Genomic DNA, 72089 nt, shown 5'->3' on the forward strand with positions numbered 1-72089 from the left:
CTTGAAATGACATCCACCTCGGCCTAGTCCCCGATGTCTCAGTTCCCTTTGCGATGTTAGTCTCTATTCCGCGGATCTTCCCATTCTTAGTGGGTGCGCTATTCGATCGGGTCTTTCCCGACGGGGCCGATGCATCATCGAAGCGAACAGTCATTAACTTGAAAATGTTCAATCGCTATTAATTTGTTGCGACAGGGAGTACGATACGATTTAACTTCCCTAAAGTACTGGAGGTGGACTGGGAGATAGAGACTTGAGTCCACGGTATACTGGATCTCAGGGTTCCGAGCAACAAGTCAATCTCACTCTATCAGGTTCGAATCGAGTCAAGTCCGCGAGCAGAGGTTCGAGTCCTAGTGGAGACCCGCGTTTTTCAACTGTGCTCGGTGATATCGAATGCTTCGCATTCAAAACATACAAATTTTACCTCACTTAAACAGTTTCTGGTCGCACTTCAAGTTCAAATAGCTGAAATACCAATATTGTGGTAACTTTACCCTTCTCCGAAATTACAATGAAATATGTGTCTTGGACGTCCAAGTCTCGAGTCACATGACTTGCTCCAAGTCATACGCAATGACTCGAGTACAAGTCGAATCAATACACAGATTGATTCAAGTAGAGGCTAGTCAGCCCTCACTTGTACCAGGCCACGATCTGACATATCGATCTCGCCTTCCGTCACATGCCTCCTCCTTTTGGCGCTTGTCTATTTTTTCATCTTCTTCTACTCTTCATTCTGTGTGCACTGTGCAATTGCTATGGTGCAATTGTGCATGCCTCCTCGTCTTTACATCGCCTAGGTCAGGGTATGTGTGTGATTCTCCAAATCGTTTCGACACCTTCCTGTCTTTTCATTTTATCGCAGTCTCATTGTGAGTTGACTTGATGAGAATTCTGAATAAATTGAACCCGATTCATTAAATTGATTGCATTCATTACGGTGATTACATCCCTGTTAGATCCAAACGAGATAAATAGATGGTATTTTTATTTATATTCTAATCTACAATCCGGTAGAAGGCAGAAGCGGGCGATTTTGCTCAGGATAGCAAATTCGGGTACAATGGTCTTGTAAAGAATCTCCTTGCGAGTGTATTGACTCCTAGGTGTAAGGTATACTCAGTCGTTTACAGAGAAGATAGACTTAGAAAAGACGAATGTAAGGGTATGGTTACATTGCAGTGAAGCAGTGCTCTTCTTGTGAGTTCCCTTCCCAGCTGCCGTCGGCAGCTAATTCTTGAAGGCTTCATGGAAACCGCGCACGGGCAGATATGTGGAGACGTTTATTGGAAAGAAAAGTACACACAAATGGAGGCCAAAATGTCGCAATTCCACATTCAAGCTTCTGACATCAGGAATAAGCTTGCGGTCAAGGTAAATTACATTTTCAATATTTTATTGAATACGTCCGTATCAATTGGCTATTGTCAACATCAATCATGTGGCTGCTTTGCAACAAATACTTGAAAGTAATTGTACATTTGCAGCCTTAATTGAAAATCGGTACACATCAAACGGTGTGTGTCGTGCCTTTTTAAGAAAAATTACGTCCCTGAAAAATTGAATGAATATGCAGGTGATTTCGTGATATGCTGTGCAATGTTTTCTTTGGTAGTTGCTAGTGCGATTTGCATATTTTTGCAGCCTCTCCTTTTGACATGGTGTTTGTCAACATTAAAGAGTGATCTCTAGACTGATCTAGATGGACTGTCATTTTTCTGTACATATGATAATTAATTTCATCAAATAGATGATGAAATTTATCATGTTGTAAAACTCTATAGAACTATGTGAGCCATATATGCCTCATTGTCATCGTTTGGTATTTGATATTGAAATTTTGACTCAAGTCGAGTCATTCCAAGTCGAGCCTTGGACTCAACACAACAAGTCGAGGTAGGCTAATAAATATAAAGCTGTGCGGATTTGAGTCACCACTAACATTTTACCATAATTTGAGTTCTATTGCGAGACCATAATTATGCATACTGCACAATGCATAATTATAAAACCTGGTCAGGCTCCTGTCAACATTTTTGAACGATAAAACTATACTGTCGCCTAGTCTATAACTAACAGCGGTGCCCAACCTTTTTCGACTCATCGCCCCCTTGTCAAGCTCGACACAAATTTTCGCCCCCCCCCATATTTCCAGCTCCGAAAAAGAGGACATATATAAACTGGAAATATACTCACCTAACTGTGATCGCTGGTGAATTGAATAAAAAAAAGGTCATTTTTCCGAGTAAGTGCTCGAAAAGCCGGTTTCCGCATCTACTCTCCGTCGAGTTGACCTTTTTTAGTCAACTTTCGTGTCATATACAGAATAGGTTGTATTCTCGTTCATTTATTAGTTGTGTTAATGAAATATATCTCACTGGACGTTCTAATATTTTCACCTCCCAATCGCCCCCTTTGGTGTTTTGGCCCCATGTTTCTCAAAGTCGACCACTGGGGGCCGATATCGCCAACGTTGGGATGCACTGGTCTATAATAAAGAATTTACTGCACCTACGTCTTGGAACAATTTAGTTGATGAAATCATGCGCATCCGTAAGATATTGAAACAACGCTAACTGTTAACTGGTTGCAGTCTTCACTTTACTCACATAATGGGTTACTGCATTTGGTGCAATATGCCTTGCATCAATTGCGCTATAGGCCTTCATCTCTTCAAGCATAGAGTGAGAAGACAGAGGGAGTGCAAAGCCGTTTCCCATTTCTAGATATGCTCAATATCATATGATATTTCGCATCATTGACATTGGTTTATGCCTGTACAAGTGTACATTTACAATTAGGCTATGTATCGATTTTGGATACAATATTTTGATTCAATTGTGTGCACTCATGTGATGTCGTCAATTTTCTGAAATTGTTACTTGCCCTCACCTTGAGACATTATCATTTACCTTACGGAAATCACGTACAACTACAAATCACTTTATTAGTTCTGCTAAAGTGATCGTTACCATCGTGGCTGGGAGATTTGGAATGCTTTACGGAGTTATGATAAATGACTTGGAGTCTGGCCCTAATATTTGTCCTCTGAGCCATGAGTCATTTTATATTCTACATCTAAGTGTGAGTCAAGTATGTAAGTCATGTTCAGTTTTCACTGGAACCAGGTGCGCTGTTACACAGCCCACTTGTGGTTGAATTGTGATGTTACTTTTAGTGTGTTCACCGATATGATGGTCTCTGCTATGGACTTATATGATGATTTATTTCCATTTAGATTAACTCATTGACTGAAGAATGTGACGCCGCTAACACGAGAGCTGATAAGGCGGAAGAGGAGGTCCGCATAAGATCTGTAACTGTTCTGAAATCCGCGTTAATTCCCTACTTCTCTTGCAGTTGAGACTGCTTCGTGAAAAGGTCAAGCTGCAGGGAGATGAGAAAGATCGAGAAATCGCGCAACTGCGGAAGGATCTCGACTCGGAAAAAGAGAATTCCCTGAAGCACGAGGAATGCTTGAAACAAGAGGTAAGACTCCTTTATCACCGCCTCTCACTGTAGTTTCAGAACACGTTCATTTCATGTTCAAACAGTTTTTGATAGACCTACTGTACTATCATTTGAAAGATACTACAATCAATGCCCAATTGGTATATATACTGTGCGGTGTATATTGTACAAGTGCAGTTAAAGTGTTGAAAATTTGTTCTATTAATTCTAATACGGCGAATCTTTTGAAGAGACCCTTGGAGGCACGTAACTTCAGTGTGCAATTGAATCGTATATAAATATTGATATTCAAATAAACACAAATCTTTTAGGCTGCCACTCGTCAGGGGTAATTGCTAAACAACTACCAAAAAAATCTTGTAAATAAAATATTCATTGATTTGACTCGAAGCCTGTGTATACAACTTTAATTGAATCGTATCTTAGGCTTGCGAGTTTGGAATGAGAAATTACTTGTTTCTGTGTTGGTGGTCAATGTATTTTTTCCATTTCCTTGAATATGTATTGATTGTGGGAGTCCTATTGTATTTCGATTACCGTGAAAGTGAAATAGCCCTGTCTGACGTGTCTTGTAATTTCCAGCTGAGTAATATCGCTGGTCTACTTCCTCTGTTGAATAGGGGGGGATAAAATCTTTTCACCACTGGTTTTGAATTGTATCTCTGGTTGATCTGGATTTGAATCACGACTCTGCCTGTGACTGAAATAATGGGTGTCGTAGGATGTCACTCGATGTGTGACATGTTTGCCTACGCTGTTTGAAGTTCGGCGACATAGCCGGATGTTAGATCCATCCTGAGTCTATTTCAAAGGGTACGCTAGGTGTGGCCGTGAATTTATGTTCATTATTTCATGTTCACCCGTGATATTGGCTACTGTTCCACTATGTTCCAGTATTGGCGATTTTCTATACACTGGCAAAAAGTCATACCAAACACTACACACCCATATTAGATATATATCTTTTACATCACCAGGGATGGTTCCAATTAAACATGTTTGCATATTAAGCACCTTGTAGGCTTTATAATCTTGCATCACATTTTCTCTGTTTAGAGATAATATCATATCAACACTTCCTTGAACGTACCAGGTTTTTCAATGTCTTTAGCCTTTACTCACCTGAAATGTGCTTTCTCATTAGTGAATTCTGTCCAGTCGGTATATCGACTTTGATGTGGTGGCCAAATCATTTCCCCTAGTGTTGTGGTTCCTGTCTGGGAGTAGTAATCCTGCTTCACTGCCTTTTCTATTATTGTGTTGTGATAATTGGATTATTATTAGGTTAATTCGATTGAACATGCTGTGAACAGCATCTTTATGAGGCTAATCCTCATCTTGACTGTTACGATGTGCAGCTTGGCAAGAGTACAAGTTTTCCCTCACCACTCTAGGAATACATGTATCATTTTATGATGGTCCTCTTTGGACTCCCAGTGTAAATCTCATAGACTTAATGTGTTTTTAGATGATTGCAATCTACCATGCTTACTGCTTGCTGTTCAGTTGCATTCTCAACTGTCTTGACTAGAACTTTATTATTTTTGTGGGTATATCCTTATTTATGTTGCTATTAGCTGGTCGTTGTGAAGTGCCGGTGTGTTTATATAGTAAATTTTGTTTGCATATCATCGTGCTTGCAACTACTCACCCGGTAGCATGTATGACTCGTTAGGATTATCAAATTGACATGTCTGAAGTGGCAATAGTTCACTGGTAATTTGTGCGGTTTGTGAAGCATGGATGGTGTTCTTATTTCTTTTTGCGAAAGTTTATATATATTATGGATACCATGTTTAGATTGAAGAGAGGAATGAAGAGAGAGCCCTCGTACACGAGAGGATTGTTCGGCTGAAGGGCTGGATCTCGGCAAGACTCGATGAGGCAAGTGTTATTACAGTTATGCTAGTTTATACTACCTGACGGCAAGAGTTGTGTTTCTACGCATTGTTTCAAACATAACCACGGCCACGGTATGGCTGAAAAAGCATGAAAATTGAATGAAAATGTTAAAAAATGGACGTAATTCATCAATTTTATGCTTTTTCAGCGATATCTTGGGCTTGGTTTGAAGTCACAAATAACTTTTGGAGCTACTGAACACATTTCAAGATTGCTGCAGCACAGTGTGACTGACAGTACTATAAACGGGCTCTTGGGTAGCAAAATATTATTGTGATGGTAACCTGGGAGGAATTACATTCAACTATAGATGGCATTCAAGCACAGCAATTTTTTGATATTCAACTTATTTACAAATGTTACACCACAGCCCATAGGAATAGTGAATTCCATTATATTCCATATCAGCTTATTCCACGTATATAAGAAGCCTCGTTCAATTTTGTTTATCAAAAACATCGTACATCTTGTGGATTTATCTGTTATGTGTAGGAGTAGTTGCAGTAATCTGTGAATTTGTAGTTGACTGTGGTCAAAAGCAGTCCATCAATGATCCCACAAATATGCAGTTTTCTATCTATGGAAAATAATTTTCGGAATCCTAATTAATTATTCTTTGTTTTACTTCATAAACATAGAAGATTATTCATTGTCCAATCTCTATAAAGGCGAAAGCCACTGATAATTTTACAAAGTCCTGTTGGAAAGTGGTGTACCCTAAGTAAAACTTCATCGATTAGTTCTCTCCCTAGGGAGCTTTGCAAAGACTCCAACGAAATTAGTCAATATCATAAGATTACTTGTGGCCGCTACAAAATCAAGTCTTCAACAGGAAGCATTAAGTAGATTTCAATGATAAAACGGTCCACGTTTGGTTGTGTTTTGGGAGATCATTTTATGAATTATCGAGTTGACATTGTCAGCGATACTACAGCTGTGAGATAATCGGAAGAAGATGCCTCCAGGGGGACTTTTTGTGACCAAAACTTATGAATGAAGGCCGTTGAACGCTGGTGTTAACGGTGTTTATGATGCATCTTCAAACACCAGCAGACTTGATGTAGGATTGTTTGTATACGGTATGTTTAAATCCTTGCCTGTAGATACCAGACAATCTCATTCAGATAACTTCTCATTTGATTTTCATAACCCATGGAAATATATCTCTAGTGCTGGGGTTCTCAACTTCCCTCGTATAACGGGCCACATTTTAACAGCGAAAGAGGCTGCGGGCCGCAGAACATGATCACCATGTATTTGCGGGCTACTATTCAATTTAGGCTACTATAGCCCCTTTACCAGTCTTATACGGGCATTTAGTACATTTTTATGCATTATGAAACATTGCAGTTACTGTTTTTTGTGAGAATATCTAACTTCCAGTGGCGCAAGTAAATCCCTTCATGGAGCGTACATTGCATACGTTGCCAAGTCGGTGTCTGCACCTTCAACCCAGGGATATCTAGAACTCCTAGTTCTAGATATTCCTGCTTCAAACCCTTCCACAAGAGAACCGAACTCTCTGTTTCAATGCGTGAGCGAGCAAGTATAAAATTACGGTAACTGTTTCGTAACAGAAGTCAATAGCCCTTTGGGCTCGCAGTGATAGCAGAAGAAGTCAGGCGTTCGGGGACATTTCTGAGCAAACCAATCAACTCTTCTCCTTTCCTTCTATGGCTGGAGCCCTACATCAATAGTTACAGAAGTCAGCTTTGTAAAGTTGATGTTTTTTTACTGGTCCCCTCCCCACGTTTGCCCGTCTGCATTTCCTCTGGAAATATGTCCAGTCTGATAAAACGCACTTGGATAATTTGCTATGCCACGTGTGTGCAGTCGGTGGATTCGTCCAATGCTAGGCTAAAGTAGTTTACGTGGAAACGTGTTTCAGAACATGCGATAAAAGATCGACTGACTTTGCTATTACTCTTCTGGTGACTGTTGAATCAGACAATTTAGCTTCGAAATTTGTCAGGTGATGTTGGACTTGCTGCAAAGTTCCGGAAACAGCGAATATTCGCACAGTACGTTCAAGTTTTATTGAAGTCACACCTTCTCTAACAGATTCTTTGGTTTAGCGATATTCCAAGCAATTATGAGCAATGCGTCTGTACCGTATTCGGCAATTTTAACAATGCCTCGAAACATGGATTGGTGGGCTTGAAACCTAGCTAGCAACGTTTTCTCCCAGATCAGGCAGTACAACTCCAGAAGAAACTATCGTGGTACCATTTTAAGGTTCTACGCTTCGTTATAACAACTGTTCTTCGACACATGTGAAACATCGGTCATCCATAACAACACCGTGCCAGTTGTAATTGCGTTCCTACTGAAAGATGTCGCGGGCCGCAAAATAATCGTCTGCGGGTTGAGAACCCCTGCTCTAGTGTCTATTGCACTAGATACTCTAACTTTTTTTACTTCAAGAGCTTCTTGAAGGTACAGAACTTCAATATACAATTGAAAAGTATATTCATATCGAAATGAACCCAAATATTTTCGGGTGACACTCGTCAGAGGTAATCGTTACATTTGTTAGTGACTAGTAGAGAATGGGAAAAAAACGTTGTATAACAACAATCGTATCGTAATATTATTTCAATTTTAATATAATATGTTAATTCTCATAAATGGTACAGTTCTTTCCAAGGAGCTTACTCTCAAATTGTACTACCACATAGTCGGAATTTTCACTTTCCTTAAATTTACATTTCTAGTACAGCAGTATGTAACTATGTAAAGGATTATTCATGGCTTAGATAGAGCTAAAAAAGTTAGAGAGTTCGGTATTGTGTATAGCGGTACCTTAATTTCTGAATCCACCGACTGTAAAGGCCCACTATTGCTGTCCGGTGTCACAGTTAAACATGTCCAAGTTTCCTATCATTAATTTGTAAGTGGATGCTAAATTAGGTGTGAAGGCTACCAAGGTATTACTATTAAATGATGATACTCGGCCAACTATTTGGCAAGGGATGCTGCATCTAGCGTGCCGTGTCGATTGGTGAGGTTTCGATTTGAGGCTTTCAATATACAATTGAATGGTATAGCAACTAGTAGAGAATTGGAAAGAACGATTGTTGATATTGTATATTGAAGTTCTGTACCTCCAAGAAGCTCTTTATGGCTTTCTTACATAAAATAGCGAACAAATTTCCGCAATATATATAAAGCATGATTTCATTTTGCAGGCAGAAGACCAGAAAAAACTTCTATTCGAGGCTAACGAAAGAGCCACGGCATCCCTTGTGGACATGAAAAGACGTGTTCAAGGTATTTGGAGGGATAATTACTTTAGTAAAATCAATATTTTGCCACTGATATGCTGATAATGAGTTACTGTTTCAACCTTGCATACGACTTATCTATTATCCTTCTGTGGACGAGTATATAGTCTGCAGTGGCAGACAAATCTGAATCTTACTAAGTGAAATCCTTTGATATGCCTGACTCCAAGCTGAATCCTATTCCAGTATTTGTTCTATCGGTGATTGTTTGCAGCTGATGTGTAGGGGTGTGACCGAGTGGTATTCCATCAGAGTAGACCATTCGTAAATGTGGAAAATGTGCATAAATCGATGAAATGGTTAGCTTACCTGTTTACTTGAGATTACCTAACTTACACATATTCCTTTGTTCTTTGAGTCCAGTCACAGCTTTGAGTCTGTCATAACGCAGGATGGATTTTGTTTCAGATCCACACCCTATAGGAGTGGTTCCAAATACCTTTAAAAGGCAACCTATTTAATAAACTAATTCAGTTCAGTAAAATCTTGCGTCCCAAACAGAGAGAATATACTTACTTATCAGATTATTTCTTCAATACAGGTCACGGCACGGTGTAGATATTCTCAAGTTTTTTGATCTCTTACTTGCTTTGAGTTATATTTATTATTATTTGATACAGATACAATATGCCTGAAAACAAGCCAACCAAAGTAATCAGGCGTTGGGATCCACTGCCCTATAGCATCTTAATCTCTTTATCAAGGCCTATCATTTATCAATCTATTTAGATATATTTAGAAAAATTTTATTTGGTTATTCGTGATTCATTTCCTAAAAAATTTGTGCAGTTGACGTGAAAAAAATGTCTGATTTGTAAAGGATAGGAACGGGTCATAGTGGGTCATAGTCGTGGGTCACTGGCCAGGTTGGTTGTCTCACCACAGCCGGATTTCCAGTGATCTGTGACATGTCGAAAACAAAAGCGATGGGAAATTTTGTGAGATTTCGTGGGAAATTCATTATTTTGTCGGGACACTTATTGCTGATCAATACACAAACTGGCGACTTTGCTCGCGTAAACTCACTTACCCCGCGTCTCAAGTGGATTTTAATCTTTTCCGTGTCTTGTAGTGATGTTAAATTGCAACTTAAATTTAAACTTCATTGACCTCTGACATCTTGTCATGTCTTCGATCTCATTTCCGTCAGGTCTCAGCATGTTCAGCTTTTACAAGGCTGTCAAAATGAAGGTGTCTCAAACACTTGATCCGCCTTTTGATTGCTCCGATCGTTATCTCAGTATTGCAACACGCATACTACGTCATACCAGCTGCCTTTTGTTCAACAATAGAGGGTTAATTTTGAGGTTCGCTTTCAAAACTATGGCCTTGTTTGCTTGGTGGAGATTACTGTGATGTGGGCTGGTAAGATTATACCTTGTGGGCATCGCTTGACGCGTTATAAACTTTGCCGATTGATTTCGGCGTTCGAAACTTTCAAGTGAGAATTTGCTGTGTTAGTTTGATTGTTTCAGTCTGCGCAATAATTAATTTCATCGACTGTGATTGACATTATTGTAAATTACTCCAAGACAAGCTGAATCATTTTGGAACTCTGAGATTTCAAATGTTGGAGCCCGTTTTATCGATCAATATTTCATGAAGATTTATCTGAATGTTGTATGGTCTCTTGTATAATAGTTCCTGTTGCCTATAATTTTGTTTCTAAAATATTGATAACTCTCTCCTGTGTGTACGCTACGCTATTGATATCACAAAACAACAAAAAGCAAAACAAGTTTTTTGTTGTATGGACTTTAGTGTTGAGATCAAGTCACTGTCTTTGCGTGGCAAGACACTTCAGTCAGTGCACACTCCGAACCTTGAACAGTAAACACTGAAGTCGAGTCATTTAAAAAATGTTCTAGTAAAGTCCTAGCGTCCCGGCTGTCCGCGGGATTCGAGTCGGGTCGAGTCGAGTCTTCCAAAGCATTCTGATTGCGAGTCAAGTCTCAAGTCGGCACATATTTTTAGGTTTTTTAGTTGTTTGAGTTGGTGTGCCTGTGGCAGACTAGGACAGCTAGATAATTTCAGCCTTTCCAAATCTCTAACTTAAAGTTAGAATCACATCTACAAAGTTTTAAAAAAGTTACATTAGAATTGAAATTATAGCTACAATTTTTTTTCCGAATTCGAGTAAAATTACAATTGTATGCAAGTATAGCCTATACTCATGCTAAATACTATAGGAATATAATCCAATGTTATTTCTTGGCTGAAATGTTGTTTCAAAGTTGCAGAGAGTTACAATCTCGTGTGTGTAGAGGAGAAATAATGTTTGAGTTCATAGGAGGAATTGGTTGTCAATTTTTTTGGAAAGGGTCCCCGGAAGTATTAACCTTGATTGATAGTGAAATATGACTTCAACCATTTAGCTGAATGTTAAGTATATTTGTGTCCTATAGATTGCACCTCTATCTCCACACAGGCCTTAGGGTGGATTTCAATACAATGACGAGCTTGTAAAATATAACAGCATTCCAAAATCATCGGTCATTATTGTATTGGCTGTCGTAAATCCTATTTGCAAATTCACAGAATATAGCCCAAGACGGGTTCAGACGTATGTGACGCACTGTTGTTAAACTTTGAGAAGCCTCAGTTACAGTTTCACACAAGCAATATTTATTGAACAAATTTACACGCGTTCATAATGATGTTATATTGCCTGTAAAGGCCCTTACGACGAAAGTTCAGGGCTTGTCGAAGCCGTTTTGTTTGCGGTGTCGCCGTTGATGGTATTATTAACCTTATGTATCGAAAACGTAAATGGTCATAGAATCCAGTACGTAAATGATTAGTGCCGGTGTTGTTAACGAAATTACTTTTCATTGTGGGAGAGGGGTTCAGAATACTTTGCTAAGCGCTTCTTGGAGGCACAAAACTTCGATGTATGATTGAATAATATATTCATATTGAAACAAATCGGAATATTTTCGGCTGACACTCGTCAGGGGTAATCGTCGGCAGCTAGTAGAGATATATTGTATATATTGTATATCAAAGTGCAATATTCAAAAATTCAAAAAATATTGTGCCGTGCTGGTGTTTCTGAAATTACTTCTTGCAATTATATCAAAAAAATCGGTGGGACAAATTCAAGGTATTTTTTCGATAGTGTTTTATCACGGTTGTAACCAAGTCACGAGGTTGCGAGTCAGTTTCACTTTTACGGTTTTGAATCGAGTCGAGTCGTTTGCACTTCACCACCGAGTCAAGTTCGAGTCCGAGTCACAGTGTTAAGACTCGAGTCCAATTCATAAAGTTCACGATCCGTTATTGAGTTTTACTCATTTCGAAGGCCCCACATTCATAATATACGCCTTTTTTCATTAGTGACATGTTTATTCAAACAGACGAAATAGGGTTTCTGGGTCATTTTTCAAGTGTCGGTCCTGATACGCGAGACTTGATTCAAGTAATATAGAATTATTTCTTGGCCCGAGTCATATTTGAGTAAAGTCGAGTCATGACTAGAGTCGTTGCCACCCTGTGTTTTATTTTAAAAAATCAATGCATACAATATTTTGTAGAACTGACCACTGAACTGAACGAATTGAAGCAAATGAACGAGACAATGCCAACAACAATGCGAACAGGCTCGTCCGCCGATATGTCGCTTTCATCCAACACCCTCTCCACAACTTGCAGCATGGTAAGAGCTTTTTATATAGTATACTGCTGGGAATGTAATGCCAATTCTACATCACGTTGAAGATTATTTATCATTTTTTTCGGCCATACCTATTTAATAGCACTTTGTGACAATGCTGAGGGTCGATCACGATTTCACAAATATGCTGGGTTGTATTCGAGTCACAAGGCTCCGAGTCACAAGTCAATTTCACTTTTATAGTTTTGACTCGAGTCAAGTCGAGTCATTTTCAATTCACCACCGAGTCAAGTCCGAGTACAAGTCAGCGAGGAGATGGTCGAGTCCGAGTCATGCTATTATGACTCCAGTCCGAGTACAAGTCATTGTGTTGACTGCTCAGTTTCCTGTTAAAGTCCTCTTAAACCCACTTTTTATAACTCTGTCTGATGATATCCAGTGATTCTAATTTATAATTTACTAATTTACCTCACTTTTAGCAGTTTCTGGTTGCATTTTCAAGTCTCAGGCTACCTGTACCAATAGACGAAATATCGATAGTGTGGTTACCTTACTATTCTTCGATATTACAATGAAATGTCGGTATTGGCTGTCTGAGTCATATGACTTGGCTCGAGTCATTTCGGTATTTTGAGAAAATGACTCTAGTCAAGTCGAGTCATCAGAAAATTGTGACTCCAGTCATTACAGCCTATGTCATTTTCACCAACCTACGTAGATTTGTGTAGTATGCTGCGTTGCGAACAAGCGAGGTTTTGAGGTTGCTGCAGTGTTGTTCATACTTTATCTAAGTGTTTTACTATGGAGAGTTCCAACAATCGCGTAATTTGCATGTAGACCGTGTAATTTGCATGCAAGCTCTTGTTAATAATTATTGTATATGTAACAGCTGCTCATGTGGCAGTTAGCATCAGTCTCTCGATGATAGTTGCAAGTCTGCTAAAAGTTGAGTGTATATTCCATTGAACATAAATGACAATTTAAGTGTATGATCAACACCAGGCCCATTGCTGTTAGCGAGAAATATATCGTAAATTCTGCTGCTCGGTTTGATGTACGCACACATATATTTTACTTCAGCTTGTTGACATTTAGTGTAGAACCCATTGTGTATGCACAAGCACACACACCTTTTAACGATACGATTACTCGACGTGACATTACAAGTGGGGCACATAGACTAGAAATGCTCGCTGACGATGTGTCGGTATTGTTTAAACTTAAATAGGATCTGGTAGGATTGTGTGGGAGAAGCAGTCTTTAAGTGGATTAATTTCTTCGTCGATTGTGGACCTGTGAACCTTTGAAAAAAATTTCCCCCAAAATGTAACTACTACAAGTGCATGCAACTCCAAAGCAAATATTGGAAACTTCAATTTATTTAGTCATTCACTTCTGCCTTCTTGATATCGCACAGGTCGTGTTGAAGTTTTTGCAGGACAGAGTCCTGTTAAAAACCAATAGCGCCATTTTTGTTGTAGGATTTCTTTCGAAATACCTGTCAATTTGCTGTTAGCCAGTCTCTGTTATATTGCGAAGCGTCGTTAGATTGTACTGTACTTCGATAGAGTTTTAGGGCGCTTTTAAAAATTTTAGTACACTTTCAGCATTGCAAATTGCAAGATAAGCTAATTTCGAAGCAAAGTCAAATGTTGACCGCTAACTATGCATTTCGACAAGATGCATAAAAATACGTTCCAAATTTTCGGAGTAAATTTTAAAATTTGATGACCAATGCACAAGCGTTCAACTGATTGCATTGTGTAATTGAGATATAAAAGTGTATTACCGGTACTTAACTATATTATTGAATAGTATATTCATATTGAAATGAACCCGGCACTCATCAGGGGCAATCGTCAGCAACTAGTAGAGAATTAGAAAGAACATTGTATATCAACAATCGTATCACTAAATACGACGTCACCGGCATCGAATTGCGAATAATCGGGGAGAGCTTAAGCGTGACGTATTGTTTTTAGATGGTACACAAACTCCTGTAGGCACAGACTCGGTTGGCGTATTTTGATAAAAGTAGACTCCAAGGCACTTACTTTCATTTCAATTGACATTCTGTACCTTTCAAGAAGCTCTTTATATAACAATTTACATACTAGGCCTATATATATTACGTAATAAACTGCGCAGATCGGTGATTTTGATTTCTATCATAGGATATTAGTTTGTCTCCGCCTCCGGTACCTCCACACGCCGACAAGTCAACAAAGATTCCACCTCGAGCTACCAGAGCTAACGGCTGCGAAAGCCCAAAAGATAACCGTCAACCATTGTCATTGCCTGACGAATTGTTACATCACGATACGTCCAGCGCTGTGACTTTGGAGAATGCCAGCCCCGTATATCCAATCGAAGACTCAAGAAGTGGAGCACGCGCTCCGCTGGCGCACATCGAAGACGTCGTGACCGAGAATAGCGAGCACCTCGACAAGCGAGATATTTTCTCGACCAGCCCAAAGTCTGGCGGGGACTCGAAGAAGAAAAAGAAGTCCGCCACGTTGCCGAAGACCAGGACGGTGACGAAGAAGGAGCAGCATCACCACAGCTCGTTGATCGAGACGTTTGGGAGTATCACGAGGAAGTTTCGGGGGTTTGCGGAGTCCAGCCGGCAAGGGAGTCCCACGTCTGGCTTGAGGTACGGGCGTTACATGTTTTCTCGCGTTCTGTGTGTTTAGTGACAATTTTTTTTTGAAACAACCCTGTGATGATGCCTTTTGGGTGGTAGTAAGAAAGTTTGAATGGTATAAACCGGGGTTGTAACCAGGTCACAAGTCAATCTCACTTTTATAGTTTGGATTCGAGTCAAGTCGAGTCATTTTCAATTCACCACCAAGTCGAGTCCAAGTCATTGTGTTGACTGCTCGGTTTCCAGTTAAAATCTTGTTAAACCCACGTTTTATAACTCTGTTTGGTGATATCGAATAGTTCGCATTTATAATATACTGATTTTCCTCACTTTTAGCAGTTTCATGTCACATTTTCAAGTACCAGTACCAATAGACGAAATCCCAATAGCGTGGTTACTTGACTATTCTTCGAAATTGCAATGAAATGTCGGTCTTAGCCGTCTGAGTCTCGAGTCGTGTGCAATGACTCGAGTCCAAGTCGAGTCGATACACAGATTGACCAGAGTCGAGTCATTTCTGTATATTGAGAAAATCGCGACTCGAGTCATTTCAACCCAGGTGTATACCGTTGAATGAATGATATATATGCGCATTGAAATATGCCCGAATATTTTTGAGTGACACTCGTTAGGGGTAATTGTCAGCAACTAGTCGAGAATCGGAAAGAACTTTGTGAATCATCACTCATATCACCAAATTTAAGTTTTGAATAATCCAGGTGAACATTCCAGGCATGGTTATTCGAATTTTTATGTATGTATGTATGCACCCTTGACGAGTCGGGTTTATTTTAATGTGAGTATATTATTATTATTCAATGGTATAATTAAGTTATGATGAAATATGTAGGCCTGTCTTCCTTATTTCTGTGGTTTGTCCTTATTTTTGACGCTTTTGTAGTCATCGACTTGCCAAAAAGGCTGTGAACATGCGTCGCTTGAACTGGGCAATAGTGTTTGGACCCTTTTTTAGTCCTCGGTTTAATAATTTCGCAGTTTGTTTGGCTGTCCTTATTTTTTCATCCATGTCGATAGCCGCCTGATTGTATATATGATATTATTATATTGTATATAACGGATATATTCTTCAAGCAGTGCCCTTGTTCTGATTAATTTTGCTACACTCCCGTGAATTTTTCGCGATTCGAAATTTGGAGCCTGCTCAGTGCTCATCCATGAGGCAAGACTTTCACTGTTCTGGAATTATGCTCCAGCGTAGAAATGCAATTGATTTATCTTAGCCATAGAATCTATCTGTAAGCTCGCACCAGACATTGAATATTATTGGCAGCGTCACTGTAGGCTTCATACAAATTCTACCTACACGCACTTGAGTAGGCTGTTTCTTCTATTTTATTTTTTTCTTAATCCATCTGTTAGCTAGTACATGACCTTGAATACTATCGGTGGCATTACTGTAGCCTGTACGTATCGTACAAGTTCTACATGGAATTGAGCAGTATGCTCGTGGCTAATATTTTGCTATGGAGGCCACGGGCTGCCTAGCCCACCTCCTGATGCCATTTTAAGGCTTACCAAAATAGTATCATAATTGCTGCAGCGTTACGAATCTGTTCGAGGTCTGTGTTTAGTATGGGACATTAAGGTACCATCAGCATCTACCTACTGTTTGAGGTGAAATTATAGCACAGCGCAAATCACCCCGTGATATCTCTTAAGTCAATAAAACAAGCCCCTCATATTATGGCGGATAATCCACGTTACCATTACAATGGCGCTACCAGTTGTCGAGGTCACAACGGTTTCCTGATACGTCTGTTTTGTGAGTGGTTTCGAACTTTCTGTCTGAGGTGTTTCAATTAGGGAGTTTGTCAATGTGTGCAATGCATCGTTCTGACGTGTCAGGAGTAATTTCATATGCTTTTGTAGTAGCGTACTTGGGCACTGTCACTAGTAGATGGAAAAGCGTGTGTTATGATTGGATCACCTGTTATAAGTGTGCGACTCCTCAACAGCATGCACGCTCACTCGAGCACTTTTGAAGTCGCTTATTTACTTTCCCTCGTTGATTGAGTAGAAATTCAAGGCGTTACTTCTACTTTACCGGAGTACAGACTAGACTATGACTACTTCGATTACCTCTTCATTTCACATTTCTACCTGCGGGTAACGTTATTTCTTTGATTTCGAGATGATTTACCACAGTATATAACTTCAGGCGAACTCAGAGCGCCGGGAAAAAGGAGGGGAAACTGGTTCGTTCCGACAGCGGTTCGAAGAAACACGGCTCTACTCCGCACCTGGCGAGCGAATTGTTGAAAACTCCAAAACTGAAGTCTCGCGCATCTGGTAAGGAGGTGTTTCGCGCTATCTCGTACAAGGTCAAAGTCCAGTTTCAAGCCTTAACCTTATCGCAGTCTTGCGGCGTGTTGAGCTGATAACAATATCATTTTATCAACGTGAGATTACGCACAGGCACCTGTGCCAGTTTTGAATTATTCTCTTTGGAACAAACGAATTTGATTTTTTGATGTGAAAAGGCTCTAGGCGTTTCGGTTGACATGATGTACCTTCTTATTCCAAAGACGTTGTTAAATCGATCCAATCGATCGATCCAATATGTGATATATAAAATTATGGTACAGGTAATCTTAATAATTGGGAGCAGCGAGAGCTTACGCTTAATGTAGGCCACTATTTTTAGAGACGTCATATTTTGCGATACGATTGTCGATATACAAGTAATTTCCAATTCTCTGCTAGTTGCTAACGAATACCCATGACGAGTGTCAGCCGAAAATATTCGGATTGATTTCAATATAAATATACTATTCAATTGAAAATTCCCTCATTAAAGCAATGCTCTCTCTCTCAAAACTGCTTTCAACTTTTCAAAATCCAAATTGTTTAAATGTACAGTTTTTCCCAAAATAATGTCCAAACAGAGACTTGTGGAATTAGTCTACCGACAACTACATGTGTAGAGAAAAGAGCCAAAACGTATCTGAGTACTCTACTGGATACAGAATTCATTTCGCTGCCTATGTCGTTAGGATCGTGAGGCATTACTACATCTACACAGCTCAATAACCGATGGTATCAACGCATCGCTTACTCCCCTTTGCCAGGCAAGAATAAGCAACGGCTCTCGGACACTCTGGAAGAGGAGGAAGACACGTTGGCGGGGTCGCAAAAGATGGAGGTGTCCGAGAACAGCAGCGCGCCATCCTCGACGTATTTATCGGCGTCGATGCCTTCGAGCATGCTGTCTTCCTTGTTGCCGAAAACCAAACGCTCCCAGTCGATGAGGACGCCCAGGCAAAGTCCCCCGGCGCCCCCTCTCCATCGGGTACCTGTCTGGGTGAGTGTTTTTTGTGCAATGTGAATTTTATTCCATGCGTGATATACTCTGCGCTTCACTGTGGGTCTGCTCAGATCTTTGACATCGCTAGCTTAGCGTTTTTCAATATTATAAAATTACGACAAAACTTGCTCGACGCTTGTGTTGGTTCTGATTATTTTGGTTTTACGTGTAATTTTCCATGTATCATGATAGGACAAGGTACAATGATTCGATCACAATGAAAATTTGGTGTTAATTGTAGCAATTTAAGTCAGCAGTATGCTATGTTATTTTAGAGTAGGCCTACTAGATATTTTATCCACGACAATTATAGTTTTTGTACTTTCTTATTGCCATGGAAGCCACGAAACCATACCAGTTTCTTAAAACAGTAGTGCGTTGACAAATGCGACATTTGTGTGAAATAGAAATTGACCAGAGGCATTGTCACAAGAGCAAGAGAAAAAGATATGGTAAACAAGTGCCAAACCAGGCCTACCTTCTATGTGGTTTAACTGGGGTCAGATATTTGATCTTTCGGAGTCACCCATACCGTTACAACGTCATAATGAGGTCTGATTTGGGCGGTCATTGGAACTCCGTTTGAAAGGCGGGATAATGAATTGACCAAAATCCACGCTTTTTGGGTTGAATTTTAAACACCAAAAATACATTTTGCTAATGCCACGATATTCACGATCTGTTTGCAGGAGACCAAAATTTATAATCTTGCCAAAATCGGTTTCGAACTACGCGGCGGCGACGTCATACGCTCTTCCAACCATGGTGAGTATCAAAAGTGCATAACCAAGTGCTTGTCTCCAAATACTCTTCTATTGTTTTCATCTCAAGACAACTACATACCGATTCGGTATCATTCCGCGAACGAAAAGACGAATTCTATATACAAGGTCGGTAGAGTGTGTGCCGTAGATAATAATGATAGACGGTATATTTGTAATTTAGAACAATTACAGCGAAATGTAATTCTAATTTAGTTTGCGAAATCTTCTCACGTTCGATTCAAATCAAATTTGGAAAAGGTGATAATTTTCCAACTGTGGTAGATTCTATCGTCAGCTAGGCTTGTTTAAAAGTCTAGTTCAAGTGTCTCCCGGTGATGTTGTTAACGGCGTATGACGTATGGCACTTCACGGATGATTAGAACGGCGATGGTTGTCTTAAGGACTTCATTGTTGGATTTTGAGGACTCGGCGGTTATATTATAGAGACTGTAGGATGGAGCGACGACCCATTGTTCTAAGTTTAGATCCGTCACGCTTGACTTTGCGGAGTAAAATTCCATTCGCGAGAGTCCGATTGTCCTATTTTACATGTAAAAGTATAGGCGATTTCGGAAATACATGGACGAGTTTGACCGCCGAAAAAGGGTGGAAATATTATAGCTAGACGTTTCAAATTTTGCATGTTACGAGGAAGCATCAATATGTTTTCACTAGAAAAATTTCACAACTGGCCTCCACCCAGAACACGTTTAAAATCAATTTCCCGCAATGCCTTATTCAGCGATAAACTCTCCGCGGCCGAATCCCGTAAACTCGTAGACAATGCTATAATTGATAAGGCTTTATGCGGTAACTGAGTGGCCGCTGATACCGATACAAAACTGCCCAAACTATTTTCTGTGCATAAGCAACCGATGAAAAAAACGAATAGACTACACGGAAAGCGGATGAAAAAGAGCGACGAAAAGATTATCACTACATCCAAAAGATCAATATCGTACACTGTTTCATCGGGCATTAGGCCCATGTTACATTGGAAGACTGTACTTGTTCGTTTTGACATCTTCTTTTCTGTTCACTAGGCTACATCGCATTGTCTTATATCCCGTTGTACATTTCGCGTCTTTAGCAGTTAAAAATAATAGATCCTCCGCGGCAATTATGGCCAAAAACTGCGCTATCCCTGGATGTACCTATGTGAACATTCCGCGTAGTGATCAATCTCGTAAGAGGTCCTTATTCACGGTACGAAGACCAGAGCTGTTAAGGAATGAAGCGGCCCAGAAGCAGCACACAGCAATGGCCAGCCTCCTTCTTTCCATCAGGGACCCCTCAAAAGGAGATCGTATCAAGACGTTGCTCCATTAAGGAGACGTAAGTAAAGCAGCTGCCTCAACTTCAACAGAATTAACAGTGTAATCTATAATAGAGCCGCAATCTGCGAAAATCATTTTGAGGAGAGCGACATCATTCAGCTCAAAACCACAAAGCAACTCAAAGTGGGAGCTCTGCCTAAGCTAAATTTGCCTGAAAGATGTAGCACAATCATAAAGGTATGCAGGGTATCTCTCACTCAGATCAAGAAACCAATGCACCAAACGATTCCAATTGATATATTTATTCATATAAAAAGAAAGGAAGATACCTTTTCCAAGAAAAGAGTTGCCAGAGACAGTGAGGCACAAAAATATTCCAGATTTGGTACAATATACCATACCCGATTCCCTGCTATTGATACCAGACATTCTTGCAGTGGAAACTTTTTCCTCAGCTTGGTGAACAAGTGCATCAACAATCTTCACGAGCAAAGATGCAGCAAGAAGCTGATGCTGCAGTCCAAGAAGTTTGCTTGCCTGCTGGCAAATGTTGGAGTAGTATTGATAAATACCATCAGTACCAACGTCACAAAACACAGCATTCAAGCGTTTGACAAGTGGAACAATAAGATTTAAATCCAATTCCTCAAATCGTGGTCCACGACTGGAAATAGAATGACAATTACGGCAAGCAATCTTCAAAATGTCCATTATTCGGTCGATGTCAATTTGCTCAGTTGGTGACGGGAGCTTATGCACTTTCCCGTGCTTCTTGAGTTCCCTTACGGTGGGAAATATGGCTTCACAGACGTAAAAACTTATTCCACTCCACTCATCCAATCCTTCAAAGCATTGGGAAATTTCCTCCTCGGTGATGGATTCCCAATCCTCCCACAATGATTCTTCGGCCATAACTTTTACGAAAAAGTATCGGTTGTAAAGGAATCAAAATTTCTGTGAAAGCATAATACTCAGAATTTTATTTCCGTTTTGCTAATCAAATAACAATTACCATACCGGAACAGTACATGAAGATAGCTCGCTAATTCTATAGTATCACAGCAATGTCCTCCAATAGTACGGTAAGTGACTTATATTTTCTCGTCGGCAAGTTAAAATACATACAGACTCTGCTGAATGACGCCTTCCAGAAGGACCATGATATGGCATACCCAATTCGCCTGCAACGAAATGCCGTTTCATTTTCATCGCCTGCCCTATTATTGTTATCCTCTATAATCATATAATACGCCACTATAATAGCTATTATATCATAAATCATCGCTGGTATTCATCGACCGTGCGCATTGTGCAGCGATTATATACCGGTATATTCATCGCTTCGTACGGCAACAAACGCAAGACCGTCACGCAAGTATCCAAGATATTCACTAATCAGGCCAAACATATTAAGACGTCCAATTAGTCACAGAGTCCGTTATAAGTATTCAACCTCCAATACTCCGACTTATTCCCATCGATAAGCATGCATTAAACCAACCAAACACTCAACTTTCCACCGTCTGAATTCAATGTGGGATTATTAATGGTACACGTAACAATGGGTAGCTCCCTCCGCAAAGCGGAGCGTGACCTATCTAAAGGGAGTTGAAAATATTATTGCGCGCAGTGTAAATAGAGTAGTTCAACTTATATAGATATTTCGGTATATCAATGCACTAATACCGGTATAATATCTCATATTTATAGTATTATGGGCAAAAATACCATAAATATCCATTTTTACAAGATAATTGCTGAAAAACCACGCAAACAAAATATGTCGCGGATGAATATTAATTAGGCATTTAAATCAGTCGTCACTCCATCCTACAGTCTCTATAGTTATATCAACTTGGGCTCCCGCGTTATCACTACGTTTGTAAATTTTTGGTCCTTTCAATTTCAGAAAGCATCACCGAATGTGCCTGTTTACACAAAACTTTGCGGGGTAAGAATTGTTTTTTTACGAAAACGACTGCTACGCATGGCTTGTATACTTTTTAGTTATTTCAGATTGATTTACTGGCACTTGTGTTATCTTCATGCTTTGCGAATTGAATTATTACAAAAGCGACGCGTCAATATTGTATTAAAAAATTCGAAAATGAATGTTTTACTGAATATGAGCGTGATTTGTGATGTACAGTAGCCTACTTGATGAATTTGTATTAAAAATTAGAATATGAACGTTAGAACTGGTCAAGTTGGGTCACTTTCAATTCACCACCGAGTCAAGTCCGAGTCATTGTGTTGCGACTCGAGTCCAAGTCATTGTGTTCACAGTTTAGATTTGACTTCAGTTTTGGTTCAACCCACTTTTTCAACTCTGCTCGCAGTGATATAGAATGGCTTACGTTCGTCATTTTACTCAGACTAACAGTTCCTGGCCCTATTTTCCAGGTATCTGGACTGATAGACGAAATACCAATCATGTGGTTGGATCATTTTAGGAATCCGATCACTCAGCTACTCAATCCGGCCTAACCCTAATGAGCCTGAATTGTGATATACTATACTTTGTGAATTCGGCACTTGGTGTCTATGTAGTAATGTATTCAGGTTCGATTAGGATTAGGTCAGGGGCTCGGTTAGGACCAGGATTTAGGGTCACAAGGTGACAAATTCGTTAGTAACGGTCTAAAAAATCGAAGCACTTCGACTTCGTTAATGACCTTATCAGGATATGATTTCATTATTTTTCCACTTTTGAGGGTATTTTTTTATAATTTTTTATATTTTTATAATCGCAGAAGTTTGTGGTGCTCCGTCGTACCGCGTTTCCCGATTCGGCCGAACGTTCCGACGATGACGACGATTCCGCCGGGGCCTTGATAGACCATTGTCACCATCGAAGTTTCCCGCTGTACGACTTTGGCGCGGTGCCTATGCGCAGGAAGGGCAGCCCCGGGCAGGCCAAGGCCGTCAAACGAGGTAGGTCGGTCACAGTCAGGTGTTCAGTGTGGGGTCGCATCAAGCTTTTAAGGCCAAACTTGAATACATAAGATGAGCATGGATTTTTATTTTTATTTTTATTTGAAAGTTAACGGATTTAAAGGTTTCGATCTAATATGGAATTACGGTATTTTTGCATCTGCATTTGTACTTGGACATGAAATTTCAAATAACTTTCAATTGTCAATTGTCTTGTCAAATTTGAGCCGTCATTGGGTATGCACTTGAATTTCGAGATGAGACGAAATTAAATACGGATTTGAGCTGGGTTTTCAATCTCAGTCTCAAATTAAGAACTGGGTTTTCATTTGTAAACGCTGCATCTTCTCTTTTCTTTCGAAGACTGACAAATTCTAGCTTTTCAATGACATCGTGAAGATTTTGTGATTTCATGAACTTGTTGCTCGAGTAACCATTGGAGTTACTGGAAGTGGTATTTTACTGTGAATATCATTGTAAACTGGAATGAGTGTTAGCACGTATGTTCGTTCAAAGTTACAATGTCAATTTGAAATCATTTCAATTCCTTTGCAAATCCGTTACTGGAAATATAAGTCGGAGTGGGACCAAATCTTCAAGTCATTTTTTCAAATACAAATCATTGCTTTTTCCTGCACCGACAAATATTGTAAAGAAGAATAGAAATGATGAAAAATGGTACTGCTGCCCATACCGGCACATTTCAAAATCTCACTAACGTCTTGTATATCCGGTATTAATCCAATAAAAATTTGGGCAGCAATATACGTGACCAATTTCCTACTGTGATGTTATGGTGTTGGATTGTGCGTGGGGTCCAATCCATTCGTAGACTTTCCCTTTGTAACTCACGACAATGTTCCACCCCGTTGTTCACGCGTAAACAAGAATTAAACTCTCTCTTCACCAGCTACCAAGCGTTGTCTCACTTCATAAACCATTGGTCCGTGAGAAATAATGCTCCGATAAGTCCTGCCAATAAGATAGCTTATCCTACTCTAATCTACTTACCTTATCCACTTTCTTTTACCAGTTGCGTGAACGTTATTGGGTTTCCACTGCCTCGTTTTGCTGTTATCGGTGTATTAACGCAATCTTCAAAGCGTAGGGATATGTCTCTTTCGATGTACTGGGGAATTTAGATGTCAACTATTGAGATTGCTTGTCTTGGGCCCACTTGAGAGTTTTGTTTTCCTGCATTGTGGTTTTCGAGGGCTGCTTTCAAGTAGCTGGCTCGCGCTACCGTTGGGTGGTTTCTGAAAACGAATCTCGGGGTTGAATTTAATCCTTCGGTAGTTGATATTTTGCGGTGCCACAATTTGATGGTGAAAATTGTATAATAGGCAATTTCAGCCTGCATTTGTGCTGCGTGGTTTGATTGTTGCCGTGGTTTGTTTGTTGCTGATGCATTCCTCTCCCTGTTTATATCCTGGCGGGAAATCCAGCTGCCATCGTTTATATGGCACATTAATATACATATAACGCTCTTGTATTCGAAATTTCATGCTGGTAATCTCATATTTTGTGATACGATTGTTGATATACGATGTTCTTTTGAATTCTCTGCTGGTTGCTGACGATTACCCCTGACGAGTGTCAGCCGAAAATAATTGAGTGTATTTCAATATGATTATACGATTCAATTGTATATTGAAGTACTGTACATCCAATAATCTCGTGAAATAACGCGTCGAACTCGCAATATTTCCAAATCAGATTCGCGAACGTTTGTGCTCGAGTATAATTCTTTGAGATCAAGCGTATTAGTACGGTATGCACAATCTGTTTTCCAGCAAGATTTTTTCTGGCTTGGGATCTAATTGGTGCAACTTCGCAGATTTGTAACACGTTTCGCGCAGGCCTAATCCGGCCAAGACGCTGTGCCACTGGAAATACTGGAGATTATTTAATAGACGATCTAAAAACTATGTTGAACTAAAATAAAATGAATGACTATGATAAGAAATGATATATAATAAATGTATTATATATATGATAAAATAGTTATTGGAAATTTTAACAAGCCCGGTTCACAATTCGATTTCATGTCCATCGGCTAACGATTCCCGGTTATCTGCAGAAAGCTTGTTTTTATAATGAGTTTCACTTGAGCTAATACTGCGATAAACTCTATTCAGCCAACTCATCGCATTCCATGACCAGCTCCGAAGGCGACTACTCCATCCCGCCGGACGCCCTGTCTCTGTGCAGCGACAGTTCTGAGCCCGAGCACAAGCTCTACAAGATGTGCAGACTCGGTGCCCCGGCGGCCGTACGCAGCCGGGTGAACAGCAGCAGCAGCGCCAGCCCCGAAAGCGGCGCGTCTCCCCTGCTGTCGCAGTCGGGGACCGCGCTCAACTCTGGCCCGGTGAGTTTGGCATCACCGACTGGTGTAGTTGATGGCTAAAAAGCTATCTGTTGACTGATAAAGGTCGTCACTATTGTGACCTGTGGTTAGCACCAAAAATAAGGACGTAAGTATCGGGTGCCTTTATTTTGTGCTAGGAAACTTATGACACTTATGGAAACTTCTTATGAAACTTATGAAAACTTATGAAATTTATGGAAACTTATGAAAACTTTAGTCACCTCCTTGCAGCATTTTTGGTAAGCTGATGACTGAAAAAGATTTTTCGCCACTCGCCAGCCCTAGTCACGGCCTCGTTGCCGAATATAAGACAAATTAAGCACACAAGTCGAAAATTAGGACAATATGGACAATACCGCATGGTTTTTGGTACAGCTGACTTCGTCTGGCGTTTTTTCTAAAAATTCAATTGCTACTGGCTACGGCATACTTTGATAAGTTACTTTTCCTTTGAATCTCTGTTTATGTGCTTGTTATTGCGATGTTAACTACTGATAAGTGGCACAAGAAAAGTGCTACCATTAATTATGCTGTGATAAATGTGATACCGGAAGCAATAGTCAGGGTTATTCGCACCAATCGCCTCTCTCTTAACGCAATTTGCTATTTCCTTAGGTTCAGGACAAGAGTGGATTTCTAAATAAGCTGAGCGGATTCTCCTTGACTTGGAAGAAACGTTGGTTCGTGCTGAAACCGAACAGGCTTCAATATTTTCTATCTCCGGTAAGGAAGGTGCTGAGTAGCTAACCACATCAATTAACGATTCTTGGCTTGTGCAGAATGATGTCAACAAAAAGCCCTCCGGTGAAATACTGTTAAACAACGAGACCAAGCTTGGTTTCGATATCGAAAACGAACTGCAGCCCATCTTTCATATTTGTAACGGCAAAAAGACGACATATATCAGCGCTGAGTCGACGTACATATGCGACGATTGGATAAGAGGTTGGATATTTTTGATCGTCAATTCCTAACGTATCTAATTGATGGCCTATTAGGAAAGCTAGCAACTCCGCACAGACCTGCCCGTGGCATATTTGCGCATCTAATTACAACAAAAAAGGTCAGCCATTTCCCAGATGTCGCTAACAGGATGTAAACCACTGCTTTAGTGTGACAAGTTTTTTCATGCACCCTTGTGTATACCGTTTCGTACTGGTGCATCCCCTGGATATTTTGGGGTACCTTAGGGGGAACGGCATTGTTCCGGGGTTGTAACCAACCAAGTTACAGGGATCCGAGACAAGTCTCACTGTTATATTTTTGACTCGAGTCAAGTCGAGTCATTTTCAATTTACCTCCGAGTCAAGTCCGAGTCCAAGTCAGCGAGCAATGGGCCGGGTCCGAGTCATGGTATTATGACTCGAGTCCAATCATTGTGTTGACTGCCCAGTTTTCGCTTCAAGTCTTGTTTTTATACCAATTCTGTTTGGTGATCCAATTCTGTTTGGTGATAACTTTCCTCGCTTTTAGCAGTTTCTGGTCGCATTTTCAGGTACCAGTACCAATAGACGAAACACCCATGGCGTCGTTACTTTACTATTCTTCGAAATCACAATGAAATGTCGTTTTTGGCCATCTGAGTGTTGAATCATATGACTTGGTTTGAGTCATGCGCCGTGACTCGAGTCCAAGTCGAGTCAATACACAAATTGACTCGAGCCGAGTCATTTCCGTATTTTGAGAAAATGGCTCAAGTCAAATCATGACCCGAGTCATTATAACCCGGAACTGTTGTAACGCACTGCTCCTGATGTCCTTCCATTTTTTTGTGGTCGGTAAGTCTGTAGTTCCATCTCGCCTGAAACTAATTTAATTTCAGCGATCAACATGGCCTTGAACAGGCCTCGCGCTCTGGCTATCAGCAAGGCAGGACGATATCGGAGCATAGCCCAGAACAAGGTCCACCTCAAGGGCTGGGTGACGAGATGGTCGAAGGATGGGAAGAGACGTCGGCTGTGGGCGTGTCTCGGGGCGTCCACCTTGTACTTTTTCGTTGATGAAGAGGAACAGGTTGGTACGCCACGTGGGGACTGGTATATTTTTGAACGCGGACCCATAAATTTTTTTGGGTGATTGCGTGGGCCCCATATTGTGACCTAGTGCATTTTTTTTAAAGTACGTAACCGTGGTTGCTGTCCACATCCCTAAGTAGCGTAACGTCGATATTATGGATGCTGATTACTAGGATGATTTTTTTTACCTAAAAAATCAAAATTTTCACAATTTTTTACCTTAGAATACAAATTTTGATCTTGTGTATGTAAATTAGGTGTTTTCGCACATAATGTTGAAATCATTCTACTTCTTTTCAGCTTGGAAGTGTCTGTCCTAACAAAGTGGTTTGACCTGAAAAACTTTTTTGACTTGTAAATGGACAAATTTTTACATGAAAAAACTTTATTTTAACTAAATATGGATCTATGAAGAATTCCGAAAATTTTGACTTATTTTGATATGTGAAAAAAAATCGCCCTAATGATGACCCTTGGAAATGAAAATTGACATCAGTACAATGTAATTTTATAGTTTATAGGTAATATTGCAGTTGTATTTCAACAGTTTCGCCCTGAAACTGTTCCGCGGACCCCTGTTTAACGACCCCTGGGCTACAGGCTGGTGTTAAGATGTGGTTTCGAAACGTCCTCCGTGTTTCGTTTAGGAATTTGTGGGCAGAATGATTTTGAAAGAGTGCAAGGTGGCGTCGGCCGACGAGGAGGACACGATATCGGTCAGGTTTCCGACGCATCACGGCCAGCAAAGGGGGGAGGTGCTGCTGGCGGCCGGGAATCAATTGGAGAAGGTGAATTTTTGGCGGTTTGAAGTTTTCCGAAAGTTCATAGCGCTTCTTGTGACATACCATACCGACTTTGCTGCTGTGAAACAGCTTTTCCACTGCCAAGAGCTGTCTTTTTCTGTTGATTTTTGAAGTTGAATTATGTCTTAACCTGACATTAGGGAACCCAACACAATGAAAAACCACAATTTAGTATGCAGCACTTTAACATGTAACACTCACCTCACCTCTTACCTAAACTCAACCTAACTCTAACCCAGATGCTCAAGTGTCGCGTGCGGATGTGTCGTATGCCCAGTAGGGTTGTTCAAAAATGTCTTTTCAGATTTTTGCGGCTGTTATCTAAAAATGTGATGTCGGCTAAAAAAACGTTACTCACCAAATTTGACTGGATTCCGACCCGTAGAAGTGAAGCTGCCGAAGTTGTAAAATTTTGAGTTTATACTATAAAGCAATAAACATGTGTTCACACACCGCACCGTTACAAACATCAAGTCCTCTCATCTTTGCCAAGGTCGTAACCAAGTCACAAGGTTCCGAGTCGCAAGTCCATCCCAGTTTTACTGTTTTAACTCGAGTCGAGTCATTTACAGTTCACCACCAAGTCATGTCCAAGTCGGCTAGTAGAGGGTCGAGTCCGAGTCATAGTGTTCAGTTTTCAGTTCACTGCGGTTCAACCCACTTATTTTTCCTCAACTTTACCAGTTTCTGGCCCTCTTTTCCAAGTCGCAGGACTGATAGACGAAATGCCAATCATGAGGGGACTTTACTATTCTTCGAAGCTATAATGAAATGACTGTCTTGGCCGTCCTAGTCTCGAGTCATATGACTTGGTTCGAGTCACGCGCAATGACTCGAGTCACCAAATAATCGTGACGTGAGTCATTACAACCCTGATCTAGATACTGTATCGCAATCCTATCCGTAGAAATCATCTCGCGTCTCGTCTATCTTACAGGAAGCCTGGCTGTATTGGCTGACGGTGGCCAGCGGCAGTTTATCGCTGTCTCTCAGCAATGGAATGCAAAACACGGCGGACTCCAGTGTCGGCACCCCGTTTGAGCGTCTCGCCACTCGCATCATGTACGTCGCCATGTCCACGTCGGACGACAAGGCAGACTCGGCGTCTGTCGGCGCCGCCAGTCCGCTATGGAGAGAACAGACGTTGACGTTCAGCCGAGACGGCGCGCCTCAAACTATGACTACGCTGTCTTCTGATGCTTTACGTGGGGAAGCGATCAAATTAATCAAGGTGGGTTTCTGATACTCGAATAGAGGTAGAAGACCGTGTAGATGTGAGCATGCAACACTTGAGCAGGTGGGTTACAGTTGGGATTAGGGTGGGTTGCCCTTACTGTCGCTGTTAGGGTTAGCTTTGGGGTTTCAAATACGGCAGGTTAGAGTATCATACTTCGAGTCTCGTCCAGTTTCTCATAACAGCATATACCTTTTTGGGACCACAAAGAACACAATTTCAGTTCTAGTATATTCATATTGAAATGAACCCGAATATGTAGCAGTGCTCCCTGCAACACGTAAAGACGTGCTTCCCGCACTTCAACAGAGCAATGTAGTTTACGAATTTAAGTGTCCCTGTGATTGTGGCTACGTGGGAAGAACTTCAAAGCGTTTGCAGGAACGCATAAATCAGCATGTCCCTGGATTCATTAGAACGCGCTCGGTGAAAAGCTCACCGTTACCTCATCCGTTCAAGATCGATGCGGAACAATCAAAGGCCATAAATTCTGCATTTGGCAAACACTTGTTGGATTGTCCCGCCCGTGCGAAAAATTATCGAGACGACAGATTTCGCGTACTCGGAAACGGTCGTTCACACTTTCATTCGTGTGCCTTGGAGTCGACTTTTATCAAAACACTCCAGCCAAGGCTGTGTCAACAAAAAGAGTTCGTGTATCATCTAAAAATAGTACATTAAACGCTCTCGTATTCGACATTTCGTGCTGGTGACGTCATATTTTATGCTACGATTTTCATATACGATGTTCTTTCGAATGCTCTACTAGTTGCTGACGATTACCCCTGACGAGTGTCAGCCAAAAATATTCGGGCTCATTTCAATATGAATATACTATGCAATTGTATATTGAAGTTCTGCGCCTCCAAGAAGCTCAAATGTCAGTCAGCCAGAATAAACAACGTGAATTTCTACTCTATTTGAAATAAAAGAGTGTGATTTTCAAAAAATATCGTCACCTACTTGAGTAAGGATAACCTACTCGAGTACGTGGGTGAAGTCCACCTCTGGTTTCCGAAAGGAATTCCCCCCGACTAACATCCTCGAATGTATATTTTTTCAGATTTGTCAACAATTTGTGAATTCCGAGGTCGACTCCGCCTCGGTCGATTTTCACGTCACCCTGGCCCAGGACATCGCGTCCCGGTGCCTCCACCACCGGCAGCTGCAAGGCGAGATCTACGCTCAGCTGGTGCGGCAGTGCAACGGGAAATTCTCCAAGACCGCGGCGACGGCGACGAGTCCAAAGATGTCAACGAAGTTGATGATGCGTAAAACTGACGATGAGACTGCAGTATTGCAGGTGATTCATCTCGACTTTTGTGAAACAATTTTTTACAATTCTACTAGTATTTGTATCAAACCTGTTCGCAGAGGTGCTCAGAGCTGTCGGCGTTGTTACGAAAATTGAAATGAATCACGGTTTTTACCAAGTTGCAAGGTTCCGAGTCACTAAGTCTTGACATGTTTATGCTACTTTTCAAAATCCAATGTGTAATAACAAGATTTTTCAAAAAGAAGAAGTGGAAGTAGCCTAAAATGAAAACCACACTTTAGCACTCCGATTTTGTAATAATTATCAAAGTAATGTGTCGACGGTAAAATATTAAAGATTCATATCAATAAATTTGAGTAAATATTTATTTACATAAATATCAAATGTTTACGTCGTAAAGAAATAATTCCTCTCTCTCAGGTATGGAAATTGCTGGCTCTCGTGATACCGCTCTTCTTGCCTCATCCGAGAATGCTGTGGCTGCTCAAGGCCCATCTGCACCGGCACGCAGACGACAAGTAAGACTTTTAAGCGATCTCTTCAACTCGATTATTCGAACTTTCATGCCGGTAACATCCTAATTTGGTGATACGTTCTTTCAATTCCATACTAGTTGCTGACGATTACCCCTGACGAGTGTCAGCCGAAAATATTCGGCAATATTTCAATGTGAATATACTATTGAATTGTATATTGAAGTTCTGTACCTCCAAGAAGCTCAAACGGTTGGAGCATCTCACTTTTTGTTCAGGTCTGAGATCGGGCGGTACGCGATGTACTGTCAACGCGCTCTGGGCAGGCTGGTCTCATGCGGTGGACGTATGTCGCCACCGTCGAGGACTGAGACCGTGTCCATACTTCTACAGAATCCGTACTATCACTCGCTGCCATTTAGCGTGCCTGTGCATTTTCAGAATGGAGACTATCAGGTTTGTGTTTTTGCCGTTATAATTTCGACAGCATTCTTTTGATAAGAGCAGTGGTTCCCAACCACTGGTGGGGAATTCAATGGTTACTGGCGGGGAATAGACGCATTTGTTAAACATTATATACTGGATAGTCTACATATTTACGGAGACACATGCGCGATTACTCTTACCGGTTCACTGCTTTGGAATGTATGTATCGAAAATTATATTGCGTGTTGCTCACAAAAACTTATTTTTCAACTCTGGATAACCAATGACGGCGTCACAAACTCGTCCAGAACGACCATTATGATGTGAAATAACGCTTTCGCTAAATTTTGAGGGTTAGCGGTATCGGTTCGCGATACCTTTTATGTTGCAGTTACAGGCTTACACCAGTCTTGCGTACTGGTGTGGTTTTCTAATACCAAGTCCCTGCTAAACGTCTGGCCAAATGTTATGGAGGGTCATTTTTAAATGGTATATAGGAGTTTTGGGTAATGAGAAATGAAAACTGAAAATAAATCTGAAGTGGGTAATGAAGACTAAAGGGAACCACTGGATTAGAGTGATTAGCTAGGAGCATATACTCAGTTACCGTGATACCGGGGCGATTTCACACACATCTCGTGGTGATTTCGCTCGAAAGCAATGCCTGCTATCCCAAAATTACTTCGCACCATTCAAATTCCGATCGTGACAAAAGTTTTGCCTACACAACTGTTCAAGTTGAACTGGAAGTAGGCGAAAATGTCACGTTTGATATCAGAGGAAAATATTGACATTATCGGCTAATTCTGATATCGGTCTGCTTCTTATAATAACGCACTCGACCGTGCTTCCAATACAGGTTGTGAGCTTTGACGCCTCGACCACGGTGGACGAATTCACGCGCCGGGCCTGTCAGGAAAGCGGGGTCCGCTTTCCGACCATATCCGGGTTTGCCCTTTTCACAGACGATCCCACCGAGCTGCCTGCCACTGAGCATTACGTGTCGAAGTCTTCCAAGGTAACGCAAAATCTATGTCAAGAAGTGCTCCCCACGACCGTCACATATTAGTGTTGTCCGTGGACATCAAATGATTCACGTGATTGTCAACTGTGTTCTCCATGAAACTTGATATATGCACACTGATCATAGAGAATACTTCTTGTTGTGGATAAGAAATTGCCTTTTTACTTTTTTATGTCGTATTTCTAACGGCTACGCGTCTCGGCAGGTTTGCGACGTGATATCGGAATGGGAAAAGACGTTTCGCGACTTGACCGCACACAGAGTAGTGGACACTTCTCGGACGATCAAGTTCACCCTGAGACAGCATCTGAGCTTCGTGACGAACTGCGAATGCGAGACGGAGAAGGAAAAGAACTTGATAGTGTATCAGGTGAGATCAGGAGTACTTGTATGTTTTCGGTTTTAATACTTGAAAATGAAAATATAAAGTTAGTACCTCATGAAATTGTCAGGTTGTCTCGAAAAAAAGCGGGATATTTATAAAATTTGTCTGATTTCCAACAAGTGGAAGCCAACAGTAGTGAAGTTTTGTTTTGAATGAAATTGTATTTGCGGTGGCTAATTCTGCGGTAAATAATGAAAGAATTTGCCACCGTAAACACTTTTTTTTTTAAATCCAACTTTTCTCATAGCAATGCTCTTAAAGGTTGGAATTGGGTTAATTTTGGTGTGCTGCGTTGCTTTTTTGGGTAACCTAACAATTTAATGGGGTAGCCAGTACAATTTGATTAAAAAGGTTAGTTTTTAACAGCCCCAGTGCTATCTCTGATATCTACCGTTTTCAGACGGCCGAGACAATATCCGCCGATCGCTTTCCTGTCAGCCGCGAGCTCGCCATCGAGCTGACCGCGCTGTGCGCCCAGATCGACGAGGGCGACATGCGTTCGTGCGACCACGCCGTCAAGGAGGTCTTGGAGAAATTCCACCCGAGACGTTACGTCGACAGCGCCAGCAAGCAGCAGCTCAGGCAAGTGTCGATGCCGACGCCAGCGGAGTTTTGGCGGCTTGAAAATTTTCAGCTTTCAAAATTAGATTGAGTTAGAATGGAAAAAAAGATGTGTAGCTATAATTTTAATTCTAATCTAATATGGTGAAGAACCTGTGTCGCTATAATTCTAATCTAATTTGGAACAAACTGTGCAGTTCTGGTTGTAATCTAATATGGAAAAAAGCTGTGTAGGTATAATTATAATTCAAGTCAAATATGGAAAAAACTGTGTAGCTATAATTCTAATTCTGATCTAATTTGGAAAAAATCTGTGTAGCTATGATTCTGATTCTAGCCGAATTTGGAAGAACCTGTGTAGCTATAACTTTGATTTTAATCTAATTTGAAAAGCTGGTTATTTGGTATTTGTTCAACTCTGGATTGTTTGCACGGCTCTTTTGAATTGTCTACTAATTGCTGACGATTGCCCTTGTCGAGTGCCGGCCATTTCAATATGAATATACTATTCAATTGGATGTTGAAGTTCTGTACCCCGTTCGACGCCAATTGGAAAATACCGTTTTATTGCAGGCAACTGCGCGGCAAGCTGTGCGAGCGTTGGGGCATGCTGAAGCAGTCTGGCGATTGTGCGAGGGTGTTCTTGTCGGCGGTACGGAGTTGTACGGTGTACGGCGCCAGACTGTATCAGGTGCGTTGAATGCAGAAGTGGTCAAAGTGGTAATGAAAACCTCTTACGTCCGTTTTATGGACATTTTGAGAGGCCAGGTTAACTTTGAAACAATGTGGCTAAGATACAGCCGAAAGAAAATGCCCGTTTTACTAAAATTTTTCAATGTTATAAAAATGGATCTCAAAATTTAAAAAATGAGCATAAGCTACTTTGATTCTACCGCGAGGGTGTAGGTGTAATTTTCGAAAATATATTCAGACACTTTGATATATTTTGGCTATTCTGCTCGGTTGGAATGATAGTTTCACTCGTAAACGTGATGCTGACATAACATCACGGTTGTAATAACTCGAGTCACGATTTTCCAGTGACTCGAGTTATTTATTCAATTGCGTAAAGTGACTTGACCTATAGGACGGCCAAGACAGATATTTCATTGTAACGTCACAGTATAGTTAAGTTACCACATTATTGGTGTTTCGTCTATCAGTCCTGATACTTGAAAAATAGGGCCAGAAACTGTTAGGGCCGAGGAAAATCAATGTGTTATGAATGCGAGAAAAAAGAGGGTTTAACCGGATTGGACTCAAATCTGAACAGAACCATAATGACTTGGACCTGGACTCGAGTCAAAACGCTATGACTCGGACTCAACCCTCTACTCACTGACTTGGACTTGACTCGGTGGTGAATTGAATATGACTCGTCTTGACTCGAGTCAAAACTATAAAAGTGAGATTGACTTGTGACTCGGTTATAACCCTGCATAACATACCCCGAAAACTACTTTCTGCTTTACAGAATCCGTGTTTTGGTACTACTGATGTATGATAAATGCACTCTTCTCTTAGGAGCACACAGCTTGATATCAAGTTAAGTCTTGCTGCACACTATAGAAATTAAACATGGAACGGCAACGACCGATTTTGCAGCTTCGCCGAGGCTGGAGTGGAGAATTGTTTTGCGTAAGCGACTGTAGGATATCTGGCAATCCAAAAGCTATTTTCCCAAGCGAATAAATTGTTGAATCTGGTCTTGATCGAAAGCTACTGTTGCACCGATTCCGAAAATATAAATTAAAATAATGATCAGGCACTGATCCACCTAGAATCTGTCCTCCAAGTCTGAAATATCGGCATTGTTCAAACAATCGGAGAGTCGCAACGGGTCATTGTTATGGCCATTGTGTTGTGGTTACCCGATTGTTCTGAACAATGCCAATATTTTAGACTTGGAGGACGGATTCTAGGTGGATCAGTGTCTGATCATTATTTTAATTTATATTTTCGGAATCGGTGCAACAGTAGCTTTCGATCAAGACCAGATTCAACAATTTATTCGCTTGGGAAAATAGCTTTTGGATTGCCAGATATCCTACAGTCGCTTACGCAAAACAATTCTCCACTCCAGCCTCGGCGAAGCTGCAAAATCGGTCGTTGCCGTTCCATGTTTAATTTCTATACTGCACACAATCACATTAATTGCAAACAAACCCGTTTTCTCATCTCTCTACATTGGCGATGCTTTTGCGAAACTGAGGAATTACTTGGAAATCAGCTATTTCATGTCTTTCTTTGGTCAGGTCGAAAGCAAGCGGCACAAAAAGTCTGTCACGATATGGCTCGCCGTCGACGAAAAGGGCGTCCACGAGCTCGATCATTCGACGATGGTATTGTGTTTCGCGCGAGTCAAATTGTCTATTTTCTTTACGTTTTTTTTTTGGTTCCGTCAGGATACCGAAAGGACCGTACTGTACTCCAACATGCTGAGTTTTGGCGGATACGGGGACAGACTTGCAATCGTGTCGGATGGCGACAGAGGAGTCGACAAGTTTCTATATTCTTTGTCAGCGGAAAAGGTTAGTTTGCTGCTACTGCTCCTAGCAGACTTGGCAAACGGTGGATAATTCTGGTCGTCTAATTAGACCAGTGGTTCCCAAACGGTGGGGAATTCCCCACTGGTGGGGAATTCAATGGTTTCTGGTGGGGAATAGACGGGCTTGTTCAAAATTATCTTCAGGGCAGTCTTCATATTCACGGAGACACATGCGCAATTACCGTTTTCAATTAACTTTTTTGGAAATTTATGTCACTTATTCAATTTTTTTTGCGCTGCGCGCGCGATTTCATATTGCCTAGTATTTTGATTATTGGGTACCCTTTCCCCACAAAAATACGTAGAATTTATAGAAATGGAGACTTCGGCGTCGGCCATTACTGCGCCACGACGCACCAATACATATGAAGTTATAGGCCATGTAACATGCGACGCCGAGAGGTATGAGCCAGAACGATAAGCAGAGAGAAGATCTTGGCCGAGAGGGAATGCCCTTGTGGTGACCGAAATCTTCGATATATATACAATGTACATATGTTTATAGGCGGCTAAATAGCTGGCGCCGAATGTTTCTGTCCTGGCGATCTGAACCCCACAGGACAAATGCCATCCCGCAGGGAAAAAATTATTTGCCAGTAAAGCAATACCTATATGAAATCGTGTGTGCCTTTTAGTTTTGGCGATTTCAATATCTTTTGACATAGCAGACATAGGAGTTCACGAAACAGCATCATGTAACGAAGCCAATATATCAACGGGTCAGCCCGATGATGTTCAATTCATATTTAGGGGTCCTACCTTTTCCAACACACCTCACTCAGCTCTACCGGTAAATCTGATTACGTGAGAAGAGAGGGGATAAAAAATTGATAGCAAAATATATACAATTCCCGATCATATTGAGCGATTCAAACATGAATTATATAAATTTTTCGCGCTTCGCGCGTTTACGGTCTTGGTGGGGAATGAAGGCTCGGAATAAATCTGAAGTGGGGAATGAAGACAAAAAGGTTGGGAACCACTGAATTAGACTGATTGCAATGGCAGTGATCCAATTTGTGAAATGTTTTTGTGCTCAAATTTCAATTCTAATGTAATTACTGGTTTTTCTGAACATGCTTGAGGAGAACCGTATAGCGTGACAGAGGACAGTACATTAGTATTGAAATGAACCCGAATATTTTCGGCTGACGCTCGGCATATTTTGTGATACGACTGTTGATATATAATTTTCTTCCCAATTCTCTCTACTAGTTCCTGACGTTCACCCCTGACGAGTGTCAGCCGAAAATATTCGAGTATATTTATTCAATTCTATTTTGAAGTTGTGTACGTCCAGGAAGCGCTTATAGAGATATAGCTCGAATCGTTTTGTAATTTTCAAATGATTTACTGTAAATGCATCAATTTGAGGGATAGAAGTAGTGCGTTACGGACCACCGCTAGGCATCATAAAGCTGTCGCATTTTAACAATTGCCATTCTACCGGATTGATTCAAATTCGGATTTTGATCAGTTTATTGAATTGCTACGTCATTTGAACAGGCTGCTGAAATCGTCAACCTCATGACCGAATATATTCAAGCAAGGTGAACGAATTCCGGCTTGCGTGGCAGGACGGACGTGCATCGTGGACAGCGTCCGTTCGCATTCAGTACTATCGATTTCTACTAGTTTGGTTGCTAATTGTTCTTGTGTAGCGCACTTATTCGTGACGGTGATGTACTCCTGTTTCAACTAATGGCCTGGTGCTTTTCTGTATCGCTGTACGTTACTAAATGCTAGCTTTTTTCTCTTTATTTTTGTATGGCTATCACGATACTGGTTGTCCGACGTGTGGTACTTGAGATTTCAAACTGTTTTATTCCGTGTCGCAGAATACAAATCCATCTCCATGTTTGATTGTGGTGTGTTTGTCAGTCTGGTGTTCTTAGTTTACGTCTGTCTTTAGCAGTGTTGGGATCAGGTGACATTCCGAGTCGCCGTAAAATTTGACTCGAGTCAAATCAGGCACTTCAGATTTTTGCAATAACAGTCGCGGAAATGTGAAGCCGGTCTCGTGCTCTACTGTGATAGGCCTATTGTGAACGAGTTAGAAAATTCAGATGTGGTGACGTGCCGACATCTGATTGGCGTGTCTATGCTACGTCCTACTCAAGAGACATCTAAGAGTTATAACATCCAGCATAGTACTAGATGCTACTCGCTCGCTACACCACAGGGCCGTGCGGTCAGTGGAGGCGCTCTCGCCTGTCGTCGGATTGCGTAATAGAAATATTTATGATTGACTAAATTTTGAACATTTGTACACTCGAAATAACGCAAATTGCATATTAATTGTTCGAAAATGTGGCGCGAAAGCGGAGGTTAGGCATCATCATTAGTTTATGAGCAATTTTATCAGTTCAATACACCACAAAAATGCGATGCAATGAAAAGACAGAGAGATGTCTATGGAATCTGAACCCCACCTTGGCCAAGGCGATGTAAAGAGGAGGCTTGCACACTGAATGAAAGTAAAGAAGATAGTATAGAAAAAGAAAGCGACAAGAAATAGGGCGGCGTGTCATGGGAAGCGAGATCGATAGGTCAGTCGTGGTCCGCTAATCTTGAGGATGGACTGTATTTATTTAGTAGTAATTGCTTGTATTTCGACTTGAATGTGGACATGCTCGTCGACTGTCGGATAGCCGGCGGGATACTGTTCCACTGCAGCAATTAGAGCTTAATGTCTCTGATGATCTGTATAAAAGTATAGCTAACCAATCGTCTTGGTGCTCGGCTATACAATACTTATCTCGAGAAGCTGTTGCCTTGGGTGAAGTTCTTCGTACCAGATATATGCTCAATACAATGGTTTATTCGACGTTGATGCAGTAGTAGCGTATAGAGTCTCAATCATAATAAAAGGTAATCTCTAACACGTGTTACCTACACTTATATAGAAGTCTGGACTCTCGAGTAATCACTTCGAGAAGTATTTTCTTATTCGAGACATAGCGGAATATCATGGACGAGTGATCACAGCTGGATAGCTGCACAGTCTCTTCTCGAAAAGGAACTTAATTAGGGGTAATTAAGGGAAAAGCCAATTAGATTATACGACCATGAATGACAAATCGATTTACTATGTCGAATACAATTTTGGTACAGAAAGGTCACCCCGTCCCCCATTAAAAAAAGGAAATCGGATAGTAACAATCACGAGTAAAGACTTTTAATTTCAACGACCCTTTAAGTAATTAGGCTACATGAAATGTTATCCAACAACTATAATGAACTAGGTCTATACAGTTTCGGTTTTAGTATGAGAATTGCAAGAGTAAGGTTTTATACTGCATTTCTAATATACAAGTTATCCTAAATTGGAATAACATAAAACAATGTAGTCCTAAGCAATTAGTAAGCCTAAACAATTACAAATACATCCACGTGACAGCCCAAATCATCATGAGTGGTACCGCCGCTGTTCACGTGAAGGCAAAATTAACTTCAGTGTGTGGCCGGTATATATACAATAGTGGCCAGCTCAACATTGCAATATCTCGGTCGATATTGTGACTTAGAGTAACCAACATACTCAAGTCCGCGTAAACTTCAGCTTCGGTTATGAATCGTACACAATCTCGATGCTCGATCGATAATGTACCATAGAGATATCAACATATCTCGGTGTATCCGGCGTACAACTCGTTACTCAACTCTTGTGTGCCTGCACTGTCGTGCAGGCTTCCTGTGGGGTCTGGCATCTGGTCTCGGGTTGTAAGAACTGCATCATTTTCGTCCGCGATTCATGGTTTGTCTGATTGACACAGACGTCAGCGTATATCTGTGGGGGCTGGAGATTCAGCATGGCTACGTACGCGTGTTGGCGCTGTCGTGTAGGCCAATGGTCGCAGAAGTGGTTATCGTCGGTCGCGGTATATCGGTACAGTTTCGTCGGAGAAATAGCGGCGAACTGTTGCTGTCGACTGTTGCAGACGTTGCAGTGAGACGGCACGTGGTGTCAGAATCGTACCGAAGTATATTGCCAGGTCGTTGTTGTTGAGTAGGTCGAAATCGTTTCGATGAATTCGCACACATGAGTAGAAGATTGGTACGCCGGAACGCGGAGCGTGGACGACGGACACGTATATATTCGCCAACTCTGTAAAAAAACCTCACGACAGCATCACGTGGAAAGGGCATATAGCACTATTACAATTGGCACAAAATAACGATACAAGCATGAAAGAAACCACACAATCTATCAATAAGCGACCAGTCTGATAAGGCAAACCTAAACCTAATTATGAAGGTGTTGACAATATCAGAAACAATAAAAAAAAGAATAAGGCACGCTATTCCCTGACAGCGTTGCAAGCTAGGGGTCAATCTCTGGCGCATGCAGAAAAAAATGGAGGGAGCAGACGTGCGAAAAAAATTTTCTGCACGTGGCAGAAGTAAATGCAAAATGTACAGGAAGTCTGCTAACTAGCGAACTCCTTAGTGTAAGTCAAAACAGGTCTGCTACATTGCGATTCAAGTAATAAATTCTCGGTGCCGCCAGGGTCAAATTTTGCATAATCTTGACAGCGGATATGCGATTGATAGGTACTGCTGAGTTTTGTAAAGCGAATTCCAAACAACTCATCAGATTTCGACCGACACGCAAGGAGTTACAGAATAGATGCTCTGCTCACGAGGCATGGCGTAATTGAAAACAATTCAAAGATTTATTAGATATGTCAGTCAGTAATGGAATTATCATTCAAACTCACATTGATCAATGTAGGATGTTATCATACAGACTACTGTTATGTGTCTGCGATGATTTTAAAGCTGAAGTCCATATGAAATCACTTTTTGAAATGCCGTCAGAATACCATTACACAATGTTGAGTCATGGAGTGGATTATTTGAATGACATATATGCTGAGCAAGAAATCTGTATTGCGAATTTACACTTATTTGCTAAAAGCGTTACGCAACTTGAGAATACTCTAGGTTTGTAATCAGCGGAACACGTGGCGATATGGTGTGTGCCCTAAAACACTGTTTTAATATCGAAAGCTGAAAACCACATATGCGTTTTGTGTAAGGTATCCGAAAATGCATTGAAGAAAAAAAAAACGATTTCCGTAACTAGAATATTTCGTTATATTAACGGGACCGTTATCTATGAATCCAGAACCAATTTACGCAGTTCAGTTATATCATCTGACCGATAACAAGATATGTCATATTTATACCGAATTTTATAATAGGTCTTGCGCTGAGTACGTTGCATTGCGGCGTTCACAATGTTGACTACGAATTCACCGATTACACCTAAATAGCGGAGGCCATTATAGCTAAGTAGGTTACTCATGATACGCGTTGTATCGCATAAAAATGCTTTTCGACATAACAGTCAAATGTACTTAAAATCAGACGCGAGGTTGCGGTACTGTTCAAAAGTTTTATCGTGTAAACCAGGAGATTCGCTAAAAGAAGACGCATTCAGCCCTGTCTCGTTCAAACTGCCCGCAGATTGTTTAGAGCAAGAACTTTATGCCCCAACCTTACAGCGAATTGGAACATCTTAAAATCCATTAACCATAAGTATACCAGATATTACATCCAAATACATATAGTCACTCCGGTTCACACTCACGCGCGTAACGAAATCACAGTCGCCGATTTCCCGCATCTAATCCCCAAATACATGTGAGCGTGGCCGTATAATTGCATAATTATCGGTGATTCTTCTCAAGCAAATGTGGGACAAATCCATTATTTGCGTATGGTAATCCCATAATATTGGGCTTAACGAATTCAACAACTGTGGGATAAGTTCATTATATTTGTACACATGATACTCCCCATATTAACGAATCCAAGCAAAAGCTACCCAATACCTGATTACATTCGTCCATATCTTAGCGTAATATCTTCTTTTGAAATCAAATATTAGTGATCACGGGAAGCGGGTATCGAATGTAATGCGCTCATATATTTATTCCTCTCAGAAAAGCCAGCGTCGGCACGCTGGGCAATGGTCAACAGTTCCCGTGTGCTAGTATGTAATAAGCAGTACATGTAGTATGTAATGCGCTTCAGTTAGTAAACAACCAAAGTCAATTGCCTTTGCGTGTCAGTCATACATTGTCTCAGAGAAGCTGAGCTATCATTTACTGACGGCTCGACACAATTTTGAACGGGAAGGCGATTTGATTCTTGCGGTGCCATGTGACTATGTGGTGCGGCAATCTGCGCTGATCGCTGACCGGAGAACATGGCGGCGTTATTTTGACCAATTTTAGCAACTCGAGCTTCGCCTAAATACGTAGGCTCGTTTTCAACAACGCTGATAGGAAAAGCGTGCCTAATACTTTCGTCGGCAATACCGGGTAAAGCAGCTTTTTGCTTAACATCTTTAGCGTGATCGATTTCAGAGTTAGATTCGGTTTCCTTATCAGCAACTGATTTCTCATTATCATTACTCGCCATTTAGACACTTATAAGTGACATTTGTCTATGGCAATACTGAATATGCAACGACAATATAACAATAACACTCAAAAAATCACCAACACCTACACAGTCATAGGGTCTGCTGTCGTGAAGTTTTCAACAGAAATCGACAATTAAAACGTGTACCGTGTTCGTCCGTGAAGAATGTCCTTGTAGTCGATAGCAAAACGTCAGTCTCAGTATTGAAGATGTATATCCAACGACTGTTCTCGGGGCCCATGCAGCAATTAGAGCTTAATGTCTCTGATGATCTGTATAAAAGTATAGCTAACCAATCGTCTTGGTGCTCGGCTATACAATACTTATCTCGAGAAGCTGTTGCCTTGGGTGAAGTTCTTCGTACCAGATATATGCTCAATACAATGGTTTATTCGACGTTGATGCAGTAGTAGCGTATAGAGTCTCAATCATAATAAAAGGTAATCTCTAACACGTGTTACCTACACTTATATAGAAGTCTGGACTCTCGAGTAATCACTTCGAGAAGTATTTTCTTATTCGAGACATAGCGGAATATCATGGACGAGTGATCACAGCTGGATAGCTGCACCACACATCAGGTCCGGCATATTTGATAGAGCGATGTTCTTTTCGGTCGATCATATGATATTTGGACGACGTGGTCGCGCGTGTGTTGTAGCCTACCTGTGCGCTTTTGATTCCGAGGTAAAGAAATCATTGAAATATTCGGGGCAACGACCGCAGTGGACAAAGACGGGGGATGCCTCACCTGTGATCGCGCAGCTCAGAATTTACAGTAACTGGTATTGATCGAATGCTATTGCCACATTCGGTTCGGTTTACATATCCCTAATCCACCCTCGATTGTGGATATGTAGCTTCCCAGTCGGCTTTCGTGGTATGCTAACGTAAAAAGAAACAAGTGTACAACTGAATCAATTACCCCTTTGGGTTCATATATTTGTAAATCTTCTGAATACCGATTGTTACGCAATTTTGACGCAAAGTGAGTTTGAGCACTGAGTGAGGTTTCTTGAATACGGGCCTTACTCTAAGGGGTCAGTATCTCACAAGCCATATGAACCTCAACGCACGTCACTCGTATCGTATAATACTACAGGAAAGTAGTGCGCGTATTGATACAAATACAGCATGAACTCGTTTCATATTCAGTCATTTATTAATCGATCAGTTAAAAACCAATACCCAGCACATCGTGTATAGTAGAGTAGTACAGATATATTGCACTTGCATAAGTTATATCCGTTTAACATGTAGTAAAACTAGACACAGAAACGTAAACTTTGCAGAGTGTGGTTGCCGCACATTACAAGTCTTTGTACATTCGCTGAAATCCCATATTTAGCTGGATACATTGAGATTTTGAAGTCCTACCGCATTTTACGGACGTCAATGTCCACTTGTCCAGTTGTCATCATTCGTCCTGTCCACAACGAGAAAAATTGGTTCAAATTCCACTATTATCGGATACTACCTATCTGAAAATTTCTCTCGGCCACTGTGAGTTTCATATAGCGTTCCGAAGGCAGAAAACACTGTGTGTTCCATATCTTCACAGCTTCCTCGGAAGTTTCATGTGCACATGTGTGTCGTCAGCTACTATTTAGTGCCACCCGTGATCGCAGCTCGACCACTTCATCATTTGCAATTCGGCGGGTTTCCTCATACAGTAGTTTAGTTCGGATTTGTTCATATTACCAAAGACGAGGATCGTATTCGCTGATCTTGCAGTCGAGCGATTGCAAGACGGGGAAAATACTTACTGGTCGGTGGTTACTGCATTATGTTTGGTTCCACTTTCGGCAGCACGCCGAAGAAGAACAACATGGTGCGTTTTATGCGTCTGAGTTCGCGTGAATGGGAATTAATGCGATGTCTTGCTTTGCAGTTGTTCGAAGACAATATGAGCGTGAGCGATATGGGTGGGCTTGAAAGTATGGGATTTCTGAATTCTGTCAGTTCCGCGGACGTGAGTTGACTTTTTCAAATGCTCATGCTGGTTTCACGTTTCATGATTGATTGATTGTTACTTCTTTCCTTTCCAAATCAATATCGGACATTGTGTCGTATCGCATGCCATTGTTTCAAACTTATATAACTAATATATAACTGATATGCCGCAATATTTTGTATTTTTAACAGCGATTTCGCAGCGAATTTGTAAAGGAATTGTTGACCGTAAACTCTCTGACTCTGAACACTTGTATTATATTATTATAAAAAAATAGTACAGCAGCCATAAAATTACTGGACCACGATTTGACATGACTTTGCCTACTGGCCTGTATGGAATCGGTGTTTTGTGCTCACACTTTATATGTTTTATTTTTTTATTATTTTTCATTGAATTGCTTTGACTTTAAGAATCATCGCTGCTCACCTGTTATATCAGGCAAAACGTACCGAGATTCCAGTAGGGCCTACTGACACATGCCACATACACACATGCCACACATTTTCATAGCTTGTTGTTTTGAGTTATCTTCTATTAGTTTTAATTCAGTTTGCATGCCTCTTGGTATATACATCTCCAGGCCAGAGTTTGTTTGTTGGTGTCCAATCCGTACTTTATATCGCAATCTTGTGGTGTTCTTGAACTGACCAAAATGTTGGTATGTATGGTACCGTATTGTAAATGAAAACAGAATAGAAGTATTTGACGATTTCATTATATCAAGAACTTTCAGTGAATTATCATTTTACAGCTATGTATTGAAAGGTATCTTGGCCTATTCAACCTCATCCACATCGCTGTCTATTGCACGCAGACTTGCAAACAAAGATCTAGGCCAGACTATAGAAGCGGTGATTGTTTTTTTGACAATGAATGAATGTGACAGGAGTATGACTAGCACAATTGAAAAAAACTTCATAATATATATTATAGTATTTTCACTTGTTTGGTCCAAATCTGAGATACGTCCCATAATCACTGTCGATTGAAATGATGTGCAAACACAATCCCATGAATCTGCTAAAAAATGCTTACCTGTATGGTGTGTATTTGCTCGCTAAGAGTATAAGTGATACGGTGTTTGATATACTAGATATTCCTCATACCTGTAGATAGTGAGTTACTCAGCTTGTTCAGAGATATCACACAGTATTAGTAGCTTTCAGAGAGTTGTTAGGTGAGCAACCAAATGGATGGTGATCAGCGTAATTTATTGCCTCTATTACCAAAGTTTGTGATCACACAATGGTTTCAACTTTGTTGCTATTGGATGAATTATATTACAGCGTTGAATAATTAGTGCATGTACCTGTATAGTATTGATATAATGATGATTCAGAAAAATTAATTATATGACCTTCAAACCTTGGCATATAATAACCTAACGTCGGATCAATGTGTTGAGATTCGCAGGTGAAAAAACAACTCATTGCACATCGCATTTTCCACATTTTTAACACTAGATTATAGTCCTTGTGGGAAGACGTAGGCTAGTTACTGATGTAAATGTTTAGTATTAGCCTGCGAAAGACATGTCCCGATCATATGTGTTTGCCACGTTTCTATCTGCGATGTCAAGGAACTTGTTTAAAATTTTCAGCTCGTAATCTCAAATTTTCATCCTGGTTACACCTATGCATGCAGTAATTATGTGTCAATATATCACTTGGACACCAATTCAATGTAGATGATCTTTATATAAGATGGTTTTCACGCTTGTTCATACTTAATTCGTAGGGCTCTTGTATTAAATAGGAATAGCTGTTATCCCATTCATATACAGCTCACATTTGAAAATCAAACCATGTTTTCATCCTTCTTGAGCTGCGTTGTTAATGAAATCAATTTGCATTCGTGTCCTTTTGACACTGAACTTTTTCGATTTTCTTTATCATCACCTCATTGCTAACTGGTACCAGCCACGTTGCAACCTGATAAACTCGCCTCTTTGATTTTGATCACAGCCTCCTAACTGCCTTTCCAGATAAATTATTGAAATACAGCAGGGTGTGTCAATATAGTCGACATTGTTTTAGCACGGCCAGGACGTATGGCGGTGAAATCTGTGTCTCATCAGATTGGTGCCATCATTTTGTGAAGGTATAAAGTAGTCCATAAACTTGCAACACGGTAATATGAATCATTGCGGTAACCTACTAAGATCGCAGGGCTGTGCAAATGCTTTCTTGTTACACCTTGATGGCTTTTATTGAAAAAATGTGGTTAGACGGAATAGTATAGGCATAATACTTTCAGCAGAATGTTAATTTTTAAGACATGTTCGTCCGATTACAATTCACCTTTTAGATCAAACACGTAATACATTTATCATGTATTTAGGCCAGGAGTATGCTAGAGGCTAATAATCTTTTGTATGCTGTGGCTTGGAGGTCTGTGACAGAAAAATTGGTGCAATTGCTGCAATGATTGCGTCGATATTGAATGTTACATTGAAACTCTTCCTGCATATAAAATCTCTCCACTCTCGATAATTTGAATGAGAAAAGTGATTTGTACATACAAGTAATTGCTCTGCTCTCATCTCATAGTTTTTTCCATGATTTTCCTAGGTACGGCAGCAGCAGTCATCTCAATTTCAAGCAGGACTATACGCATCGCAACAAAGTGAGTGACGTGCATGAGGTCTTGCAAACGTTTATTTGTGTTACCCTTTTTGTTCTCTGAAACTTTACTTCGACCCCTCACAGTTACGGTAATATGATAATCAGCTCGGAATAAAAATAACCCACAGACTTGTTGCAATGAGAATCATACTTGTTGTGAAGACGTCGTATCGTGTCTCTTTGATTAGAGGCTGTCGCTGACAACATTATAGGCTTACAACTGCAAATCAAACAGACATATAGCAACACACTGTATTGCACAGTACTCGACTCAACCTTTTCAACCAGTGACTGATGTAGACTAGTATCAAAATCAGCCCATATTGTAATTACGGCTTCGTGTGCAACTACAAATTAGGGATTGAAACTTGAATTTCATGAGAAATTTGCTGCTGTCAATTTTGCTGTCAGACCCGCTTTGTGTAGTTCAATTTAAAATTCTGTACTGTTCAAGCCTGTTTGGTTTCTGTTGATAGAAACCCAAGTTTACTGATTGCTCGGATTCTATGACGGTCAGTGTCAAATGTTGCTAAATTGTACTATTGAATTTTGTCAAATTTTGTTCAAAAAGTTGAGAACCACTGCTGCACTGCACAGCGTTCTCTGCTGTCCAATATGAAAGTGCATAATAATGCGAAAAATGTTTGCTATATGTGTGTCAGTTAACTATTATATGACCGGCATTGTAGTTTCCACGAAATCGCACTTCTCGTAGTTTTCGTCGAATTTAGATTCATCATTGTGCCAACATTTTATAAAGCGGACTTAGTAAATTCAGTTTTTGAACCAGCTATTCATGGCTGCATAATATATATGACTTGTTTTACTTTTTCAATAGTGAGCTTCTATAGTACACATTTTTCTAACTCATTTTCTGTATTCTGACATTATATCAAGACGTTTCAGAAGGATGCCAAGTGAGGCGTTATAAGTTAATGAATGGAAGCGAACTACTTAATGAAAGATTACCAAGAATATATTATATTTATATTTTTAAACAGCAATTTATGTTTCCACAAAACAATACCAAACTTAATTGCGTTTTATAAAATTATCATTTTGCAGACCATTGAAACAATTATGCCAATAGGGCTTACCCGCTTTAGAGTTGATGTCATACTATTCCGCATTGCTTGTGAGGTCACTATATTTGTTTTTCTGTGCCATGACAGTTTCAAAATTAATATAATGGTAATGTAATTTAAAGTAGTGATGCAATTTGGTTGTAAATTCAACTTGTAGGATATTTAATGTTTAAAATTTGTAGCACAGGTGGTGTTTTTCCAAGTTGTTTCTTTACTAATTAATATGATCTTGTTTTTAGAAGGTAATAACCCGGGGGGGTTCGGGCAGTTCTCGAGGAGTTTATCAATTCCTGCCGGTAATTTAACTCCGTCGAGCCTAGGAGGCGAAAGCTTCAACCAACAACAGAACAGGTGAGGCTCGGCCTTATTGATTACGAAAGGATGCGTTCGAGCCGTATTGATCGCGGGCGGATTTTTATCTGCGTTTCGCTACCAGACATGGACTAGATAATTCTGTTGTATAATGAGACTAATTGGAGCGAAATGCCGATGATCTAATTCCAATTCAGTTTGTGAGATGTTTCTATGCTCTAATTGTAATTCCAATCTAATTTCTGGTGGTCTTGAAAATGCTACTGGAGAACTGTATCGTGAGGAACAAACCAAGCTCGGTGTACAGGCATTTGTCATCGTCGTGCATACGAGATGAAGTCTGATTTGATATGAACTGCACTTTATTTTTGTTGTTTCGTTCTAATTTGGAATTTGACACAACTCCCTAGTTTTTACGAATTTAGTAATTTTAGTTCCAACCTAAATTGGAAAAAAGCTGTGTAGCTATGATTCTAATTCTAGTCTGATTTGAAAAAGAAATTGTAGCTATAAATCTAATTCTAATCTAGTTTAAAAAAGTGTGTAGCTGTAATTCTGATTCTCATTTAGTTTAAAAAAGTTTGTAGCTATAATTCTAATCTGGTTTGGAAAATACTGTATATATCATTCTAATTCTAATCTAGTTCAGAAAAAAGTGTGTAGCTCTAATTCTAACCTAGTTTTAAAAAAAGTGTTTAACTATAATTCTAATCTAGTTTGGAAAAATACTGTGTAGCTATAATTCTAATCTAGTTTGGAAAAAGACTTTGTAGCTATACTTCTAATTCTAATCTAGTTTGGAAAAACTGTATAGCTCTAATTCTAATCTACTTTGGAAAAAAACTCTATTGCTATAATTCTAGTTTGAATCTAATTTAAAAACAATGAACAATTTTCTAGTTGTCGAACTGTGCTCGCTACTCCTGTGTAAAATACCGAATTTTTTTATCATTCAGGGGTTTACCGCCGTTATCGAGGAGCTCAATGTCAATCGGTCCGCCGGGCGTATCGTCTCAATTAACTAATTCATTAATATCGCGGCAAGGTATGAGTCCGACGCGGGGCGCCTCTCCGGACATCCTCTCCCTTAAACAAGGAGGGATGGGGACGAGGGCTGCTCCAGGACTCGCAATTACACGGTGAGATGTAGATTGTGGGCGGATTGATCTGTGTTTCATGGTTCGAGGACATGCGGGGTTTAATGCACTTATGTACAAAAACATGACCAATGGCCATCACCAATCAGTGATTCCTGTGAACAAGTCAAAATTTATGGTGTTTATAGTGGATTTAGGGCTTGGGTGGGGTATTGTAGGGTATGGTAGGAGTTAGGATAGTAGACCATGCGACACTTTAGCATGTGGGTTAAATTTCAGGCTAGGATTGGATTAGGCTTTGATTTAGGGTTAGTGTATATATATATATAGGGGTAAATTTCAGGGTTAGGATGCTCAGCTGCCATTTTTCATCATGAAGCATGCTCAAATGTGGGGTAACGTGTTTTATACGATGTGAACTCTGCAATAAGCTATTAATTACTTGCTTTTAATTTCGGTGTAACTCATTTAACTACCACTGGGGGATTTTACGCCCTCATTTAGTGGATCCTCGTAAATCATGACCGACTTCGTATTCTACTGTAGTGTTGGCGGATGTGTTAGTATTTGTAAATAGAATGTCAGGTAATCATCTCTCAACTGCAGTTTAATCATGGCTGGAATGATGGAATATTTGATAACATTTGCCGGTTGACTTCTGTTGACTTGTAGTGTATGTAGGCTACAATGTGCAATTGTACATACCTCCTAGCGACTGATTCATGATTCCGGGGTTACAACCAGGTTTGCAATTGCAATATACCAATTTGATGTGGCTCTGTATCATTTTTATTCCATGCGTCAAGCTTTCCAACCTTTGGTTAGCAAAATGTTGTTCACGTCCGGTTCTAATGGAATTATGTAGCCATATTTTCAATGACTAGTTGAATACAATGGCTTCATCAACCACTGTATCTGATTTGGGATGACTAACGGCCATTGATGTCCTACAGTCATGCCACTTGTGGAGAGCTAATTTGACTCGGTATAGATTGTATCTGTACAAGGGCTATTTGCATATAATGACACGCGATTTGACCGGCTGTTATAATATTGCAGATTTTATTGCCATAGTTATTTACTGTTATTTACCATTTTTGTGACCTCTTTTTTTCTCTACAGGAATCAATCGTTTCCTTCTACTCAAGTGAGCTGACTTTTTGTGTATGCTTTTTGGTTATTGTTGACGCAAACACAGTTATACCTTATCGGCCGAGGTCATATCTTCGATATCGATTTAAAACATAACACGGAGATTGCCTTATCGCGACAGAAGAACACAGACCGTTTACTGTACCACTCGGGCTTTGCTGGTTGGACTTGGCATCATTATTACTTGTATGTGCTTGGCTCGGAACAGATATGCGTTGAAATGATATTGAATTTTAAGGTCGATTTTGCTGTTTGAATGTCACTTGATATATCTGTAGTATTTCTACGGGCACTGGCTCGGAAGAGATGTGCATTGATATCGAATTTTGAGGTAGATATTGTGGTCTAAATGTGTCTTGAACGACTGTGTGTGCATACTATTGTAAAGCTTCGCAAATTTTTATAAATGTAGCAAATGCCTGTGGACCTATCCTATTGTCACTTGACGACTTTATAAAATGGGAGTGTTGCATTCAAGAGCAGAGCTCGATTGATATCATATTTTTGAGCCAATAAAACGTATATTTAGCCCCTTCACCGATAGCCCAGATATATTCGGCTGCTATTCAAAGGATGTAGCATCTAGCTTAGGGCGAATTTCGCAAACTTCAGTGCATTTGAACACTGAACAGCTTTACATGACATGAAAGAAGTTGGTAAGGTGGCAGATGACACCTGTAAACTATGTGAAATATATCAATAGTCCCAATCTGGAAGTGAAAGATTATAGTTTTTTTATAAAGGGCATTAGAAAAGTTGAAGCACCTCGCTCTGACGATATTTAAATATTTTGTAGTCGACTCTGCAATTTTGTTTATTTTCTATTGGTGTGACGAATAAAAGCGTACTGTATCTAGATATCTATTTATGTGCTCTGAAAATAGGTTAGTTTAATCACGGTGATTGTGATACAATTGTCTTTCTCTGGCATTTAGTCACTGGCTATGAACGCGATTGGCAGCGAGAACATGACGCAGCTACGGCAGCAAGCCCAGGCGCGGAACGCAGCGTCCGGTATGCTGGATATCGCCGAGTTTCCCGCTCTGAAAGGGGGCCCGCAGGCGAGCGGTCTTTCGAACGGAATTTCAAGTGAGCCCCGGTTTTGTGGCTGCTTGTTGCAATTTACGATATCGTATTATCAGTGTGTAACGCGCTGCCAATTAGCGCGAAGCGTGTTGCCAATTAACTGGAGTTGTCTGCGCAGCAGGCGTTCTTCTGCTGAGTTAGTTTGCCGTTTGTACGTGACCGAAATGAGGTCGTTGATTGCTGCGCGCGCGCCAATATCGGCCAATTCATCGTGTCCACGACTGGCCTGAACAATCGCATATACAACAGGCCATGTGCGCAAGATATATTCGCTTGCGTAATCAGTCGCATGTCCAACAGGCCTGGCGCGCACGACATAACCGTTGTGCTGAGCGATCGCATCTGTAGTAGCTGATAGGCCTTGTGCGCAAGATGTCGTGTCCCTGGCCTTAACCATCGCGTCGCAGGCTTTGGCTACTGTCGTTTAGAGACGATGTCGTTAATTTTATGTCGTATATATCGTATTTATGTCGTACACGCCCTATGTCCTAAAGAAATAGAATACACTAGACCCGATTTTGACATAAATCTCCTGACTGAACATCTTCCGTTGAACGCGATATCTAAACCACCTTGGCGTGTACGACATATTATCTTCATAACATCGGCTGACAACGATATAAAGTTCGATATCTGCATGACTGCTGGAGCGTGAAGTTGCTATCGAAATTTCAACAAATTGCAGCTCCATTACGGTGGCGTTCTTTAGAAAACGGCTGCGGCCAAAATTTTTATTTCGTTTTGCCCTTCAATTTGAGACCACATCAGTTTTAGAGTGCAGCGCCCCTTTAACTCCTGAGTATTTAGGACTCAAAAACTTGAAAAATTCAAAAACTTGCCCTAGTGATGACCTTCTTGAATGATACCCCAGGACTGTGGTGTGACTTTTGTGTAAACGTTGAAAGTGTATACCATTCTGAAAAAGGTTAACAGCAGTGTGTTATGCTGTGTTAATGAGTTTTTTTCAACTGCTGCAGAAGACTCGTGCCAAGATTCTGCTTCAGATAAACAACACAGTTACCTGTTCTTATTATGGGGCGCATTATGTATCATATTCTGCCCACATAATTAGATTATGTTGCTATGTGGTGTTGTGAGGGCTTACTAGGTTTTGCTGGTTTACGACACACTACGCATAACAGGTCACAAACTTTGAATTGATGTATGTCCATTATGATTCAAGTTTAGCGTGCATTTTCTCAGTAAAGCATCAGTTGATCTGGCTTATGGTGTGGTATCTCTATCTCAGTTCAACAAAGTACTCAAGTTGCTCTGCTCTCAGACTACTTCTACTCTACAGTTTTCAGCCCAAACAAGTAGTAAGTAGTTTGGACATACTTTGGTGTCACTTCTATGAGAGAATATTGTATCAAGTGGGCAGAATAGCCCCCGTAACATGGTAGGTAGATATTTTTCAAAAATCGCGTGTAGCTGTAGTTTTATCAGTCGGTTTGTGTTGATTGCAAAAAGCACCATGTAATTCCAAACGACATCGCACTCGATTTTCAGCTGGAAATATGTGACCTCTTGACTAAATCTATCTTTTTGAAAATACTTGACTGCCTAAAATACTTTCCAGACCCTCACTTTCAACTTCCGCTTGAAATAGTTTTGACCAGGAAATCGCTGCTGCTACTTGTAATTATACAATTACATAATATAATCATATCGAAACAGACCCAAATATTTTTGGCTAACACTTGTCAGGGGTAATCGCCAGCAATTAGTCGTAGCCCCTGTTGTTGCCAGAGAATATTCAGGTTTATTTCAACATCAATATATTATTCTGGTCAAGTTCTGTATCCGTCAGCGTATCTTGAAATCAGGGTTGTAACCAAGTCACAAGGTTTCGAGTCGCAAGTCAATGTCACTTTTATAGTTTTGACTCGAGTCAAGCCGAGTCCTTTTCAATTCACCACTGAGTCAAGTCCAAGTCAGTGAGTAGAGGGTGGAGTCCGAGTCATCAGGTTCAAACCGCATTTTTCGAGTGATATAGAATGGCTCACATTCATAATATCGTAGTTTTCCTCGGTCCTTACCAGTGTTGGGATGACTCGAGTCACTTTGCAAAAATGACTTGACTTGACTCGGTGCTTCGAAAATGTGGGTTGACTAGGAGCAAAATTTACGAGTCAATTTCAAGTCATCAAGTATACAGTGTCGATTAAATCACCGTATCTTATGTATGTTAGAATGGTTAGCGATATGCCAGTGTCACTACTGACTAGTGCAAGCAGCCAGCCAGCCATTCACTGATGGTATGTCTACGCCTCACTGGACCTCCATTGTTACATCACAAACAAATTGACAGGCAAATGAAATGATCACAGCTTACGTTGTCGTAGTGGTAGTAAATTAATCTATGGTAATAATGGCAAGGTATCTCTGTTTCTTAGATGGCTCAGTGCTTACATTGCGTGGTGCTCCCCTTCAACAACCCTCTTGTATAATTTGAATCGGAACGAATATGGTTTATGCATTTATATTCCCAAGGGTGGGTAGATGGGTAATGTATCATATCAATTTGTATCGACTTCTCGAGACTTCCTATTCGGTCCTCTAGTTTGACTGATAATATCAGACTGTAGCATGCAGCTGCACATAGTTACTCAGGTATTTTATTAGCAGTTCAAGGTGCGTGTGAGCGATACAATGCCTTTTTGCATGTACCGTATATTTAACTTCATATTCGTTGTTCGATTCAAGATGAATGGTAAATTAATTTGTCTTTCACACAACTAGCAAAATTTAATGACTTTGAATCATCACTCATAGTCGTAAAATTCAATATAACTTTAATTGTGGCTTGACTTGTGACTTGACTTGACTTGACTCGAGTCAAAATGCGCGATGACTCGTGACTCGAAGGTAGTGACTTGATCCCAACACCGGTCTTAACAGTCTCTGGCCCTCTTTTCCAAGTATCAGGACTGATAGACGAAACACCAATCATGTTGTGACTTTACTATTCTTCGAAGTTACAATGAAATGTCTGTCTTGGCCGTCCTAGTCTCGAGTCGTATGTCTTGGTCCGATTGGTGCACAATGACTCGCGTACAAGTCGAGTCAATACACCAATTGACTCGAGTCGGGTCATGAATTGAGTCATTGCCACCCTGCTATCTTGATTTGCGAGTGTTGTGTGTGATTACATGTTTGTGAAGCAGCATTATAATCATCATGTAGTAGCGTCATAATATTCTATCTAGATCCGTTCAACCTCGACCAAACTGAATTTCCGGCTCTGGCGCAGCGGGCACCGTTCGGTTCCCAGTCGACGGACGCGTTCAATTCGAAGCAGCCGTACGGTATGTGGATCGGATTACGTCCGAATGTCTGACCGTCTTTGTGTAGATCGAAATTTTTTAGGGCTGCTCAACAAGCAATCCGGCAATTCCGAGTTTCAAATCCAAAACGAGGACTTTCCAGCGTTACCCGGCACTGGCGCTACCGGCGCGATGAACGTTATGAAAGCAGTTTGTAAGTTTGATTTGTTCCTTCTTGTAAATGTCTCAGCCGGTAAGGACTGCGAGTAGCGTACAGATGTGGGACTGAGTGGAATAAGTACCGGAGTGGTTTGAGTGCGAATCGCGTGTTCGAGTAGCATTTGGTAAGACGTCGTGAGACTATGAATGTTGAAATATGTACCTTTTATGCAATCACAAAGAATATAACGCCAGTTCTATACCACATTAAAGATTATTTGGTATTTTATCGACTATACCTACTTCATTAGGCTTGAAGGGCTTCTTGGAGGTGCAGAACTTCAATATACAATTCGATACTATATTAATATTGAAATGAACCTGAATATTTTCGGCTGACATTCGTCAGGGTAATCGTCGGCAACTAGTAGAGGATTGGAAAGAACATCGTCTATCAACAATCGTATCACGAAACATGATGTCACCAGCATGAAATTTGGAATAAGAGAGCGTTCAATGTACTAGGCTATTTATCAAAATATACCAGCCAACGCTGTGTCAACAAAAGAAGTTTGTGTACCATCTAAAAATAGTACATTAAACGCTATCTTATTCGAAATTTCATGCTGGTGACGTCATATGTTGTGATACGATTGTTGATATACAATGTTCTTTCCAATTCTCTACTACCGTAGTTGCTGACGAGTGTCTGTCGAAAATATTCGGGCTCATTTCAATATGAATATGCTATTCAATTCATTAGACTTGTGATTATTTTGTGACTCTACCATGGCTTTATCAAAATGTAATTTCTACTGCATGTTTTGGCTTGAATCACGCGCCCAGCCCCGCGACAGATATGTAATGCAGCTGTATTAAGTCGGATGATCACTATCAATGTTTTGGTATATTTCTTACCTGCTACCACAAGTTTCATTTCATTTCATAAATTATATTCAACATATCGATCGTCATTTTACTGTACGTTAAGTCTCGACCATTGAGTGCGGTAATTTATAATTTCCCCACGGTTAATGATTGATTTTTCCAATAAATGCCATGTTTTGGAGCGTGGAATTGAATGTTATATTTGTATCGAAATAAATCCGGAGCTGTTTTCGGCTGACACTCGTCAGGGGTGATTGTCAGCCGGGTATATTTCAATATGAATACTATACGTGTGTGTATTGAAGTTCTGTAAGACCAAGAACTGGGAATTCTATTAATATCGGTGGTCGTGGTTTCTTGCAGTTCCGGAGCAAGACGGCCGGGGAGACGAATCCAGTAGATTGGTGAGTGGGATTTGGTAATAAGTAGTAAATGCTCTGATGTCATGTTTGCTGTATCCAACTCTACGAGGTCACTTGTTAATGTTATGGCGAAATTCACTTTGAAGTGGTTCTGAGAGGTCACTCTGTGTTTCAAGTGCTTCTATTTATGTTGGCGTTCACTGCAAAACTGTGTATCTCCTATCTCGTTTTCATGATTTGGAAACAAATAGCCATCCTTCAAATTCCAGTGTACCGGTATTTCAAAACGGTCCAAAATCAAGTGTTTGAGTTTGCAGGTCAAAATATTAATGAGCTTTGATATCCTGATTCACTCGCAATTCTTTTTCTGTAACGAAGTGCCGGATGGCGGTTTCAAATTTTACTGGTTACTTGATGAAATTGTTAGGTTACCTTAAAAAACGCTGCACACCAATTTCAGATAAATTCCAACCGGTAGAAGCGTAGTTATTGGAGTGCAAAATTTTGAATTAGGAAAATCTGTATCTACTGTGGAAAATTCTTTCGTTATTTACCCATTCTGTACTGTGAGTTGGAAACCTAAGTCTTGAACATCAATAACTTCGCGAAACTAATTGCTTTGTAGATATTGCTTTTGTAGAAAGCGGTTTGTGTGTGAGCAATTGGTTTGTCACTTTGACGAATCCAATTTATCACGCGGGCGAAAAACAACAATAGTGATATGTATTTAACAAAATTGTACCTATTTGTACTGTCATTTTTCGTTACGCGTTAGTCCGAAAATATCCTGTTTCTGAGTGACTACCAAACACACGCGACATTCTGACCAAATATACTATTCAAAAATACTAGATTGTTTTTCATTTCATCTTTGAAAAAGTTTTGGAATTGCTACGTGTACTTGTAATCATGCAATAAGTTACACCGTTTTTCTAGTTCTACTCTAGTAGCAAGACTGACAAATTTGACGGACTATGCCTTGGAGCAGGGCAAGCTTTCACCCTTTCTTGTCACTTCACGCTGTGGATCGAAACTCGTTTTCTCGGGATTTTTGACTCTTGTCTCTCGTTTTACAGGGCGGTCTTGGCAATCTCAATTCGCTGGGGTCTCTAGACGGTGAGTGAATTTGAATTTGGCTGCGTCTCCAACTTGATCTAATGCACGCGTATTTTCAGGTATCTCGCAAAGCCAGCAATCATCGCATCAGAAAGGAATTCAAGTAATGGCCTTTCTCATCTCTGACAGCATAGTGCAATTGTTTGCAAAGCCTGCCCTTCCCCCTTTCGTACACGCAATATTGTAGTTTCATTTTATTTTACTAACTGTTATCTTAGTGTATATTATGAATGGCAATTGAAGAACTTGGTCAGTACATTTGTATTAGCTTAAGCCATACATTGACCTTGATCACTCCAATTTTCGTTCCGGTGACGTCATACTTGGTGATACTATTGTCGATATACAATGTTCTTTCCAATTCTCTACTAGTTTCTGACGATTAACCCTGGCGAGTGTCAGCCAAAAATATTCGGGTTCATTTCAATATGAATTTACTATTCAAGCGTATGCTGAATTCTGTATCTCCTGTTCCGTTACTGTTCTGGCTAATCTTGTGTATTTTTTGCAAGGTGTTGCAAGACAACTCTATTAAAAACATTCCGAGGAGTATGTTGACGGACCAGTACGGTGTCGTGGGCTTGTTGGCTTTTATTAAAGCCGCGGAAAGCGACCCCACGCTCGTGCACCTCGCGCTCGGAAACGATTTGACGACGCTCGGACTAAACCTCAATTCTCCTGAGTAAGCGATCTATATATTTGACACGACACTTGCATTAATGTTGTCATGTTAGGAGTCACGTGCTGGGGTAAGATAGGATGAGAATTAAGGGCTGCTAAGAGCCAAATTCACTGGGGGAAATAACCCTGTGTTGAAACGTACTTGTACTAACCTGATATTCAATATGTATAGCGGTATTCGCCGTGTACCGCTGCAATCGCTATCAACTAATATACCGTTAAAGAGCTTTCTTATCAATAACCTCCTCTGGTGATGGTGACATGATGATTGTGTTATGACGGCTAAGTCGTTCCAGTTCCGGTGGTGTTGAGGGAAATTGGCTCTGGGAAATTAGTTCAACTATTATGGGAGTCTGATTTACCAACGCCTACAAATATGATAAGCTGAAGAATTGAGTATTCATCCCAAGAAGGGTGTCCTATATCGGGAAGGAATGTGGATGTTAGTTAAACATTTGTGCACCAAATGTTGAATCACAAGTAATAGATACTTTCCATGCTAATGAAGCTATTGTCTTTCAGTTTTTCGTGATTTGGGATCGATATAGGCGTGAATTCACGCTTCCTAAATGAATTGAAAATCACTGATTAGCAGTATGCTTCTCGTTGTATTCAAACTTCCATATTGAGTATCCAGCTATTGATAGGACTGCTAATTGAGCTTATCTCGCTTTCATCTTATCGATTTTCTCTTCCTTCTAGCAATCTCTACCACAAATTCCAATCTCCGTTCTCGAAGCAACCGTGCCGGCCGCAGGACGTCGATTATTTTGTTCCAAGCGAGTATTTGACGAACACGCACGTCCGCGAGAAGCTGGCGCCGATCAAGTTGAATCGTTATGGGGAAGATTTACTGTTTTACGTCTACTACACCAATCCGGGGGACGTGCTGCAACTAGCGGCGGCAGCCGAACTGTGAGTATGCGTCAAGTGGAAATCGCGCGTTGGCATTCCAGGGTTGTAACCGAGTCACAAGTTTCCGAGTCGCAAGTCGATTTTACTTGGTAGTTTTACTCGAGTCCGCTCAAGACATTTTCAATTCACTGCTGAGTTAATATTACTGAGACCCGAGGCCAGCTACGGGGTTCACTGTCAGGTTCAACTCGCGTTTTTGAAACTCTTGGGTGTTGTCGGATGCCTTGGATTGATAGTATGGTCTTCTTTCTCACTCTTGAGATGTTTATTCAAACAGATGAAAGACATTTTCTGGGCTGATTTTTCAATTACCGGCTCTGATACACAAGACTTGAATCAAGTGATATGGATAGTCTCGAGGGTTGCCTGACATATGAGCGCGCGGCGCATCGAAAAATGACAATTGCGCATGGGACACTTCAGCATGTCACTTTATAACCTCCAAACTAACCCTAACACCAACTACAACCATTAAATTAATCCTCATATCAGGGGTGGCAAACCTTCTTGCCATTCAAGGCCGCATTTCGACTACGCATGCAGCCTACGGCCGCATCCAGGCCATAATCGTAATTACTAGTTACTAGCTTGACGCCAAATGCCATGTTAGAGTGTCCATGTCCTAATCTGGTGAAACCCGGACTAATCTAGGCTTCTAGGCTTGCTATACGCACCTAAATCGCGAGTGGTGACTAGTCTTGTAATGGAACTGTTCATAGTCGCAAATTTTTTTTAGATTTGCTAATGAATTTCGTCATTAATATCAGTAGTTTTACATATTACTATCGAACATTTATCCTTTCTCAGCCCATCTGATCAGATTCACCGGTAGAGTTGATGGAGGCGATGTTTTCGAAAATTTAGGGCAAGTTATAAATGATGATGCATCTTGGGGTGGGCCAATTGTTATTAGTCACTTTATTGCATGCAGTTATTTTTTGTCGACCTCCCATCATGATTGTCGGTGTAGCAAGGAGTACACGATTCCGAGTTGGTATTTCTATATGGGGCGCATCATTTTCCTCTGCCGTTCAAATCTGTAATGTGGGGCTCTGATTGCAAAGGGCCCCACTGCATTAAAATCGTAAAATGAAGTCACATTCACTTGCACGCAGCGCGAAGATAATTTGAAGATTAATTAAAATCTCTCAAGAAATCGGGAGTCAATTCGTAAATTCAAATTTCATATCGACGGCCGCCGACCCTAAATCCAACCCCAACCTGCAATTTAACCCACATGCTTATCTGCAGTATGCCAAATTGCCGCATGCTCATATGTGCACGGACCAGTCTCGAGTCATGCGCAATGACTTGAGTACAAGTAGAATCTATACACAAATTGACTCAAGTCGAGTCAAGTTTAGTCAACGACAAATTCAGTACTCTGACTCTTTATTGAGTACTTTTTTCTTGATAAAGTAGAAATACTTTTTGCCACAGACCACCTATGATTTTAAGGAAAGTTCGTTCAGCGGAAACTCAATGGTGTGATCTAAACTATCTGGCCAGCATACTAAAATTCGATTTCACAGAGTAGAAATTCAGTATCCGAAGCTCGTGATTCAAACCGAGATTCTCGATTCTAACTGTTATTTGCCGAGTGGCGGCAAGTCAAAACTGTGTTGTTTGAAAGTACATTTTTGTTATTTCAGTTATAACCGCGATTGGAGATACCATAAGGACGAGAGAATTTGGATAACGAGAGCGCCGGGCGTGGACCCGCGGGTCAAGAGCAGCACGTATGAACAGGGAACATACTATTATTTTGACTGTCAGAACTGGAGAAAGGTAGCGAAGGTAATAGTGAGTTACGTTTGCTAATGAACTTGCAATCTATTGTGGAATTCCATTTACCGAAAAAATCGTCGCTGTGAAATCGAAGTAACTTATGTTCATTTTACACGCTTGTTTGTTTGTTTTTGAAACAACGTGACAAACAAAAATATATCTGAAAATTTCACGAAAACATGATTTTCTATGAATTAGAAAAATTTTAAAAATGGACTTCGCTGCTTTGATTCCATCGTGATGGTGGTCGGAACTATCATGAGTCCTTTAACATTAAAAGCGTCATTAGGTACTCTATCGTACACCAAACTGTCTGTCGCCACCGATTCTCTCGTGCGCCCTGATTCTTGTTAGAATTTTGGAAAAGAACTGTATAAATATTTGAAATTATGAATCCACTAAAAACATTCTGCCAGATTCTTGGGTGTGCCACAGATCTTTTTAGGAATTTTGGAAAAGGACTGTATGATTATTTGAAATAGTGAATACACTCGTCAACAAGAGAAAATTCCACTAATCATGATCACATCGTCTGGACTTCAGTCGGCACTGCAACATTCGTTACCGGACTTTGCTGGTAACAAATTTAGTGGTTAATGCATTTGGAAGTGATGAACCAAGCAATCTTTCCGCAGAAGAAGGAAACTTCATTGATTTATGAAACAACCCATTTCTCGACACGATTTTCCTCCAAATGAGGATGAGTTTTGGCAATGTGAACAGCTTTTAGGTTTTGAGTGAAATGGAAAGCTGTAAACGAGTGAGACTGCTCAGTTGACAGCATCGTGCGAGTGCGTTTGTCACAATACGACCTTGTTCAAGTGCTATAAACAAGAACATAATCGCATTAACACGCGAACGCGAATATAAATTTTTCAATGCCACGATTTTTTCATATAACTGTGCCGAGAGCGTTTTATAATTTTTCTGGTGTACTGCAAGGCGAAAACGGTTGTGAACCCCTGGTCTCCGGTTTGTACAAACTACCTAAACAACTACCTAAATTGATTAATTCCAAACCAGATCGTTGATATTTAATCTATCGGCATTTCAAACCAAGCTAGTCTCTAATTTGAAATAGGTGGGGTTTGAACCCCCAAATCCCACATCCCCTGGCTACGCCACCGTTAGTAGTAATGAGATAGCAATAGCTGCAAGAACATCGTACAATGGAACATGTATAGCAGAGTGGAGTGAAAAATGGAAAATTTTTGATTTCAAAACGAACAGTTGATATGTGGTGCCAAATAGCAAAAAATAATTTCCATAATGATTTTTTGCTCGTGCAGTCTCTAGCGGTCGTGCAATTTCACGGAACGAACCAAAAATAGCTGATTTCGAAACATATTGCTACCGCTTACACCCGTAAGCTGATTTTGGGCTTGAAAGAAGCAGAAGCAACATGTTTCTATCTTACTTCCATAGAACTTTGTCTTGCAAATAAACAGAAAAAAAATGACAAGTAAATTATTGATTTTTCGACCGCTTTAGGTAAAATTGGGCACTGAATCAGGGGGTGCTAGGTCAAAAGCGTGCAGTGATCTTATGAGTGACAACTTTATATCGAATGCACATAAATTGCAAATCCATATTGTAATCACAAAAACATCAATTCTATAATGAAAAAAGAACTTCTTCGAAGATGTCAGAATATTAGTTCGCACAAACTTTAAAATCTTACTTCGAGACTTCAGTTTTTGTCTCTATGTTTAAATACCGACACATGGGCAGATGCTTCAGTCACCACTTTCACGTGTCTTTCCACTGCCTGGTTGTGGCTAGGATGATTGAGCTTTAATGGTGATGACCTTAGATTTTCCAGCTCGAGATCTGCCAAGTTTTTGATTACTGTTGGCTGCTCCATATCTCTAAGATTCAAGTTGACAATTTGGTGGATTGATTTGGCCTTGATGTATATCATTGGGATTCTGAACAATCTGATGCCGATGTCAATGTTGTTTTTAGGTTTCGGTTCATTAACATATTGTAGCAGCCCTGATTGTTAGTGCCGCAGGTGACCAATATTTTCGTAGTAACGCATGCTGTACCGTACTCTTCCTTGTTTCGTGCTGGATTGTCCAATGTATTGACTGTTGATGTGTGTACGTCTGGTTTGGGTTATGTTACTGGAATAAACACTTGCCTGTACCGTGAACAAAGGCCTCTACAGTGGCGAGCATGCCAGGACCACGGTATGGACAGTGTGTTATTTAAGATGGATTGGATTTCGGCCATGACATGAAGAGATTCACATCTTTGAAAGAGTGCATGGACTGTGTTGTCGGCGGAACTTTTGTATTTGTGACTTACGTTGAAGGAAGACAATAAAATCTGGGTCGATCAGAATCATAGTGTTGGGCTCCTGACTTTTGGGATGGTTTCCCTGTAAGGACGGTTGTTGCAATTGCTGAACGAGACATCGTGATATGGTACTGGGATTCTGATTCTGTATTAGTGTTCTGTGTCGCAGTCATGTGGGTATAAGTGAACTTGTTCGATGTCTTGCCGATTGTGATGTTACTTGCTTTTTGATCGTGTTTCTCCAATGCATTGGATTGTGTGAGAGTGCTTGTTAAGGCACTTTTCAAAATTGGTGAGAGGTGATGCAGCAGCCCCGCTTGCTACTGCCGCAGGTGACCAATATGATGGTGGTAACGATGCTGTACCGTACTCGTCCTTCTTTCGTGCTGGACTGTCTTGGCAAGCGGACTGTCTGCCGCTCGTCCGATGTGTATACGCCCGGTTTGGGTTATGTTGCTGGAGTACTTGCCTGTACCGTGAACAGAGGCCTCTACAATATCCTCCTTCAAAGTCGCCAATTGGAATCTGGTATTCAGTGTTTGCTCTGTGCAATGCGCACAGTAACTGCAAGAGTCTTTTGAGGCCTTCATCATCATCAACGAGCCTTCCCAGCAAAACCTTTCCGGATGTGCAAAATATCCATTTCGTTGTAGCACAGATAGTGCAAGGTTACGAATTCGTGTATCAGGAAGCTTTGTTGTACAAACTTTTAGCGCCATCAACTATCGAAATATGCATTTTTATTTCGAACCATGACGGAAAATAAACCTCCATGGAAAATTGAGCGGGAGTTCAGATTGCTTGATGGATGACTCTGTCCACATGAAACCTCAATCAAGGCTTGATCGGTGAAATTACACGACCACTAGAGGGTGCACAAGCCAAAAATTATAGAAAATATTTTTTTGATATTCGGCACCACATATCAAGTGTCCGTTTTGAAATTAAAAATTTTTGATTTTTCACTCCCTCCTAATGTATAGTGTAGGTAATACGATTTATGTCAACAGCGACACGTTTTCTTGTTCCGCAACTACATTGTGCTTATATCCAAATTGTAAAAATACGAAACTGGACCTGGAACTACTCGAAAAACAAGTACTTAGTTGATCGTCGAATTGCTAGATAATTAGTTTGTACAAGCTTAACTGGTATACATGTATTTTGCTTCGATCCTTGCATTAAAACGGTTTCTCTTTCCAGGAATTTCATCTGGAATACGACAAGTTAGAAGAGCGGCCCCATCTTCCCAACCTCATGTCCTTGCACTTCAACCCGGCGCAGCATGTCTGAATGAAATTTCTTCTGTTTGTCTCTCTCTCTACTCTCTGTCCCTTTTTCGTGTCGTTACATGCCATTTTTTAAAACTTTTTTATGGACGAACAGTTTGAAATTCATTTTTGCTTTAAAAGCAACCAGACGCTAATAAAACCCCCGCTGCTGGACTCGAAAATTATGGTGATTGGAAAAATAGTGTAGGGTAAAGGACAGGTGTCTCAGTCTTTTCTGTTAGACTGAATAGCATGATCTGCAACTGCTCAAGTATGTAGCGGGAGCGGCCCGTCGAGTCACTGTCTACAACTAGGGGTCAGTAAAGTGACGCTTTTTGAATATTTAGTAGAATCAGATTAGTGCAAGAATGTATACTGTTATATTCATGGTTCTGTATATTATTGAGTCTATCCTGGAATCATTCTGATCTTGTCACTCGGATGTTTCCCATTGTTGAGATAGATTGCTATTGTGCGATTTCCCACACATATTTTTATATATTTTCGTGCAGAATCAATCAAAATTGAAGGGAAACCGCCTGCATTATTTGTTCGTAATTTCCCCGTCTGTTCTTATCTCCCGATAAATTTTGGATATTCCCCACATCGTTTTGATCATTTCTATTAGATGAATGAAAATTGAAAGGAATTCCGCGAGAAATCTCAACGCTGAACGTTTAATGATGTGGAATTCTCATTTATAGCGGGCGGCAATTGCTGAAATAAAGTGGTGAGGCATCAAATATATTTTATGTATCACTTGACCACGACCGAACACTACCATTCTGTGACCAATTTGTAACGACATGATTTGTAAATCTGGCTCATCTCAAGTCAATTTCTATTGCGGTTAGTGCGAATCGCCAGAGAGAAATGAAGTTTATTGAGCTAGGAATGAGTTTAATTTTGTGATGAAACCTTCGAGAGTTTCGACAGCAGCAACAGCTTTTCATTCTGCTTAAATCCCTTCAGTGTGCCGTTCCCGTTACCTCTTGAAAAGAGGCACCCGAAAAGTCTTCAAGTTGAATAAATATTTTACTGCAATGGATGTTGTATTGAAAGCTATCTTCAAGTTCTGTACCACGAACCAACTGTATAATCATAATACAATTTCATAGTTCATCATCATCATTGGTTTATTAGCAATTTTATCAGTTCATTACTCCACAAAAACTGCGATACAATGAAAAGATAGGAAGGTGTCGAAGCGACTTGGAGTAGTCTATGGAATCAGACACGTACCTTGACCTAGGCGACGTAAAGAGGAGGCATGCACACTGAATGAAAAGTAAAGAAGATAGTATAGGAAAAAAGGAAGCAACAAGAAATGGGGTGGCATGTCATGGAAGGCGAGATCGATAGGTCAGTCCTGATCCGGTAATCTTGAGGATGGACTAGTATTCGCGAACTTTAGGCATATTTCCTTAATAACATCGGCTGACAACTATCTATTCAATTGTAAATTACAAGACAGAATAACAGACTCCCAAGGATAGGGGATTTTCCTTCTCAAGATCACATCACATTTGATAAATATATTTACATCGATTTCTATATCTTTGAATGTACTACGTTGGATTCACTGGTGTGAAATGTACATGCACCGATAATATGAGCGTTGGGTATATTGGCTGACAATGAGTTATTGTGAGAATACAAACCACAAGAGAGATCGAACGTGTGGATTAATGATAAACTTGAATCAGAACAGGCCAAGGATATAACCTTGTCTCCGATTGTAATAAGATTTTCGAAATCCGATGAAACAGAGGCAAAACTCAGTTTTGTCTCCCATTTACCTTTAAAATTTGAATATTGCATCCATTTCCTACCATTGGTCACATATAATTTCCCGTCAACAAACAATATATGAGAAAGATCTGTGTCGCGAACACGACTAAATTCGGACCATTCGCAAGACGCAGGACTGAATTGCAATACTTTTCCAGTTTTTGGTGACAAAACATACACATAATTATTTGAAGATGTAGCAGTAAATACATCCAATCCACATCCACGCTTCAATGACCACTCGTTCGATATCGGTGTATACACATAAGTTGTATTTTTATCGAGAATGTATATGCAGTCGTTCAACTCAACTACAGCAGTCATGGGTGTCATGGAATTGCAATCTGGAATATCTGCTAATTTCATCCAGCTGTTGCCTCTAGTACAAAATACAGGTTGCAGGCTTTAATCAAGCAAAGCTTTCCGTTTACAGAAAACACATGGCTAGATCTACTAAAAAGCACAGCCCTAGTATTAGCTGATATATCCGATGGAATATCAATCGTCTTCCAGTGTTTTCCATACATATCCATAACATATAGGCTACTTTTCCTACGGGTTCTCAATAAAACAGCAATTGAATCAGCACTTGGTATGTGACGTTCACACACTCTATGCAATAGATCTTTGTAACAGGATAATTCTTTCATTACTGGGTTGTCAATAACATTATCATTGATAAAGCCTAAAGGAATGTGATTGAAATCAATACTTCGAAACAAATCAGTGCAGATAGCGGTATCTGATGAGTTCACCTCCATCCATTTCCGTACCGCATCCCATTTGGTTGTTTCCGATAAATAGTTTGTATTATCATCGATTATAAGGGCTTCAACGTCATCTTTCTGAAGGTTTGAGAAATTCGACAAGGCCATAACTTCTCCAAGATGTTTCTTCATAAATTTAATGATGGGATGCCTAATAGATTCCATAATATCGGTACTGGCATTTTCATTCTTGTAGTGATAAGTTTGCTGAATAAGGATTATACAATTATCCACTCTTAAATTTTGTTTCATATCACTAACATCAAGAAAGAGTCTATGATGAATGAAATCCACACATTCAAGGCAGTCTTTGAAAATTGGCTCTTGCCACATACAGTTCAGTAACTCAGGCGATGGATAATCAACCAAGCGCAGCAGTTTCACAATCTCAAATATATGTTCTGCCCTGGTTGTAATTTCATGCTTGACCCATGCCAGGCCAACCTTCCATACTTCAATATCCTTTACTCCATATTCATGAATGTATTTTGATGATTCGACGTATTCCAACAGCATGAAATCATTACTGGTTCCTACATTGAGAAATTGTTTACGAAAATACGTTTCTATTGTATCAAGCACACTATGGTTGGAGTATCCAGTAATAATCTGCAGCAAGTATACACAGTTTTCATCTGAAATGTATTTCTTGATATACCGAAAGCAGATATCTTTAACTCCATCCAGTTGAAGCATATCTGCACATTGCAATACTGCTCTAATATTTTCCAAATCAATCGAGCAATCGCCAGTATACATATATTCCACCGCTTCTTTCATCGCATTTACTTCAACAGTTTTTAGTTCTACTTTTCCTTGATTTGCTTCTTTAAAATTATCATTCAACAACATAGCGCGAAAGTAGTCCGAAAACGAAATCAGCACAAGCTTGTGCACGGGGAATACAGTCTCCTTCACATGTACGAAGAAGTCAAAAGCCAAATCTTCCGCACGAAGCCCTTGTACTGAATTCAGAAATCTCCTTTCATGGTGCCGGCGTCCATCATAATCTTCGTCTTTGGACATTTTAACTACTATTAGTTATGAAAAACACAAGAACAGAATTAGTCTACTATACACATTCCATTGTTATATTTTAAAATGATAGGTGCACGATGGACCGACTCCGACTCCCGAGTCTTCAAAGGTACCGACTCCGGCCGCGACTCCGACTCCTGAGTCAAATCTACCGACTCCGACTCAGACTCCAACAGCATTACCAATTTACTTCGAAAATTATATGCCACAGTGACGGTTAAATGACAATCATATAACCAATGGACATATGCAAATGATTACCAATGACATGCAAAATTTTTTCATTGTGGCACAGATCGAAGTATTCACTAGGCATGAAAGATTGCCCTTCTAAATTTCCTTATTTTTTCCTACTTTATCAGTTTTTATTACATGGACTCTCTAATAACCTAAATGTATGAATCATTCAATCACGGCTGTATAATTAAAATGTAGATAAAACAATCGAAGTGTTGCTCTTGTGTATGAGTCAGCAACTGGTACAGAGATGCATCTTACTCATTTTCTCAATACACACTGTACTGATTACAAGTACATCACACTCTCACTACTACTAATAGACATTGGTCATAAACGAAATTTAGGAAGTAGTCAAATAGCATATATGTCTAGTCTACATGCACTAGTCAAGTATTCAAGGACTAGGACTTGCAGTCTTTCTTAATCCTTTGTTCGACCCAAGCAGTTAAGCTATACACTACAAATATTTTTAATTTTGTCAAGTGGGAAGGATCGTTTCGTTATATTTACATCAATTTCAAAACCAGACGATATATTTGCTCTGTCACAATATCATGATATAATTCCGAAAATTGCATCAATTTGTCACTGCATCGCCAATATGCATATTGCTTCTTTCTTCTTCTATGCAACTGAATTGTAATTTACAAATAACGTCCAATTCTATCGATGTCAGGGATGGCCAACCTTATCGACCAAAGGGCCACAAGAGATTTACGAACCATTGCGCGGGCAACTTGAATGTTGATAACCTTTTTTGTCGCCCGATAGGAACAAATCGAATTCGGTAACATTGAAAATAAGACTTACATGGCTACGCTTTAAAATTGATAACAATTATGTCTTGAAAACTCTGTGTACAACTGTACAGTGTGCAGTGATGTCCTGGTCGCGAGAAGCACGAAATTTTTTCGAAGGTAATAAATGAATTCGATCATTAAATAGATTACTTGCATAAATTGGGGATCGCATCTGTATAGCAGCGGGCTCATTTGGCAAGGACAGGATTATTTGACGTTTTAGACATAGCAATATCGACGGTTTCTGTGAACATGGCTCTGTCATTTGGTGCAAAAGTTTCTTCGCCGACGATCTCGCTTCGAAAGCACAAGCGAAGTCGCATGTTGGACGACACGTTATCTCCCAATTGCGAGTATAGTTGGACTCAATTCAGTAAATTACGCGTATTTATAATTTCCAGGAGGGTTTCCAATACTAAATGCAAGAAATGTGACAATAAATCGCGCGAAGTGCTGAGAAAAATTTTCAAGTCAAATAAATCTGCTACGGAATATTTTACTTTATGGTCATATACGAAGATTTGCGATGAATGTGGCTGGTCCCTGGTTACGCCAATGTGTCGTAACTGATGTTTTAGTCATCATCAAATTTCGCGGTCAGGCTAATGAAATTTTGTTCGGCGTTCCAATTTACCTGATGTTATATATAATTTCAAGAATTACCTCGCATGCCACACAAAACCTTACTCACGGGCCACCTTTGGCTTGTGGGGTACGGTCTGGCCGCCCATAATCTGTATCACTACTAATAACTAGGGATGGTGTGAACGTGAGGTTCACGTTCGCGTTCTGTGTGTGAACCTCGGAAATTTAGAGGTTCGTGTTCACAACAGAACCTTGGTAGGTTCTGCACTGTGAACCTTTGGGTAAATTGTAATTTTCACTCCAGTTTAAGATCTTTGGCTCAAATTTATTGCATTTCAACTGCGGGCCACTCAATGCATGGTGCTGGCAGCATAACAAAATCAACGCTTGACGAGCATTAGGGCTGTTCAAAAATAACTTTTTCTTCCCGATTCAAGCCGTTCACCTCTTAAATCGTCAGGTTGCAGTAGAAAACCTTGCTCACCAAATTTCACTCGATTCCAATCAGTAAAGGCATCCGCAGATCCAATTAAAATTTTTAATTTATTATGGAAAATTAAAAAAAAAAAATTCCAAATTTTTCTGCCAACCCCATCAAATTGTTGAGCCGTCTTCAAAGACGTTGCAAAACAAATTTGAGTCAATTCCGACCAGTAGAAGCGGAGTTATGTGAGTTATCCTCGGATTATCGTTGATTGGTGGATAATCCGCGATTTATCAACGAAAAACTCACATAACTCCGCTTCTACTGGTCGGAATTGACTCAAATTTGTTTTGCAACGTCTTTGAAGACGGCTCAACAATTTCATGGGGGTTGGCAGAAAAATTTGGAATTTTTTTTTTTAATTTTCCATAATATATTGAAAATTTTAATTGGATCTGCGGATGCCTTTACTGATTGGAATCGAGTGAAATTTGGTGAGCAAGGTTTTCTACTGCAACCTGACGATTTAAGAGGTGAACGGCTTGAATCGGGAAGAAAAAGTTATTTTTGAACAGCCCTAACGAGCATGCACCATGCACCTCGACAACCTTAAAAGTTTTAGTTGCTTTGTTGCAAAAATTTTCTCGGAATAACCAGCTTTCCGTTTGTGAATATTTAGTGACTCTCTGCTGTGAGCTTGACCCGCAAGCGATCACGAGCGATCACGAGCGATATACGTAGTCGGCGAATGATGCTTATTCAACCAATCAATGACATTGATATCATCTTCTGATGTAAAAAATCGAACGGGCGTACGGGTTCAATCTTGACTTCATATCTTTACTGTATCATTAAAACCAGATCCATTCGATTAAGGTGCTTGCTACTGCTGCATAACTTGTTGTTGTTTGTGGTATCGGTAGCGAGTATTGAAACCCGTTGTACACTCTGCTCAATATCAATGTAGCAATACTCAGACTCCGAACACATTGTCCGGTCTGGCTAAGACCGTTAAGGCGTAAGCTTATATTCCTTGGTAAGTCCCCGTCGAAATTGTTGGCAAAGCGACGGAATGTATTGATTTTACACAATTATTATATCCTTTGATTACCGCTGTTGATACATTTAGCGGCGTTTAAAACGCCGATATGTACTTCAGCATTGTGGCATTATGTGGACCGAGTCTTCGCTAGGTATCGTGTACATTATTATAGGCTATCACTTTATTGGAAGATAGGGTTGGAATTAGCAATATGACGTCACGTGACGTCACGAGGTTCACGTCCGTGTTCACACAGAACCTTTCAAAAAGGTTCGCGTTCACACGAACCTGAACCTTTCAGAGGTTCACACCATCCCTACTAATAACAGTGATTGATGGTACATAAAAATCATATCATTGTTATTATTAGTAATTTAAAGTTATCTTTGAAAGCATTTGTTTTCGTGATAAAGAAGTCAGAGTCGAAGACACGGTCATTTTCACAAACTCCTACTCCAGTCAGCATTTTTTTCACGACTCCGACTCCGACTTCAGCCACCACAGTTTTCACGACTCCGACTCCCGACTCCGTCAAGCGAAAATTAGCCAAAATCCGACTCCGACTCCACAGCCCTGT

At 40.4% G+C, this 72089-nt stretch overlaps 3 protein-coding genes across 7 annotated transcripts; 2 read left to right on the forward strand and 1 right to left on the reverse strand.

The window, feature by feature from the left end:
• The first annotated feature begins 1066 nt into the window (after positions 1 to 1066).
• Positions 1067 to 38193, forward strand: LOC145445498 (pleckstrin homology domain-containing family H member 1-like). 2 transcript variants are annotated; one of them, XM_080323686.1, is made up of 29 exons: positions 1067 to 1377; positions 3242 to 3304; positions 3364 to 3492; positions 5275 to 5362; positions 8569 to 8646; positions 12194 to 12315; positions 14448 to 14926; positions 17097 to 17227; positions 18007 to 18239; positions 18932 to 19007; positions 19074 to 19132; positions 22193 to 22234; positions 23037 to 23217; positions 25356 to 25585; positions 26201 to 26308; positions 26365 to 26530; positions 27408 to 27598; positions 28248 to 28388; positions 29311 to 29634; positions 30701 to 30940; positions 31334 to 31431; positions 31665 to 31842; positions 32672 to 32830; positions 33042 to 33206; positions 33622 to 33803; positions 34356 to 34473; positions 36038 to 36124; positions 36188 to 36313; positions 37837 to 38193. In XM_080323686.1, the coding sequence occupies exons 1-29, from the start codon at positions 1252 to 1254 to the stop codon at positions 37882 to 37884; spliced, it is 4368 nt and encodes a 1455-aa protein (XP_080179812.1). In that variant the 5' UTR covers positions 1067 to 1251; the 3' UTR covers positions 37885 to 38193. The 2 variants fall into 2 exon arrangements, with proteins under 2 accessions (XP_080179812.1, XP_080179813.1); XM_080323687.1 differs by having other exon boundaries at positions 29341 to 29634.
• A 6204-nt stretch (positions 38194 to 44397) lies between these two features.
• LOC145444441 (CCR4-NOT transcription complex subunit 2-like) lies at positions 44398 to 65007 on the forward strand. Of its 4 annotated transcripts, none has more exons than XM_080322422.1 (16): positions 44398 to 44596; positions 44657 to 44737; positions 47293 to 47347; positions 48671 to 48782; positions 49700 to 49882; positions 50963 to 50987; positions 51928 to 52081; positions 55288 to 55386; positions 55433 to 55558; positions 56755 to 56795; positions 57830 to 57869; positions 57929 to 57972; positions 58382 to 58551; positions 59253 to 59465; positions 61118 to 61262; positions 64758 to 65007. In XM_080322422.1, exons 1-16 carry the CDS (start codon positions 44552 to 44554, stop codon positions 64845 to 64847), a joined length of 1623 nt encoding a protein of 540 aa, XP_080178548.1. In that variant the 5' UTR covers positions 44398 to 44551; the 3' UTR covers positions 64848 to 65007. The 4 variants fall into 4 exon arrangements, with proteins under 4 accessions (XP_080178548.1, XP_080178550.1, XP_080178549.1 ...); XM_080322424.1 differs by having other exon boundaries at positions 55448 to 55558; XM_080322423.1 differs by having other exon boundaries at positions 48674 to 48782.
• A 1971-nt stretch (positions 65008 to 66978) lies between these two features.
• On the reverse strand, positions 66979 to 68493 carry LOC145444154 (kelch-like protein 17). The gene has a single exon (XM_080322076.1). It carries the CDS (start codon positions 68407 to 68409, stop codon positions 66979 to 66981), a length of 1431 nt encoding a protein of 476 aa, XP_080178202.1. The 5' UTR covers positions 68410 to 68493.
• Between the last annotated feature and the right edge of the window lie 3596 nt (positions 68494 to 72089).

This window comes from Botryllus schlosseri, chromosome 8 (genome assembly GCF_051294905.1).
Source record: "Botryllus schlosseri isolate E-star chromosome 8, Bs_hap1, whole genome shotgun sequence".
NCBI classification, from domain to species: Eukaryota; Metazoa; Chordata; class Ascidiacea; order Stolidobranchia; family Styelidae; genus Botryllus; species Botryllus schlosseri.

Excerpts from the sequence above, each read along its gene's own strand:
- LOC145445498 (XM_080323686.1), top strand. The coding sequence starts at position 1,252 with ATGGAAACCGCGCACGGGCAGATATGTGGAGACGTTTATTGGAAAGAA. Across the intron at positions 17,228-18,006 it reads ACTGAAGTCTCGCGCATCTG|GCAAGAATAAGCAACGGCTC; the intron begins GTAAGGAGGTGT and ends CCCCTTTGCCAG. Across the intron at positions 36,314-37,836 it reads ATTCTTTGTCAGCGGAAAAG|GCTGCTGAAATCGTCAACCT; the intron begins GTTAGTTTGCTG and ends TCATTTGAACAG.
- LOC145444441 (XM_080322422.1), top strand. The coding sequence starts at position 44,552 with ATGTTTGGTTCCACTTTCGGCAGCACGCCGAAGAAGAACAACATG. Across the intron at positions 44,738-47,292 it reads ATTCTGTCAGTTCCGCGGAC|GTACGGCAGCAGCAGTCATC; the intron begins GTGAGTTGACTT and ends TGATTTTCCTAG. Across the intron at positions 57,973-58,381 it reads CGCATCAGAAAGGAATTCAA|GTGTTGCAAGACAACTCTAT; the intron begins GTAATGGCCTTT and ends ATTTTTTGCAAG.
- LOC145444154 (XM_080322076.1), bottom strand. The coding sequence starts at position 68,409 with ATGTCCAAAGACGAAGATTATGATGGACGCCGGCACCATGAAAGGAGA.